We start from the raw sequence: 71,829 nt of genomic DNA, 5'->3' as shown, positions 1-71,829 counted from the left end.
AATAAGGACACAAAAAGTAACAGATCTTACAAACCTGTTACAAATAAGAGTTATTTTGCAAAAAGGGCAAACATAAGTACCGAGTGATGAGTTTGGGGCATGAAGATGTTATTCTTTTGAGTTTGAGGCATGCACCAACTTTGACTAACTTTATCATCCAAAAAGTAACAACGTCAAATAACAATTAACGTTGGTTAACTCTCCCGTTAGTAAAAAAAAATGAGGTGCCCCAAACAGTAGTTTATTTAACTTTTTATGCCCCAAAAATTAATTTTTCAAATTCAAGTGTCTTTACCACTACTATTGTAATTTTTTGAAGAAATATCCAAAATAAAAATCTAACTACATCTATAAAATATTATTTAAATAAACCTGCATACTCATCATTTCTCTCTGCTGATTGCCACCATTTTTTTTGTCTCCCCTAGCTCCCCCCTCTTTATAAATCTCTCATTCTCTTTTAGTCACTGTTTCAGCGAAGAGAAAATTTCTTTCGTCGAAATACTCCTTCTCAAACGAAGGGAAAGGGTCTCATGTGAAACCCTAAAACTCTTGATGTTAGTCCATAACTCTCTCAGTTTCTCTGTTCTAATTGTTGTGGTGGAGAAGAAGAGTTTCACTTGAAATCTTAAAAGTCTTCATGCAGGTTACCAATAAGGGTACCCTTCCTTTTTTTTGCCAGAACAATGGGAAGATAGAGAGAGACACACTAGTAGGGTACATCTAAGATTTTTCACTTAAAACTTGAATTGTCCTGACACAAAATGTTATTCTCTAATTCAAAGTCGTAAATTTAACATTCTTTTGTAACAACACTGAGCTGCTTAGAATATTGATAGAGATTATGTTTTATCATTAAGATACTTAAATATTTATGAACAAATGAATATTTATCGATGAATTAATTTTTACATTAATTTTTGTGTGTGAATGGATGAATGGATACAATTAAATTTTGTAATCACACTTTTGTGATATATAGGTTCGTACACGAGGGTTATGAATTTATGTGAGTGCGGAGGTTTATGTGAATTGGTCAGTGGATGTAAATAAGTTATTTGGTTTTTAAATTGAATATTTCTCAGAAAATACAAAACTTGTGTTAGGAGCATTTGAATTTAAAAAATTAGCTAGTGTTCACATTTTCAACCAATGCAAGAGTCAACTAACATTAAGGGTTACTAGACGTCATTAGGGGTGGGAAACAGTTCGGGAACCCGGGACACAACCCGATCCGCCCAGACCGTTTAGACCTGCAGACCGACTGCTACCCGAGCCGGGCATACCCGACCCGATGGCTCGGGCTTATAGGGGCGGGATTCAGATAGACCCTCAAATCCGAGTTCTGTCCCGATCTATCCATCCTCCTTTACCAGCCCCGCTACCCGTGTCCGATAGAGAGCCTGATACCCGATTAAACCATCCGCCCGGCTACCTTACTCGCTACCCTACTCAGGATCCGCGTGATTTAGTTTAGATCCAACGGCTGAGATAGGGCGCCTCTTCAAATTAGATCTCAGCCGTTGAATCTAAAAAAGTTGCCCCTTCATCTCCTATAAAACCTGATGAGACATGAAAATGTCCCATCTGAATCTCTTAACTCGGGTTAGTTAGTCCAGTTCGAGCGGTTACTCTGATGATTTGTTTGATTTTCTTTCTCATGTCTCATTTACGGAGTTCGATGCGAAATCATCGTGATAAAGACATACTTGAGGGGCATTTTGGTCATTTTAATGACAAGGGTATTCTGGTAAATATTAGTTCTCATATGAAAGTAGTGTCCAATACGAATCTATCGGCGAAAGCGGAAGTGGAATCGGAGTCCGGATCAGGGAGATAGTCCAAGTCAAAGTTGGAGTCAAAATCATTTGACCAAGTCAGCTAGTTGACACGTGGCGACCAACCATACGGCGAGGGATATGTTTTCGGTACACAGGTGGGTCTGAGTGGGACATTTTTGGGATCTTCTCTAAGCTTTAATCACGTGCACTTCATAGCACGTTACTACGATACATCCTCCGGAAGGTACGATATCTAACGGTTGGTTTTTCTGCGCGCACATGGCATGATATGTGAAGTGAGTCACACGAAATTAACCTGCTACCTACCACACCGTATCACTTCTAATCTGCCAGATTGCAACAGCCCGTTAGTCACTAGATTGTTGGGAATCCTTTTCCTTTTATCATCAACATTCCTTTTCAAAACAAAAGGTAAAACCTAATTTAATATACAGTAGAGTGAGATATATGGAAGGAGGTTTTTGGAGGGATATTCAACTCTTTTAAAAAGGAAAGAAGACAAACAAAGATGAAGGAGAGATAACTGGATATTTAAAGGAAAGAAGACAAACAAAGATGAAGGAGAGATAACTGGATATTTAATTTCAGAGATAGCTTAATTTCTTTTTGTTGTGATTCAATGTTTAAATTGCTTGTAGTTTGATAAATTGATTTTCTTTTCATTGTTTATACTTTTAAATTTGATATATCATGCTTAGGTTAGATTCTTTGATGATATATGCTTATTGATTGATAGACAATAGTTTAGATATTTATTTTTCAAAACAAGACAATTACAATTTTATGATCGAAGAACCGATTTTATCGAAAACATCTTCCGAAATTCGGATAGTTTATTATCTAGAATTTTGAGTTATATAAAAAAAAAGAATTAGTTAGTTAACTATTTGTGCTAAAGGTGATTTTATGTGTGGATTCTAAAATCCTAGGTTTCTCCCCCATTTGATTTAGTTTCTCGTTATTTGTTTTAGTATTTTATTAGTTAATCACCAAAACCAATTTCAAAACAAAAATCGTGTTACTTCTAAGTTTTAGAATAGGTTTGATTAGTCCCTGAGGATCGACCCGGTCTTACCGGATATTATCACTTGACGCCCGTATACTTGCGGGTAAAGACCTTTTAGGGTAACCTTTTAGGCCCATCAAAACCCTCCCCCAAAACAGAAACCCTAAAAGCTAACCCGCCCCTCTCTCTCTCTCTCTGCCTCTTTCTCTCTTCCCGCCTCTCTCTCTCTAACTCAAACATAAACCACAATGAACTAACCCTAAAACCTTAACCACTTAAACTAAACACTCATCTCATCATTTAATTTATTATCCTACAGTCTATTTTCTCATGTGGGTTACGAGTAAAGACGAATATGGTTGATAAATTTATTTCTCCGATCTGCTTCTATTGTTATACTTCTTCATGTGGGTTACGAGTAAAGACGATAAAAGATGACGTTGGGTACTTGGGTATATGTCGATGATCTAACGATGAAATGATGCGGTTAAGCCTTTCAACTCATCTTAGAAATTAGTTAAAAATATTTATATCATGTAGTGTTAATCTTTTACTTTACTGTAATCTTCTTTATTTTATTTTTATGATTTGTTATTATAAAGATTTAGGTCTAATAAATCAGATATGTAATAGGGTAGGTGATAGTCTAGGGTTTAATCTCTTTTTGAATGTATAAATTTGTTATTAGATTTGTTATTATGAAGATTTATGGTTTAATCTAGGGTTTAATAAATCAGATTTGTTAGTATGGAAATTAGGGTTTAATATCTTTTTGAATCTTTTGATAGTCTAGGTTTCCCTAAATTTGTAATTTAGGGTTTCATTTGGACCCTATGATAATCTAGGGTTTCATAAATAAGTTATTTAGTTATTTTTATTTTTCTTAAAATAAGCAAATTACCCGAGCCCATCCGGCCCGAGTCCGGTGGATCCCGCTCGGGCAGGCGGGCTCGGACGGGCTAGGGCTCTAATACGGTGACTTCTGCCCGGCCTGATCCTCCCGGCAACTAGACGCGGGCTGGGCATACTCGTGCCCGTCCGAACCCGCCTGATTCCCACCCCTAGACGTCGTTACTCTTTGGATGATAAAGTTTATCAAAGTTAGTTCTTGCCCCAAACTCAAAAAAGAACATATTCATGTCTCAAACTCATCACTTGATACTTATGGTTGCCCCTTTCACAAAATAGCTCTACAAATGAACCTAAGATTGACCACATATAGTAGATCAAATTAACTGAGATCTTCGACCTGGTTTAAAAATACCAGATTTCTTGTTATTCAATTAAATTTTTAAGAAACCCTAGATCTTGAGTTCATGATCCATTAATCTAGAAAAATCGCAAATTTCGTTCAGAGAACACTTAACAAGAACCTAACCATACAAATCCAATCATGAATCATCAACGATCCTTGATCTTAACCATATGAAACCGATCTTGTTAACAATCAACTCCATCAGATTCTATTCTCTGTAAAATCATTGATTGTTAGCGATCTCCACAACATTTTATCTTCTTAATGTACTGATCCCCGTATCTTCTGATCTTTGTTCTTGGAAGAAATGAAAACTGATCTGATTGTGAGTGAGTTTGAACGAGAGAAAAATGGTCATGATGAGTCTCTCTTCGAGAGAAAAAGATATAAAGAGAAGGAAAAGGAAATGCAATTTTCATTGAGCGACGAAGAGCTGAAAGGTTTTTTTAAAGGAAAATAAAAGAGATGAAAAATTGTTAGAGAGAGGCAGAAAAAGTTTCATATTTAGCTGACATTTGATTAAGAAGGGTACTTAGGGTATTAAACAAATAAGATACAATTTCCTTTGTGCTTTTCAGTTCTAGGTCCATCAGTTGCTTACCCAGTGGACCTGCAACTCATTTGCATTGTGTCCTGGATCTTATCCTCTTTAGGATTCTCCTTTTTGGACGCCAAACCAATTTTTGGTTAAATATGGGCCATGACATTTAGTCTAGAACTGTTTAAAGATGAAAAGAAAATCCAATGCCTTTGAGTTGTTTAGTCTATTAAGAATAAAATTACAAAACTTCCTTTCTTTTGTATTATTCTTGTTGTTTATTTTCACGAATCTATCTTAACATTTTTCACCGTTTTCTAACTGTTTTTCTTTTCAATATCCAATTTTTTTGCCTTTTTTTTTCCTGTGTTTCGTATAGTTTTTTTTTTCCGTTGTCCTTTTAAGATAATATTACCATACTATGTTTTTCAGAAAAATATTATGATGGCCAAATTATTTCTGGAACATTTTTCTCCTTCAGACAGATATACGAACTACAGTTTGTCGCTGACCTACCACTTATTCCTTAAGAGTCCTATTACAATACATAGACAAGAGAGGAGGAGGAACGAAATTCCATAGTCTATCCAAGGAATGAAATTTCGGTTTCGATGGAAATTTCGGTCGGTCCAAAAGTGGCAACGTTTCGGTCAGTTTGGAAATCTTACAAATCTATAAAAATGATAAAAATATAGTGAAATTATATATACAACTCTTTAATCATTATAAATGTAAAAAAGATGTTATAAATAGTTGATATAGAGAGCAAACATGAAAAAAATATAGCTGATTTGTTACAAAATCTGTTACTTTTGGGGGTATATACAATTACACAATTAGGTTAGGGGTAAATTTAGTAATTTGAACTTAAATTGTTACATCAGGGGGTAAATTACTAAGCTTACACATTATATATACTACAAAGTAGGACCCATGAAAGCTCTATAGGCGCCTCATATTACTGCTATAGGCTCCCTGCATAGCTGAAAGTTTGAAGGGGTTCATTTGTTTATGGGGCGCCTACTGCAATAAATTAGGGCGTCTTAAACACTTCCCAAAATAAACCCTAAATACATTAGGGTTTTTTTTCAGCCGCACGACATTCAGCTTCTTCCTTCTTCTTCGAGCCTACTCTCTTTCTCTCTAGGGTTCTTCCAAAAACCTTAATCTTCTCAAGTTAGAACGAAATTTCTTAGGGTTATATCTGTGAAGATGATAAATAAGCAAATGGAAAAGAAATCAAGAAGAAAAATTGAAGAAATCGACCAAAACAAGAAAAGTAATGATGAAGGTATGTTTATTTATCTAAGTAGATGGAGTTTGTTAGTGTACTATAGAATACTTCGAAACTTCAAGCGAAATTTCGCCAGATTTTGACCGAAAATCTGCACGAAATATATGTAAGTGCTTTTTGTTTCCTTAATCTGAAAAACCGACATATTTCGGCAATTTCGACCGAAATATGTCGATTTTTCATTCCTTGATTATGTCACTATTGTGAATACGTGCCCATTTTATCAATTTGTCTGTTTGAACATTGCCTTGACAATGTATGTGTGAGAATCGTGCTTATGACATCTTCATGATGTATGAATGTCTTATAACGACTAACGTAGATCGTAGTCGAATTCTCAAAAAACAAAAAGACAATGTATGTGCGAAAAGGTGATCCCTATAAATTTGAGAACAAGTCTTCTGATTTTCTTGACACGAGCTTTTGATTTCCATTGGATGGATGTCCTAGCGTTATGGAGGTGACACATAAGGACTTGATTGTCATTTTTTATATGGATAAACTTGTAGTTGTTTTCGAGTTCCCGATTGATACGGCTTAATATTGTCTTGATTTCACTTTATTCTAAAATTCTAGCTCTAAACGTGGCAGTTTTTGACTCGATAAAGTGCTTTTAGTTACTATGCAGTATGCAGAATACAATTGATATTTTTTAAGTCATCAATATTTTTAAACGATGCATCAACATTCAATTTTTAAACCATGTTAACATATGGATTCAGTCTGAGGAAAGTCATATCACTTGGGAGGTGCATACCGGGGAAAATATTAACATTTTGAAAGGCAATTGGATCCCTGGAGTTAACCAGCAAATTCAAAATACAAACAATTCAACCCTGACTAGTGTATCTCAACTCATTAGCAATAACCGGTGGGATGATAACGTTCTTAGACAAAACTTCAACGACACTATCAGTAACCTCATCAAAGCCATTCCTATTCAACCTGAAGGAACTGATAAAATGAAATGGAATCTAACTCAATCAGGAAGGCATTCAGTCCGATCCATGTATCAGCACCTTAGTTCGATTAACCAGTCTCTTCCTTTTGAGGAAGTGAACTGGAATTTTATTTGGTCCATTCCCACCATCCCTCGCATTCAGCTCTTCATATGGAAAATCTGCACTAAAGCACCACCTGTTCGTCAACGGATAGGTAAGTATATTGGTGACAATTTTATTTGTCCTAACTGTATGGAAATTGAATCTATTGAACACACACTATTGTACTGCCCCCTTGTGAAAAACATTTGGTTTCACTTTAATATTATCTCGACTAATATACCTTTTCTTTCTGAATGGATACTTTCGTGACAGAATCCTGGTCAACTTAGTTGGACCGAGGATAATATTCACTTTGTAACTATCTTATGGCATATATAAAATCAGGTGTGATCACTGCTTTCAGCAAACCCTTTACAATGTTAACACTATTTTAGATCTTATTAAAACGTTTCACAGGATTAGTCCTGCTCACTTGAAGACTCCCTCCGCATATGTAACCAGATGGCAACCTGCTTCCCGTCCCTTCATTAAATTAAATGTCGATGCATCTTTTGTAAATGTTGAACAACTTATAGGTACCAGCTTTATTGTACGTGATTCTCACTCCAAATTCATAACTGCTAACGTGAATACTGCTAGAGGCAGAAACAGTGAGGAAAGCGAGGCAATAGTCTTTCTCAACAGTCTTATTTGGGCAAAAAAATATAACCACATGCAGGTCATAATTGAAAGCGACAACACCAACTTGATCAAACACCTTAACAATCCAAGGCATGAAGGGCAATGGCAATCGTTGGTACATATTCGTAGTATAAGAAATATCAAGCGCGAGTTTCAGCAGGTCAAATTTAATTACATCAAGAGTAATGCTAATACTCAGACGGACAAACTCGTTAAATAGGCTAGAAGGAAGGAGAGATCTAAAGTGTAGAGTTGTATTCCCTATTTTCTTTTAAACATGTACTAGGGTATATCCCGTGCCCTAGGGCACGGACACTTATATCAATCATATGTTACAAAATTTATTTTATATTTTACTGAGAGAGAGATTTTTGTTAGTTATTATTTTTTTTGTATTATTTTTTTGTTTCTTTTCTCTTAAATTAGTTATTATTTTATTGAGAGAGAGAGATTTTAATTTCTTTCTTTAACCCTTGAAATTTATTTTGTTTCTTTTTTTTCTTAAATTAGTTATTTTATTTCTAAGAAGGAAAGGATTGTTGTTTTTTAAATAGGTAACTTTATTTCTACGAAGGACTATATTTTAAATTTTGAGAAGGGCTTCTAGACAATATGCATAATTAAATAAGGATGTTTTTCCCTTCTGTTTTATATAATAGATTGTAATGTCACTCTAAATGCTTAGTTCTTAATATATTTATCTTTAATAAAAAAAAAACTAACATACGGATTCTTTGGGAATTCCATTTGCTTATCTTTTTGGAAGTTTTGAGAAATAATTATAAAATTTTTTGAAGGACGATTAAGCTAGAATCTAATAGGAAAATTAACTGGTTGCTGAAAACAACCATCACATCTAACTTTCCCAATAACCTAGAGAACAATGGCAATAGTAATTAATGGTAGAAGAATGTTTATGCGTGGCATCCCCCAATTAAATATCAACTCAAGATAATACTTGCCCCGTAAAAGACGTTATTATGTTGCCGCCATTGTTACATGGCCTCTTCCATCCATCTCTCATCTCCTCCTCTACTCCTCTCGCCTCCCTTTTCTCCTCCACATCGGCGGCGACGGCGAGACTCCCACCACCACAATCCATACACTCCTCCTATTCGGCAAACATCTACCACCACCATTACTTCTCTTCTTTCTCTCACTAAACCCCCTTCTTCTACCGTTCAAATTCCTCTCAAACTAAAAATTCCAATCTCTACCCAACAACAATCACATCCCAATTCCCCTTCTGAACCTCTTCAGAATCTACTTTCTCCAACCGGAGAAAACTGTGAATCCCTCTCCTCTCACTTCAATCATCTTCTCCGTCTTGCTGTTCATCGCCATGACTTCAACCTCGCTAAAGCTATTCATGCTTCAATTCTCAAGCTTGAAGATGAAGAAGAAGAAGACGTTAACCTCCTCAACACTCTCATCTCTTCTTACATTAAGCTGGGTCAAATTGTTTATGCCCATAATTTATTTTCTACCTTATCATCTCCTGATGTGGTTTCTTATACCTCCATGATTTCTGCTTTGGCTAAGACTAACCGTTTACCCAAAGCCATGAAACTTTTCTTCTTGATGAGAAGTTCAGGTATAATCCCAAATTCATTTACTTTTGTTGCAATCTTAACTGTTTGTAATATATTGTTAAATTCAGATTTGGGTTCTCAAATTCATTCTCTGGCAATAAAGATGGGTTATTGTTCTTTCGTTTACGTTTCAAATGCACTCATGGGTTGGTACCTGAAATTGGGTGCCCTTAATCGCGCAATGCAGTTGTTTGAGGAAATGCCTCAACGAGATTTAACTTCATGGAATACTATTATATCAGCTCTAATAAAGGATTCACAATACTATAAAGCTTTTGCGCTATTTCGTGAGATGCAAAATATAGATAAGTTTAAAGTTGATTATTTTACGGTTTCGAGTCTTTTGACTGCCTCCAAGGAGTGTTTTAGAGTAAGGGTAGGCAGAGAAATTCATGCCCATGCTCTTAGAATTGGGCTCGAGTCAGATGTGAGTGTGAATAATGCACTGATTGGGTTCTACACAAATTGTGGTAAGGTACAAAATTTGATTGCTTTGTTTGAGAGAATGCCTGTAAAAGATGTTATAACTTTGACAGGAGTTGTTAGTGGATATATGGAATTTGGATTGGTAGAATCAGCAATTGAAGTTTTCTATAAGATGCCTGTACGGAATTGCATTTCGTATAATGCTCTTTTAGCAGGATTATGTAAGAATGGAGAAGGTTTACGGGCTTTGAAGGTGTTCGAAGGAATGTTGGAGGAAGGAATGGAGTTATCTGATTTCACTGTGAGTAGTATTATTAATGCTTGTGCTGTGACCTCAGAAGTGAAGATTAGCGAACAGGTTCATGGGTTTGTGATTAAATCTGGATGTGGGTCAAATAACTCTTGGATTGAAGCAGCATTGATCGATATGTGTACAAAATGTGGAAGAATGCATGATGCCGAGAAGTTATTTAGCAAGCAGTCTTTTAAACAGAACGACCCAATTTTGTGGACATCAATGATTTGTGGGTTTGCTCGGAATGGACAGCTTAATGAGGCAATGTCGCATTTCTGTTTGATGCAAGCTAACGAACATTTAGTTGTCGACGAGGTAGCATCTACTGCAGCTCTCAGTGTCTGTGGAAGTTTAGGTTTCCATGAAATGGGGAAACAGATTCACTGTTATACTCTAAAATCTGGTTTTGTATCTGATGTTCGTGTTGGGAATTCCATTTTGAGCATGTATTCAAAATGTGGAAATATGGAAGATGCACTTAAGTTTTTCTCTCTCATGCCCGAACATGATATTGTTTCATGGAATGGTTTGATCACTAGTCATCTTCTTCACAGACAAGGAGACAGAGCATTGGATGTTTGGTCGAAAATGAAGAAGCTTGGTGTAAAGCCAGATTCTATCACCTTAATGTTGACCATTTCAGCTTATAAATATACCGACTCAAACTCCTTGGATTCATGTCAAAGCTTGTTTCGATCCATGAAAGCTCTGTATGGCATTGAACCGACTTCGGAACACTATGCTTCCATGATTAGTGTTTTGGGTTACTGGGATTGCTTTCAGGAAGCAGAAGAAATGATCAATAACATGAGTTTCGAACCTGATGTTTTGATATGGCGTGCACTACTTGATAGTTGTAGATTGAGATCGAATACTAAACTTGGAAGATTAGCTGCAAAGAATCTTCTCTCTGTAGAGCCAAAAGACACAGCTTCATATATACTTGTTTCGAATTTGTATTCTGCTTCTGGGAGATGGCATTGCTCTGAAAAGACTAGGAATGAGATGAGACAGAAAGGGTTGAAGAAGAACCCAGCTCAAAGTTGGATCATTCATCAAAATAAGATCCATTCTTTTTTCGCGAGAGATAAATCTCATCCGAATACCAAAGATATCTATAGTGGTTTAGATATACTGATCTTGGAATGCATTAAAGTCGGTTATGTCCCCGATACAAGCTTTGTTCTTCATGAAGTAGAGGAGAATCAGAAGAAGGATTTCTTGTTTTATCACAGTGCAAAAATAGCAGTTACTCATGGAATTCTAATGACTAAACCTGGAAAGCCAGTAAGGGTTGTGAAGAACATTCATCTCTGTGGGGATTGTCATACATTTTTGAAGCATGTTTCAACTGTTACAGGAAGACAGATTTCTCTCAGAGATGCCTCTGGTTTTCATTGTTTTAGAAATGGTGAATGTTCGTGCAGAGATTACTGGTGATTGGAATTTAGACTTAAAAGTTAAGCTCTGGGGTTTTATACTTGAAACCCCATCATTTCAGTAGCTTAAATCTCACTCTCACCATCTTCAAAGTTTTGGGACTTTGTACTTTTCATGGTTGAGTATATATGTAGTTGTAACATAATCAATATCTAAAATGGCTTATTTAGTTATGCAAACTAATGGGTTTTGACTCTTTTGAGTAATTATGAATGGATGAAGCCATGATTCTTCTTTTTTGAATTGTCTGTCTTTTAACCATTTTGGGAAGAGTTACTATATAATGGTTTAAAGAAGGACATAATTGCTGCGTTTTTTTTTGTTGAAAGGAAATACATTAACATTAAGAGTCTATTACAATATCCCAAGTACAAAAACAAAATTACAATACATAAAGAAGTAAAACAAAATATCAGAGCTGAAGAAGTGCAGAAAAGAACTTCGCTTTGTATAGCAGTCTTCATTCAGTGAGTTGCGAGGTTGACATCTCTTCTTAAGCATGAAATAAACTTTGACCTTGAGAGTCCATCTAGTTGTATTAAAGATAAAACCCTTACCTAACTTCTTGTAACACTTAACATGGATTAAACATACACCCATAGTTTCAAAAAGAAACAAAGGTGTCTGCAAGATGGAACCATAGGATGATTCCGGGATATCCCGCCAGTATTTTCCATGTTCAGAGACCATATTTGATCGAATTTTACAAAGTACAAACAGGTCAGACACCTGAAAATTGGGATCCGTTATAGCCCAAGTATAAATATTCCGCTAATCCGACACCTAGAAATTGGTGGGTGGAAATGAAATGCGATTACTAAGAATTGCATTCTGAATATTGTTTGATAGGCGGGATGCCTAAAAGTTAAATAAAGTGTCCCTAAAAGTTAAATAACGTATCGTTAACCAATTGTATACAGATAAACTTTATCTTTGTCATTCTTATTTCAGGCTGAAATGGAAAGTTAAATAAGGTATTGCCATTACTAATAAAGCAATTGTTTTTTTTTATGAAAAGAGGCTTCAGCCTATTATTCATTAAGAATGAAAGAAGTAACGTGAAAACTATCAACCAAGATAGATTCACTGATGCATGTAGGTGGTACTTGGCCTAGCCAAGTGTTTACAACTCGGTTATCAAATGCATATTTAACGAGATAATGAGCCACAAAATTGGTTTCTCTTTGCGTAAATTTGAACCTGAATTCTTCGAAATTGTGTAGACGATAAAAAATTTCTGCGACGGTGCTTCTAATTCTCCACGGTGATTCTTCAATTGGTGAGGTGCAAGCTTTGATAACTAATAAAGCAAGTTAGAACTTTCACATAAAGGTTAAACTTTTCTCATGTTAGGTAGGGCAATGATAGAAACAAAGTTATGTAACTTAACAAGAACTTCATTTCGACTTAGTTTTTAATACACGGAAGCAGAAAATGTCATCAAGAGGGGAATCACAAACCCATAAGTAAGTGGGTTTGTTCTTTTTTTCCTCGAATCGTTAACCAAATAATTTATGGACAAATTTGATATATGTCCATCTTATTCTGACTAAAGGAAACAGTACAATACAGTTGCTGTTCTGGAAAAACAAAATTCCTAAATACAAAATTTTGAGGTTGAAAAAAAAGTTTGTGCCGCCAAACCCCCCACAACCGCTTCTTCACGTACGCATCAAGAGTTGTCGACAAACTGCCATTGCCGACGACTTTTAAAAGAAATTCATATTTTCTTTTTCCTCTTCTCATCCCATCACCACCATTATCTCTCTCCTAATCTCTCTCCATCCCCCATCTTCTCCCTCTCTCCCATTCCTTTCCTTGTCTCATTCTCCCTCTTTCTATTTTGTCAAAGGGTCTCCTTCATTGGAACTCTTGCTTGGTTAAGCCATAACGCAATCTAGTTTGAGGGAAATCCCTCAACCACACGCGCGCAGGTTTCGGCGAAGAGGACTTTCTCCTTCAATGTCTCCTTTGTCGGAACAGAGAGGAAAAGAGAAAGACAAAGAGAAAGAGATATTTTGTTTCTCCAAATGTCGTGGGTTTGGGCCTTCTACATATTCTCTGAGTCATTTAGACTTTGGTCAATTAGATTTAATTCAAGGGGAACCATGTTTTGAGCCCAAAAATCAATTTACTTGTTTCTTAGCCCCCTAATCTTCATCTCCCACTTCCGACCACCACCACCAAGGGCAGAACTATTAAGAGGATAATCGTGGAAAACCTTCATTGTTAATGCTTCAAATTTCAGGAACCAATCTTTGCTATTAAAATACAATTGAAGGTTTTTTTTTTGATGAAATATAACCTAGGTTTTACGTAACTAAATAATATTTTGAAAGGTTTTCATGGATTTTATTATATTTTTAGGGTTTGGACAAGTGCATATAATCTTGGGTTTCTGATTTCAAATTCAGAAAATTGGGGGTTTCAACTTCAAAATCAAATAGTAAAATATTATCACTTCATCCTATGTACTGTACTAGGTATAGCCCGTGCCTCCGGCATGGTGAAAGTCCAATTTCAATCTTTTACTGTGATTATCATAGCCTTCAAACAAACTTCCATCTTTTCGAACTTCACTGATTCACTCTGGTCCTCTACCAAAAAACTCGTTAAAAAGATAAAAGAAGATACGAATACCATATGATCTAAAGATGTATAATTATTGAGGATAGATGGAAAAACAACATCGAATTGTTGAAGGACAACAATATGAAAAAAAATGATTGGACATGTATTAAGATTTTTGGAACGAGTCAAATTAAATAATGGGGGAAATTAGTTGCAACTATGAACAGTAGGATTAAGTTTAAGTTTCTAAGTCTTTGAACTTGAATGCAAAGTGCAGAAACCTTTATGAGTTGATGAATAATGAGCATAGTCTCTCGCAACACAGATCCACCAAAGAGAAAACCCAACTATTCTTCCGAAGTTTATGATACCGAGTAAAACTTTACCTCTCTTATATGTGTACATGTCAACATCTAATCGGTTGTTATTGCATTTCTTTGTAGTGTTCAAGTATTAGAAGAACAGAGACTTTTTTTTTATTGTAATCAAAGAAAACTACAATAATTCAAATCCAACAATACCAATACTGAAGATGGATGATCCATAATCAAAGTTTTAACCTGTCATATTCAAATATTTGCATTCTAAAGTTCCATGAAATATATTAAATTTGTACAAGGTGTACTCATAAATAACAATCTGAAGTTCGATCAAATAAATTAGTAAAGAAAAAGTGTAGAATACCAAAGATAGGTCATCGATGTTTTAAATTACAAGAGAAATTAAGTAAGATTGCCTCCTGGTTATTTGGGCTTCAGTTTCTCCGTTACTCTGAATAGAGGCGTGATTTTCCAAGCATCATGTGAGCCACATTGTAAGTAAACATATTAGAGAACCCGATCAGATTATACATTATCTAAATGGTAATTGGTAGAAATTATAAATCCTATGCTCTATAAGACCTGTCCAAGCAACTTAACTAACCTGCAAAAACTTGGGTTATCTGTTTAATGAAGAGGGATTTAGACCATAGCGTGTTTCATTATGTAAAATTAATCTTCCACTTCTAAAATCAGTTACCAGTAATATGCTACAAAATAACTTTATCTAGAGGTCAATTCTCCAAGCTAATTTGGCCGAAACACTTTGTTGCCGTATGTAAAGTTTCATATATATAATGGACAGGAGTACATAAATTATTGGCCACCACGATCAATGAAAATAAACAAATCTACATGTTGAGGGACCGCTGCTAGAAATGGCTTTGATGAGACAGAAGCTATCTTCTTTTTTCAGTCTACTAAAGGGAGTTGAGCGTCCTTCTCACATTGAATGTCATACATAAACAACACTAATGCAAGATAAAACCTTTCAGCAAAATAAAATGCAAGATATAAACTATATCTAGTAGAGATACAACATTCGACACTTTGAAATGGATGTCCCAATCAAAATAGCATGTACTCAACGTATAAATGCCGCTAGTATGATCAACCAGCCAAGTAAATAGGAAGCAAAATAAGTTGCCATCCATATTGAAAGCTCTTGTACGAGTATGCATATATTCTAAATATGGAATGAAATATTAGCATCAAAATGTTGAATTACATAAAATATATGCCTCTGAGAGGACATAATACAATTTTGAAAGAGTATGGATGTCAAACTATTTATGCCTCAAGACCCCCGTAAAGAAACTTACATACCTGGAAGTCTGATTGAGTAATGGCTTAATGCAAGCTATGATAATAGAGTAAGGAATAAAAATGGATCAAAATGTGTTTGAGTAATGGCTTTATATAAATTTTATACGAAAGAAGAAACCGAAAATCTAAATGAAAAAAATCAATCAGGCAACTTACATACCCACACCTAGAAAAGACATTAACAAGATGTCGGAGTACAAAACAGTAACATAGTAATTCTCTTGTCAAAACAGATGCATGTGTATCTACCTTTGGAACGTGAGCACTCTAGTGGATAGATAACTTTGTGTTCTCTTGTCAAAAGAATACCTTGGAGTACCCTACCCAAATGACTTTGCAAGTCATCTTTAGTGTCTTCATAAAAAAAAAGAAGTCATCTTTAGTGTGATCGACCAACACCTCACGAGCCATGACTAAAGCGTTATGATAAGCTCTTGGAAGAAAAAATATAATGTAAGAGAAGATTTAATTCCTTTGACAACGAAATTATGAGCATGTAATATTTTAAATTCTTTAAAACAAAGTACAAAACACTTGCAAACTTGAACTAAGTTGGAGAAATACCTTGAAAGATGGTCTTCTGAGCAGCTTTTACATCGATCTGCAAGCAAAGTAAAACACAAAAAGAATAATAATAATGTTCAAGATGACCGAAGGACTATAAGATGGCATAAAATTAGTTAGGTTTATCCATACCTAACATCGCCAGTGAAATCTCATCCTTTCTTTACCCCCATGAAACTCGTGTGGAAGCGAATTTATACTGAGGAAATGAACACGCATGGAAGTCATCGCAGCCTCTAAAAAAAGCCGACGACCGCCCTGTTGCGTTTTATACAAATATTAGAGCATCCATAGTTACCTATAACAATTGCGGGAGAGTAAAAGCATTGTCAGTGTAGAAATAATCTTCTTCACCTCTTCACCATTTCCAATTCTGCAAACCACTATCATTCAAACAAGAAACGGAGCTAAAAATCATATGTTAATTGGAATTCCTATAAGCACTTGATATTTCAGTGAGGAAAGAGGCACAAAATCGATTAATATAATCTACTAACTCCAGGCACAAACCAGTAGAGGTAACCCTAAAAGATGAAATCAATAGGAATAGATGATCATAGATCCCAACTACACAATAGATTTAATGATCAGAATTAGTAAAATCTAAACAATTATAACAATGAGCATAAGAAACCTTTATTATAAAAAAGATTTGATTACAGACAATATTGCATTTCAGAACTAAGAATAACAAATAAAAATAGAAAAGTAAAAAAGCTGATTAGGCAACTCAAGTGAGATCATGTTGGAGCAAATTGCATAACCAAATGGTTGTAGGTGTTAAGATTTTGATGAAAATGCATTGAACGGGTTTTATGCGGAAGCAGGGTAAACGAAATGCCTCAATTGATTATGAACAATTAAGAGTGTTGTGTCAAGATTATGTGCATAAGGTTGAGGAAGTGGAGGAGCGTAACGGAAAAGAGGAAGAGAAATCAGGTTGGAGACGAAGGGTTTTGGCCTTGTGGGGAATAAGGGGTTGTTGATCTCATTTGACAGTCCAAATGAATTCCAGTAGATTAAAGTGAGAGAGGAAAAAGGAGGACATTTATTTTATCCTACTCAGCTTCATTTATTTTGTCTCAGTTACCACAAAACAAGTTCTGTTTTGTTACATAGACTAGGTATAACCTGTGCCTTCGGCACAGACACTTAAGTCAAACATACGTGCAAGTACATATACTCTGGTGATGAAACAGAAATAAATAAAAATTACAAAAACAATAAGCATGGAAATATGGCTTATTTGTTCAACACTTGATTACTAAATGATGGAAGAACTTGTTCGCTAGAAAAATCTTAGTAACCTCTACAAGTTTGTATTATGCTAGTTCACATATTCAGTCAATCCTGCTTTGGTGAAGAACGACTACAAATAATATATGCACAACCAATAGTTAAATCAATATAGATATTCTTCATATCTTCTTACTAAAGCTTTCGCAAGTGATTTTCCATCAATAATCAAGCAAATGAATCCAACCTCCCTCCGGACAAAATGACTAATGTCTTTGCCTCGATTACTTGATGGCTTAAATATTCCTTTAATGTCTACCCAAAACAGTTAGAGTCCAGTGAGAATGGAGCGACAATTCATTTAGCCTTGTTAGCTCATATACTGCAATGAGAAAAACTATTGAGAAAAAATTGACTTCTTATAGTACCCATTTTTTCCTTCTGTTGCTTTTGTTTCTGGAGCTCCAAGTTGAAATAATTTTTTTCATTTGTATTCTAAGCAAACTACATGAGAGCCTATACCAAATATTCGAATCAGCATAGTTGGCTAACTTGTACGTAACTTGTATATATAAATTTCACAACTGATCATACGTTGAATTTTGTTGTATACATATTGGTGGCAATTTCTTTTTTAATCCAGTCAAAACCTAATTCTTTACACCAGTTTGTGCAAGTTTGTTGATGTATTCAAGAACCTGAAACTCATTAAAAAAGAAATTAATTTTTTTTTAGATTCTTGCATCCTAAATGTGAGAGGAAGGTTTCCAAATTTCAAAAGAGGAGGCCGTTTCCAAATTCATGTAGGCGGTTTAGTTGGCTTCATGTAGGCGGTTTGAAATTGATGATGGCAGTTTGAAGGTTTCCAATTTGGTTCAATTTGGAGTCGGTTTAAAGCAATCCCACCGGCTTATATTATTATATAAATAGGGGTATTCAGAGCCTACAATAATCACAACAACAACATCAACACAACTACTCAACAACAACTCTTCTTTAGAGAGCTAGAGAGAGAGAGAGAGCAAGTGAGAGAGATTTTGTTCATATTTTTGAGCGGTGTTTAATTTCTCGGTCGTCGAAGATTTAGTATAGAAGGTTAATTTCTATACGGTACCATCTTGGGACGAACTTGCGGGTTGGGTGAGTCGTCTTCATCTATCCTTCAATAAAGATTTCTTGTTCGCCCGAGGACGTAGGCTTTAAAGCCGAACCTCGTTAAATTCTGTTCGCATATTTGATTTTGATTTAGCTTTTCGATTAATCTTCATAATCGGATCAATTTCTAGGATAGGTTCGATAGCTTCGATAGCTTCCGCGACTTTTAGTTCTAACACTTGGTACTAGAGCCTTGTTTGAGATTGAACGAAGAGAAGATGGGATCGAGAAGTGGTACGGTCAAAGCAGGAAAATATGAGATAGAGAAGTTCAATGGGAAAAACGATTTTTCTTATTGGCGGATGCAGATGAAGAATCTGTTAATCTCGCTGAAATTACACAAGACGTTGACGGGAAAGAAACCAGGAGATATGTCAGATGAGGATTGGGAAGAGTTAGATCTCGAAGCACGGGCTACCATTATGTTGTGTCTTGAGAGGGACGTGGCGTTCCTAGTAGACGAAGAAACAACGGCGGCGAGTGTGTGGTTAAAGCTAGAAAGCAACTTCATGACGAAAACTTTAACGAATCGGGTCTACTTAAAATCCAAATTATTCACATGTAGAATGGAAGAGGGTTCTTCTATTCAGGAATATGTGAATAGGTTTGACAGGATTATCTCAGATTTGAAGGATATTGATGTTAAGGTTGAGGATGAGGACCAAGCCCTCATATTGTTACTTTCATTGCCAAAATCCTATGAAAACCTTGTTCAAACTTTGATGCTTGTTGGTGATAGTCTAAGCATGGAAGAGACGAGAAATTCGCTATTAGCGGATGACCTTCGTAAGGTTGCTACTAGCAGTATGGCGTCGGGTGGAGTAGACAAGGATCAAGCACAAGGGTTGTTTGTAACGAGGGGGAGGAGTAATGAAAGGGGAAAGGGAAAGGGCGGGAAATCTAGATCCAAATCTAGAGGCTCTTTCAAGAAAACGTGTTTTAGTTGTGGTGAGCCTGGCCACTTTAAAGCGACTTGTCCAAAGAGAAAGTTGAAGTAAAAGAACGAAGACTACAAGGGGAAACAAGAGATGCAAGAAGCGGGATATGTGTCAGAATACCCTGACGAATGTTTCTCGGTAACAGAGGTGTCTGAGAAGATCTCCGATAAGTGGATGCTTGATTCAGGGGCGTCACACCATATGTGTCCAAATAGGGAGTGGTTTACTACCTATAGGAGTATAGATGGTGGTACAGTTATACTGGGTGATGATAGTATATGTAAAACTGTGGGACTCGGAACAATACGTATCAAGATGCACGATGGAGTGGTGAGAATATTGACGGACGTAAGACACATACCCGATTTGCGGAAAAATCTAATTTCCCTTGGTGTGTTGGAGCGGAGCGGCTGTAAGATAATTATAGAGAATGGCTCCATAAAAGTAGTTAAGGGTTCTTTGGTAGTAATGAGAGGTACTCTTTACGGTAATTTATACAAACTTTTGGGGACAACAATTACAGGAGATGTAGCAGTAGGAATCAATGGAAGGGATCCAACGGCTTGTACGAGGCTTTGGCATATGCGCCTTGGGCATATGTCAGAAAAGGGTCTATCTTTGATGTGCGGGAAAGGCTTGTTGAAGGACATGAAGAAGCCTTGCATGGAATTTTGTGAGCATTATGTGTTCGGGAAGGCACACAGGGTAACGTTCTCTTCAAGCAAGCACAGGAGCAAAGAGGTATTAGACTACGTACATACCGATGTATGGGGACCGGCGAAGTTACCTTCCAAGGGTGGTTTCAGGTATTTTGTCACATTCGTTGATGATCATTCGAGATTTGTCTGGCTTTATTTTTTGAAGCATAAGAATGAGGTATTCAACACATTCCTGGTGTGGAAAGCAATGGTTGAGAACAAAACTGGTGGAAAGCTGAAGACGTTAAGATCGGATAATGGGACCGAGTACACGGATGGGGCATTTAAGGAGCTTTGTAATCAGGAAGGCATTGTGAGGCACTGGACAGTAGTAAACACACCTCAACAGAATGGAGTCGCAGAGAGATTGAACCGTACACTACTTGAGAAGGCTAGATGTATGCACTCCAATTCGGGATTAGGCGTAAAATGGTGGGCAGAATCTGTTGCTACAGCTTGTTATATTGTGAACAGGTCTCCACATTCTTCTTTAGATGGCGGCATATATACCTTACGAGATGTGGTCAGGTGAACATGCAGGTTACGGGAGACTTAGGGTTTTCGGTTGTACGGCCTATTACCATGTTAAAGGTAACAAACTTGACAATAAAGCAAAGAAGGCAATTTTCTTAGGATATGCTACAGGAGTCAAGGGTTATCGGTTATGGTGTACGGAAGACAAGAAGTTTGTAATCAGCAGAGATGTGGTGTTTGATGAGTCATCTATTGTAGCTATGGCGAAAGCTACGGTGCCTAGTTGTGGTGATGTTGGGTCTACTAAAACTCAAGTAGTAGAAGTAGAAGCCGAAGACCAACGGGTTTCTAGGAATCATGATCAGGTGGAGCATCAGGATAATACTCAGGATGTGGAAATTGATGAACCCGATCATGAGGAGGTTCAAGGGGAAGGTACACAAGTTTTACAACAACAGCAGCAGGATGTTTCGGTACACACTAGGCCGAAACGGTTATATAAGCTGGTACAGAGGTTAGGGTCAGACGAACCTCTTAGGCATTACGGGCAGGCAAATGTGGTTGAATATGCATTCTCGGTGGAAGATGACGAGCCGGTCACCTTCAAACAAGCTATTACTGCGGAGGAAAGAGAGAGTTGGTTGGTTGCTATGCAAGAAGAGATGGAGTCTCTTCACAAGAACAAGACATGGGAAGTTGTCCCATTGCCCGAAGGAAAGTCTGTTATTGGTTGTAAATGGGTGTACAAGAAGAAAGAGGATTCTTCCGAGATCAAGGGTACAAGGTATAAGGCAAGACTAGTGGCCAAGGGTTATGCACAGAAAGAAGGGGTCGACTACAATGAGATTTTCTCCCCGGTCGTGAAACATACTTCTATTCGGGTGCTATTGAGTATTGTTGCTCACAGTGATCTTGAGCTGGAACAACTCGATGTTAAAACCGTTTTCTTGCACGGGGATTTGGATGAAGAAATTTATATGGCTCAACCTGAGGGATACAAGGTTGAGGGTAAAGAAAATCAAGTATGTCGTTTGAGGAAATCTCTTTACGGATTAAAACAATCCCCTCGCTAATGGTACAAACGATTTGATTTTTTCATGCTAAAGCATGGTTTTCGCAGAAGTGACTATGATTGTTGTGTATACATCAAGAAGCTTCGCGAAAGTGACTTTATTTATCTCCTTTTGTATGTGGATGACATGCTTATTGCTTCTCGAAGCATGGTGGAGATAGATAAGTTGAAATCTCAACTCAGTCAAGAGTTTGAGATGAAAGACATGGACGCTGCAAAGAAGATACTGGGAATGGAGATTAAGAGAGAGCGGTCAAGTAAGAAACTGTACTTGAATCAGAAAGGTTACATCGAACGAGTAGTTTCTCGATTCAGGATGCAGAGAGCGGTGTCAACACCATTGGCACCACACTTCAGGCTCTCGGGAAAACAATCTCCCACTACTACGGTGGAGAAGGATCATATGGATCGTGTACCGTATGCTAGTGCAGTTGGCAGTTTGATGTACGCTATGGTGTGTACTCGTCCGGATATTTCACAAGCGGTCAGTGTGGTTAGTAGGTTTATGGCAAACCCGGGGAAGACACATTAGGAAGCTGTGAAGTGGGTCTTGAGGTACTTGAAGGGTACCGTTGATACGGGTTTGTGCTTTGGTGGAGACACATGTCAGGTAAGCGGTTATGTTGACTTGGATTTTGCTGGCGATCTAGATAGAAGACGATCTACTACTGGTTATGTATTTAGGGTACATGGTGCTCCAGTTAGTTGGCGATCGATGTTACAATCTACAGTTGCGTTATCTACTACGGAGGCCGAGTATATGGCTATGGCCGAGGGTGTGAAGGAAGCATTGTGGTTGTGGGGTCTTCTGGATGATCTAGGGATTAAGCAGGAGTGCGTGGATGTATGGTGTGATAGTCAAAGTGCGATCCACTTGGCGAAGAATCAGGTCCATCATGCTCGTACTAAGCATATCGATGTCATCTATCACTTTGTACGAGATGTCATAGAGGAAGGTGATGTTTCTCTCATGAAGGTTCACACAGATGAAAATCCCGCGGACATGTTGACTAAAGTAGTGACGTGTAGCAAGTTTCAGCATTGCTTGGAATTGCTACAAATCGGCTCGTGTTAAGTTGCCCGAAAGGGCGTAATGGCGACAAGGTAAACTTTATGTGAAGGATTGGTAGAACTACGGTAGGCTTGATCCTATAAAAGGGTACGTAGGCAACCATGGTCAAATGGTGCAGTCGGATGAAGTTACAAGAAGCAGATATATCTTACAAGGAGTATCCTGGTGTTCGTCCAAAATTTGAAGAGTATCAAATTGTGTACGAGGTGGAGAATTGTGAGAGGAAGGTTTCCAAATTTCAAAAGAGGAGGCAGTTTCCAAATTCATGTAGGCGGTTTAGTTGGCTTCATGTAGGCGGTTTGAAATTGATGATGGCAGTTTGAAGGTTTCCAATTTGGTTCAATTTGGAGTCGGTTTAAAGCAATCCCACCGGCTTATATTATTATATAAATAGGGGTATTGAGAGCCTACAATAATCACAACAACAACATCAACACAACTACTCAACAACAACTCTTCTTTAGAGAGCTAGAGAGAGAGCAAGTGAGAGAGATTTTGTTCATATTTTTGAGCGGTGTTTAATTTCTCGGTCGTCGAAGATTTAGTATAGAAGGTTAATTTCTATACGGTACCATCTTGGGACGAACTTGCGGGTTGTGTGAGTCGTCTTCATCTATCCTTCAATAAAGATTTCTTGTTCGCCCGAGGACGTAGGCTTTAAAGCCGAACCTCATTAAATTCTGTTCGCATATTTGATTTTGATTTAGCTTTTCGATTAATCTTCATAATCGGATCAATTTCTAGGATAGGTTCGATAGCTTCCGCGACTTTTAGTTCTAACACTAAAGAACAAAAACTCAACGAATTAGAAACACTTCTGAAAGAAATTTGCTTGTATTTATCGTTCACTTTCCTGGTCTCAATTGGGCCCATCAGGTTCACACTACTGGTAGTAATTAATATTCAAATATTTTTTTGTTAAAAGTAGTAATGTTCGACTTGAACACCAATGATGTCAATGTACTTTTGAATTTTATTAACCCTAATCATGTTATGGTATGAAGAATTTTTTTTTTTGAATTGTCAGCGAGCCTCGAATCCTTGTCCTCTAAAGTGGAAGACTAAACCTTCTTACCACTTCAACCAAAGGTTGTTCGCAAAATGTATGAAGAACTTCTTATTGCTTAAAAAAACAACATTTTAGTACAAAGAGCATTTTCCATACAATCCAAGCAAAAGTGCATTCACTTTTTTTTTTTTTTAAATCCGTAAGAACTGAAATAGTTTGATGTTAACAATGGCTTTAACCATGGAGCAACCAAATGATCATTTTTCTTTATTGAGAAAATAGGACGAACTTGCAATCAAACAATCCTACACCAGAAAATGCACAAAAATCATCGTTAGAAAAAATTTAATTTAAAAACAAAAACAAAATTAAGCAAACTAGACTCATTAATGGCCGTTTTGATTCATAATTTTTCTTCTCGTCGTGACTTTTATGTGTTGTTGGTTGTCAAAACCCATGATTTAAATTAAGGAGAAGAAGAACAATAAGAAATTCACCTTGCCAACATAGATAGGTGACCCAAGAGTCTTTGTGTACTTTAAATACATTACTAAGAAGGAACTGCTAAGATGAAAATTTGCGTTGAAAGATCGTGAAGCTTTAGAAGGCAATAAAAGCAGGACATAGGTACATCTTTCTTTTCCCATATCCGACCTCTTTGCAACATTTGAGTCCCGACCAAACCAAGCGTGCCATTCACAAACTCCATATGTTTTATTCTTTCTAAGAATATGAATGAATATATTGAAAGAACGAAAAAGATATATGATCACTCGAGACAAGAAATCCATTTCCACCAATATATTTGTTAAGAATTCAACAATATATTTTAGTAACAGGTCAGATAATAAAAAATAGTCAAAAAAAAATACTAATGAGATGGACTTTTTTTCATCTGCAAAAGCAACTTTCATGGAGTAAGTGAAAAGATATTACACTCTGATTTGAAGTTTCAACGTTGTCTTTGAGATAACTATCTGTTCAAGTCACGTTGTTCCTTTTGAGTTTCCTCACCTAACCTGAAAATACAATGAGTTTAAACTAAAAGTAAATCAAATTCCAAAATGGAGATGAATTGAAGAACTTGATATAAGAACTATGTCCGTTGAATAGAGAAATTCGTACAAGAAAACTAATCAGATAAGTGAGAAGAAACTTTCGTAAACCTAAGAAGATCTTCTTCAATAATCAGAAGTTTTCAAATAAAAAATAAAAAGTTTTTTATTGCTCTCTATTTTCTTATTCTCCTACACATAAAAGTTCCTTCCTACAATTCCCAGCAACCCTAATCAAGAAAATAAAATTATTTAGCCATTATATCCGATGAAGAAGATAATAACCTAGATATCCAAACTAACCGAATTATTTCATCATTTCCCCAATATGATTACAGATTAGCACCAAATGATTTCATCTCTCTATTACAACAATCTAGATATAAACAAAGAGAATTCAATACCAAAGAGAGAGAAACAAAAAGCAATTTTAGAACCAATCGATTTTATTGACTGTTGCTCTTACATATATGAGAGAGAAGAGAGATAAAACAAAGGAAGATGAAACATTGAAGGGAGAGGAGAGGCGTGACTATTTTGAACAATAATGGTCTCTATTGAATGGAGACTGAAGATGAGGAGACGACCGTTTAAGAAAGCTAATAAAGTCAAGAATTTTGTCAACTTTTGTCTTTGAGTGAAAATGAGTCATTAAGTCAAGAATTTTGTCAAGGACTTCGTACATGTAGCACTCCCGGTAAGTAAGAGTAACGGTCAATAAAAGGCCTAATAAAGGAGTATGGTTGAGTGTGTTGCTTTTGGTCGTTAGATTAATCCTGGTCACATCAAATTTAAGGGCTTATTGATGGTCATCAGAACACAAAGGTTGAGATTTAAAAGTTGGAGAGATATAAAGGTTGGGATATAAAGATGGAGAAATGGACAACCAAATTTATCTCTGGGTTTGTCCCAGAATTTGTCTTTGAGCTTGTCCCAGTCAGCAGTCTTCATTCTGTTTTATATAATAGTTTTTTTTAAGTTGATTTATTTGTGTTGTTTGCTGATTTTATTTTCAAATTTGAAGACTTATTAGGGATTTCAAATTCAAAATCAACTTACTTACTAAGCTGACAAGCAGTTACTTTTTTTTTTTGTTGAGATGACACGTTGTTACTAATTGTATATAAATTTGAATGTTGTTTATGATTTATACTTTTTGTGTACAAAATTGACTTTAGGTATTCAAATTCATATAGTAATTTGGTCAATTTACTTCTGTGCATGAATTGTTTGATAATATGTCCAATAGACATCTACCAAGCATAGCTAATTTTGTTCATTTTATTGTTTATAGTTTTGATTGTTTTGTAATATCTAGATTTCATTAATTGCTTTTGATATGTCATATGTTGATATGTAAGTGGATATGTTTATATACACTTGTTTATTTAATAGTTTGATCCAATTTAATTGTAATTTTTTATTTTTTAGCCTTCTAATAAAATGTCGGAAATTCCTCAAGTAACTAAGCGGAGGAAGGCGATAAATTCATATTTCAAACTTCGAGAACATAACAAGACAAATTCATAATAACTTTTGTATGCAAAAAATCTAATAACTTCAACTCAGAGGTCAGTCCACCTGGAATTAAAATCCTGGTTCCGCCCTTGACCACCACCACCATCTCCCTCTCCTTCTATTATCATTTTCTCCCCTTTATCTTTCCTTTTCCTTTCTCTTTTGTCTCTCTATTCCAAAGATGGGGTTCCCTTTGCTGGAACACCCAATCTAGTTTGGGACCCTAAACCATACCGGTTGTCCGCTGGGAGGAGGGACACACAAATAGACAAAAGAAAGAAAAGAGAGACAAACATAGGAGAAAGCGAGAAAGAGAGAGGGAAATAGTGGTGTGGTGTTGGTGGTCGGTGGTAATGTTGAAAATAAGACTAGGGTATAAAAAGCAAACAAGTCGATTTTTAGAGTAAAAATAACGTCACTCTTTAAGTCAAATCTTAATAACCAGATCTTTATGTCCTAAAGAATATTTTGGATGCCCAAAGCCACTTTCTCGAAAAAAGAAAATTAATTTTTGGTCCCAAAATCACCTAAGAAAAAAGATCCACTTCAAAAAAAAAGAAGAAAATCAGTCTAAAATGTCAAGTTTAGAGTTGAAATGTCGAATTCAGGTTAGTTTGAATGCGATAATGTCACATCTCGAAGAGTAAAAAGTGTAAACTACATGTTTTGTAAGTAAATTTTTGTCGGTCAGGTGCACGTGAGGTATGTCAGATGCACATGATTATATTAGGAAAAAAATATTAGATTATGTACAAGACATTTCAAAATGTATTATGCACGAATTTATGCACTGTGCGAAATACTAGATAAATGGACAGTGCAAATGTATTGTACGCGAATTTATGTCCAGTGCAAATTACCAAATAAAGGGAGGGACATCTGGGAATGTACTTCGTCGAAGAAATATGACGTTTTTACACTGCAAATTATGTGATGTAATAGGGAAAAAGTGTTATTCCACAACTTTTTATGTACCGCAGCAGGCAAGTTTTTCTAGCCCAAAACTTCGCTGACATCACATTTTATTGCGACCCAACTTTTGGGACTTTCCGCTATTTTTGTTTTTTCCTCTCTCTTCTCTCTCCCCCCTCTCATTGTTCTTTTTTGAGTTATTTTGCGAAAGGAGCAGACATATGTACCGAGTGATGAGTTTGGGGGCATGAAGATTTCTGTTTTTGAGTTTGGGACGTGGACTAATTTTGACTAACTTTATCATCCAAAAAAAGTAACGGTGTCAAATAACAATTAATGTTAGTTAACTCTCCTGTTAGTCAAAAGAAATGAGATGGCCCAAACACTAGTTTTATCTAACTTATGATGTCACATACACTAATTTTTCAAATCAAGTGTCACTAACACTAATGTTGCAATTTTTTTTAAAAAAATATTAAAATTAAAATCCTATTTATATCTATTAACCATATTCACATAAACCTCCCCACTCATATATATTCATAAATCTCGTGTACAAATCTGCGTATCACAGGAAGTGTTAAAAATTAATCTCTATCAATATTCAAGTAACTTAGTGTTGTCAAAAAAATTAAATTTACGACGATGAATTGGAGAATAATATTTTGTATCAGGATAATTCAAGTTTTGGGTGGGAAAATCTTAGATGAACCCTACCACTGTCTCTCTTTATTTTCCCATTGTCCCGCCAAAATAAGGAAGAGTTTCCTTCTAGGTAACCCGCATGGAGAGTTTTAAGATGTCAAGTACAACACTTCTGCTCTGCCGCAACAATTATAAGAGAGAAAGTGAGAGAGTTATAAGGTAACCTGACACCTTTTAAGTTTCACATGAGACCCTTCCGAGGACGAAGAAGGGTTCCGACGAAAGAAATCCTCTCTTTGGTGAAACAGTGAAAGAGAAGGAGAGTGCAGAGGAGGGAGGAGAGAAAAAATGGTGGTGATCAGCGAAGACAAATGTTGAATACGCAAGTTTATGTAAATATATTTTATAGATATGATTACATTTTTATTTTTATTTTGAATATTCTCAAAAAATTGCAATAATAGTGTTAGGGTAGGGACACTTGAATTTGAAAAATTAGCATTTGAGACATCAAAAGTTAAATAAAACCAGTATTTGGTAGGGGTGAACATCGGTTGGATAACCAACTTTTTGGGCCAATCCAAAGTCCAAACTGAAGGGTTCGGTTTTTTCAAATCTAAATCCGAACCAATCCGTTCATGGTTTGGTTTGGTTACCGATTCGTTGGATAATCGAACCACCTGTGACATTTTACCATAACCAAAATTTCGCATTTTCGACTTAAAAATATGGAACTTACTCAACTATTGAATTAAGCTACAGTTATCCACGCCATTTACTTTATGTTACACATGCATTAGGCTACAATATCAACAAACGTGAAACAAACTTAACTATTAAATCACTAGCAACTATTGAAAGATATTTTCCGTTCCAACAACGGGACCGACTCCAACACCGGAACTGACTCCGACATTGGCGAGTCTTCTAGGATTTAATTTATCGTTTTTTCCAATTGATTTGGGACTTAATCTACCAATTTCAAATTATGAATCTAATTATAGAGATAAAATTCGTAGCCACTATATACAAGGTCCATTTCAACTAAAGGAGTTTTTATTGAAACAAAAGTTTTTGGTAAAATATGAACTCTCGCAAAGGTCAATCGCGTTTGTAATTGTTGGTGTATTAATATAATTAATGAATATAAATATTTTATTAATTACAATGTTTGTAAAAAATAATATTTTAACTATCCAACTACACAACTCAATCCTCTGCCTCTCTCTATATATATATCTCATTTTTCCATCTCAAATCACACCAAAATCACTTATCCTCTATTACTACTACTACTACTACTTCATCTATTTAAGTATTCAAGCTCAACTAGCAGCTATTGATATTCTGCTCCAACACCGAAACCGACTCCAACACCGGAACTAACTCCGACATTGGTGAGTCCTCTCGGATTTAATTTATCGTCTTTCCCAATTGATCCGGGATTTAGGTGCTGTTTGTTTTTTCAAAAATTTCAGATCTGAAATCTGAATTGGAGCCAATTCAGATTTCAGATGTTTGTTTTTTTTTATTTTACAAAATCTGAAATTTGGGCTGAATGATTACATGTCTGAATGGGGCTGAATAAGGAACCAATTATTTCAGACTTCAAAACAAATCTGAAATGGATTCCTACCATCTGAAAATATCTGAATTACTTATATACCCCCACAAATTTTAGGAAAATGCTTCTCTGTCCACATGTTCATCTCTGCTACTGCCACCACCACCACCATCAACATCAACGACCACCACCAACGCCACTTTCTTCAACTCGAAAATTTCACAGTGTAGTTCACAAAGAGGGGAAAACAAATATGATCTTTCTCAAAATAAAAGAATAATCACATCAAAGTTTCAAGATTAAGATCAGATCGAGAAGGTTGGGATGGTGACTTTCGAAGCATTTTCCTCCATCTCGGTTCTTCACTATCTCTGTTTCGGCAACTTGTATTCTGATGAAGAGGCGGCTGCGAGTTCGAGATCTCCTTCTAGGGTTTTGAGAACGAAAGTTAGGGTTTGAGAGTGTGCAGTTGGTGCTTGTGCTCTTCTATTAGGGTTTGAGAAAGAAATGATGGTTGTTAGGATTTGAGAGAAGATGATATGACTTTTAGGGTTTTGAGTTTGGTAGGAGATAGGCTGCTAGGGTTTTGAGTTTGGGAGAGAAAGGCTGCTAGGGTTTGAGTTTGAGAGGTTAAATAAGTTTTAATATTAGGGGTAAGGGTAGAAACGTCACTTGCTATTTCCAGACCTATGATTTCAGATGGAAAAACAAACACTTTAATTCGCACCCCCTAGATAAAAATTCGGAATCCCCTGTTGCTAATAATGCATTTTGGAAAGATCAATAGGCGCAGACCGTGAGTGTTTAAATAATCAATGTTTAAATAATATATTTAAATAATCAATGTTTAAATAATCAATAATAATGTTTAAATAATCAATAATAATGTTTAAATAATCAATAATAATGTTTAAATAATCAATAATCAATGTTTAAATAATCTATCTTTAAAATAATAAGTGTTTAACTAAATAGAATATGGTGGAAGAGATATCTCAAATCACCAAGAAGTATCTTTAGATCTTTAATAGTTTGATTGTCTCCTGCAAGACCACCGTCCTTGCTTGTTTAATATCTCTGTTGTATTTATCCGGCTTTTCACTTCCCAAGTGTTCTAACTGTTTGACAAGAACCTGAACACTTCCCAAGTGTTTAATTGTCATATAACTCCCCCTTGCATTATTGTTATGATAGTCTTTTTGCTCAATTGTTCTCCTATCTCTACAAATAAGAAATAATACAAACTGTGAGAACCAATAATCAATGTTTAAATAATCAAATAGAAAATTGTAAGATTTAGGTTAAATTGTTTAAATAATCAATATTTAAATAATATATTTGAATAATCAATGTTTAAATAATCAGTGTTTAAATAATATATTTAAATAATCAATGTTTAAATAATCAATAATTAATGTTTAAATAATCAATGTTTAAATAATTAATGTTTAAATAATTAATGTTTAAATAATCAATGTTTAAATAATATATTTAAATATTATATATAATGTGTATATATTATTTATCATATGTGCATCCATATGAAAAAAGTGAAGTTAAAAAAAAGAGTTAATTCCTATTTGGCCCCCCTACTTTGTGACCAACTTCTTTTATGACTTTATATTTTTTGTAAATTCAAATATGATCCCCTTTTTTTATGTAAATGTCTTAACTACCCTTCCTATAAATATTTTTTCAAAATAAAATAAAAAAGAAAACATAAATTCCACCTCACTTCTCTCTCTACCACACATCTCTCCATGTCACTTCTCTCTCTCTCCGTCTCACCTTTCTCTCCAACTCACCTCTCTCTTCTCCGACGAAGGTCGCCGATCGGAAATTTTCTGGCCGGCGACCTTTAAAAAAAAATTCTCTCATCTCTGTCTAAGTCACCTATCTCTTCTCTGACGAAGGTCACTGGCTGGAAAATTTTCCGACCGGCGACCTTCAAACATTAGAAAAAAAAAAATCTCTCATCTCTCTCTCTAAACTTAACAAGACTCTCTTCTACATATATACACATCCATACAAGAAATCTCTCTCTCTCTCTCTAATTCATCATATAACTTAAACTTTTCTGGCCACCACATTCCCACCTAGTTCAACAAAAAAAAAAAAAAACATTCCCACCTTCCAATTATATCACTTCTTTTGGACAAACACTGTACATAAGTAATAATTTTGAGAGATCGCATGGTAAGCTAGTTTAGTTATTGCATTGAGATTCACTAGAATCATGACTTGTCAGACTGTGTAACTCGGTTAAATACTGTAATAGGGAATATTTCATAAATATGTTAGGGAGATTTTAAAAGGCCTCCCCGTTTTTGTTAAAAGGCCTCCCCATGCATGGTTTCGTTGACTTAGTAAAACACGTTTGACTTAGCTTGGTTAAAGGGCCCCCCCTCTTTGAATGGGTGAAAAAAACCCCCTTTAAGGGTGTATTTCACCCACATTAACATTTTAGTTGTTAATTATTAAACTTCCCAAAACCCAAATCCCTAGAAACCCAAATCCCAAGAAATTCCTCTCTTATATTCTTCTTCCCTCTTCTTCCACCGGAATTGTCAACATCACCGGCGACCATCATCAACGGGGAAAGTTCATCGGAGTTGTGCAACAATCACACATTGTTGTTGCACTCCTAAACCACTTCTCTATCCCTTTCTAAACTCTTAAACCACCATGGATGAAGCAAGTTTCAAAAGTTTTGGAGAAACATCAAAGGATCCTAAATCATCAATTTCTGGACAAGATTCAATCTCCCAAGAGGTAGATGAACATATCCTAACACTTTTTTCCAAGTTGTATGATATATTCGTTGGTTGTATGAAAATTTTTTGGTTGTTGAACACGGAGGGTATTTTCGGTCTGGTACAACCGAATTTATGCCATTTTACGGCTCGAGTCCGCCGAAAATATGCACAGTAGCTACTGTGCAAAAATTCGGTGGGGTCGAACCGAAAAATGTCAATAAATTCGGTTCGTGCCCACCGAATTTATGCACAGTAGCTATTGTGCATATTTTCGGCGGACTCGAGTCGTAAAGTAATACATAAAACGGTGGTCTCGGGCCGTTTTGACTAAAATTCTCTTTTTTCCTTATAGGGCTTTGCTGCTGTGGCTTCTTCTCAACTTCCATCTCAAATTACTACAGACACTTGGGATTTTGGAGGTTCTAATACACAAGAAAGGTGGCATGATGCAGTCGAAGAAAACGAAGCATCATCGGAATTTGGATGTCTTAAAATTGTAAATCGTGAATGTGGAGAAGAAGAACCCAACCTTGAAGTTCCAGATAAGAAAGAAGAAAATCAAGAAGAAAACAGACCATATGAAGGTTTTGTCAGCATTGATGTTAGTGAGTATTTTCGAACTGAACAAGTGTTTGAAACGAGAGATGAGTTAGTTAAATGGGCAAAAGAAATTGGTATAAAAAACAAGATGGTTGTTATGATTGGTAAGTCTGCTGCGCGGAAAGGTGGTAAAACACCGAAGATGGATTTACGATGTGAAAGAAGTGGAGAGTATCATTCTCATCTTAAGGCAGAAATAATTCCTAAAACAAAAGAACCGTCCACCAAAAAGAGAAAAACGAGTACTAAGAAATGCAATTGCCCCTTCAAGTTAAAAGGAATACCGATAGACGGAGACAAGTGGAAGGTGGAAGTTGTGTGTGGGATCCATAATCATGAACTTGCAGTGACCTTAATTGGGCATGCATATGCCAATAGATTGAATAATGAAGAAAAGGCTTTTGTTGAAGAACTATATCAATGTGGTACAAAACCACGACAAATTCTTTCTCAAATAAAGAAAAAATTCAACGATAATACCTCGACAATGCGTACCATATACAACGAAAGGATACGAATCCGGCATAGTCAACAAGAAGGTAGAACTCCTATGCAACAATTGATGAAATTTTTAGTTCAACACAATTATGTTTATTGGCATTCAATGAAGAAGGAAACAGGGGAGATTACTAACTTATTTTGGGCACACCCGGAATCTATCCAATTGCTGAAGTGCTTCCACACGGTGTTAATGCTTGATTGTACATACAAAACAAACCGATACGGGAAACCATTGCTTGAGATTGTTGGGATGACTTCGACTATGAAATCATTCACCGCGGCTATGGTTTTTATGGATGGAGAGGCAGAACATCTATACACTTGGGCTTTGAATCGTTTGAGGACATTATTTCCTCCTAACTCTATGCCGAAGGTATTTTTGACTGATCGGGAACAAGCATTAATCAATGCAATAGGTGAAGTCTTCCCACATGCAGATCGTTTATTATGTACTTTCCATATAGATAAGTGTGTGGTTGGAAAGGTTAAACCACACTTGAAAAACAAACCATTCCGAAAGTTCATGTCAATGTTTCGACTAATCATGTTTCCGGAAACCGAGGCGGATTATAATCGCGCTGTTGAAGATTTCGTCACAACGTGGTCGAAGAGTAACGCCATTGATGTTATTTATGTTCAGAAGACTTGGTTGCCACTTAGGGAACATTTTGTAACGGCATGGACCGATAATGTGATGCATTTGGGTAATACTACAACGAATAGGGTTGAAGGTGCACATGCGAAGCTGAAAAGAAACTTGGATACATCCGAGGGTAACTTCGTCACATGTTGGGAATCTATACATTCAATGACTGAGACAGAGATTGTTGCGATTAAAGCTACATTCGAGAAAAGTCGTACATCAGTGAAGATGTCTCATCAAATCAACGCCTTTAGGGAACTCAGGGGTTATGTCTCACACAATGCACTTGACCTGTTGGCAGATGAGGTGGAGCGGGCAAAAACTATAGGAATTGATTCAAATTTGTGTGGATGTGTGTATAGGTCTGTGTATGGTCTCCCTTGTGCTCACGAGATGGAAATCATTATGAGACGCGGTGAGGTGATATCTTTGTCACTCATTGACCCACAATAGACTAAACTCTCAATTATTCCTACTCCTGAGGTATATAACGAACTTCAGAGTTCTTACGAATTAGGATTGTTGTACTCCATGTGGGATATGTCGACCGGTCCTGAGAGAAAAGCCATATTAGAAAGGTTGAGGAGTATTGTTTGTCCTCCTTCCTCTTTCTCGCACTTACAGTTTGTGCGACACGTTCAGACATGACTAAAGGTAAAATAGGATATATAAATAAAGTCAAACAACTTGGAAAAAATGGCATTAGAAAGCATAAATAAAGACAACAAAATTTGACCTACTGTGCATATTTTCGGTGGGCTCGAACCGAAAATATGCACAAAATTCGGCTCGAGCCCACCGTAAAAATGCACAGTAGCTACTGTGCATTTTTACGGTGGGCTCGAACCGAAAATATGCACAAAATACGGCTCGAGCCCACCGTAAAAATGCACAGTAGCTACTGTGCATTTTTACGGTGGGCTCGAGCCGAATTTTGTGCATAAAAACGGTCTGGTTCGACCGAAAATATGCTTGGTGAAGAAAAAATTGGGGGTTTTCTATCTCTACGGTCTGGTACGACCGTATTATGATTTTTAAGCATTAAAATTCTAACTTAAACTAAATTAAACCAAAATCATGAACATCATAACAATTGGGTATGTAAAAATCATGAAAATTCACACATTCAATCCAATCAAAACCCTATTATTAATATAAACTAACTATACTATTGGGTATGTAAAAATCAAACTTTCCCTAAATAAACATCAGAAATAACAAAACCCTATGTGTTATGAAACTATCCCTCCTTCAACAAACCAAAAACCCCTTTGAATAAAAACCCTAAATTCGAACTCAAATCTAGAGCAAGACATATATATATAGAGAGAGAGAAAGATATAAGGAGAGAGAGAGATATACTAACTGTTCCTTGGTACAATGGTGAAGAATGAGAGAGAGGGCGACAGAGATCCAAAGCACGAGAGAGAGAGAGAAGGCGGGAGAGAGAGAGAAGGCGGGAGATAGAAAGAGAGAAGGGATTTTGGAGAAACTGGTTGGGAAGGAGATGGTCAAGGGTTTTAGGGTCAATTTTGGTCTTGGGTTAAGTTTGACCTAACGGCGTTAACTTTGCCATTAGGTCAAATATAGAAGAGGGAGGTGCTCCTTTGCAGAGGGGGCCCTATAACCAAATGGGTTATAATGAGGGGCGCTTTTAGCGGGGAGGCCTTTTAACAAAAACGGGGGGGCCTTTTAAAATTTCCCAATATGTTATACCAAGAAAAATACATTGTTATATTATTATTATTATTAGAAGTTTCAAAAAAAATTAAATTAAATCTTATTAAGTACTTGATTGTACGGCAATGAATTTTAGTACACTAATGACCAGGTTCTTAACGAGAGGCTAATCCCTCAAATGTTGTGCTGGTTAGATCAGTTCTGACTCGCAGTGATCTTGGTGGTGCAAGTGTGCAACCACTGAAGGTGCTGATTTCAGTGATGCTGTCTTGGACCTTTCCCAAAAGCAGGTATTATTTTGTTTCTCATGATTTTATTGTTTCTAACTGTCAATATTCTGCTTGCTACTGTTTATCTGCTACCTCATATTTTCGTAATCTATTAATATTTTGTTAAAAGAAAATAACTATTGATGTTATTTGTGATAGTATCTTTGTAATCATATATAATTCATTGTGGAAGCCCAGAATTCTCTTTAGCCAAGGAACTCTTTAGTGATAATACTAAATAAAATGAATTCAAAGGTCATAATAAAGGATAATGATATCAATTCATAACATTCTAACTCGATTCAATATCAATAGTTGTCTTCTGAATATTTTATATACTAATTTCATTACCAATAGCATCAGATATGGTGACTCGTCAGTAGTGGTTGGTTGAAATTATTTTATATTTTTCTTTTTACACTTTTGGATCATCTGAACATTGTGTAAAAATGAACCTAATGAATAATTGTATTTTATGATCGTAACCAAGGTATTAAATTTCAATTCATGTCTATATTTGGTCGACTTAGAAGTGACGATATTTAGGTCAGTGTGGAAAGAACTAAAATAGTAGAAATGACAGAAACATTGTGCAAATGGTGGAAATATGATTCAATTCTTTGTAACAAGATTATCAAACAATAAAAAGAGAACAAAAAAAATATGCAACCAAACTCTAGGTTGCGGAAATAGTCAGCGTAGTGCATACGGTACTCCATCTTCCCCGCTGTTAAGTGCTCCAACGCAAAAGCTGCTTGACCGAGATGGGTTCTGTGATCCAGCCACCGGTCTCTGCGATGCCAAGTAAATACAAATACCGAGAGGACCCAACATCATCCCATGGGGCTGTTAGTACGAACTATTATTCTATACAAAGACATCTGAAATAACAAGCTTGATCGATCTGCTTTATAGTTTATATATTGCTCGTCAAATTTGTGTATCCGTAAAAACATCATGTCATGTAAAATCGTCATATTTTTCTTTCTGTAAGAAAATCCTAGATGAGTTTGTTGATTAACAGCTCCCTGAAGTATAAATGGTGAGAGCAAGAAGATGGTAGTCTGGTCAGGAACAAATGTATTATATAATGAACGACCAACACCATGATATGTCCAATTAAATAAAAATGTTAAGATAGCCCCAAAAAGTGGGACAAATGTAGGTCGAAATGGGATCATGGATGTACTGGATTCAAACCACTTTTATCTTTTTAAAATGTTTCCATTTTTATCTTTCTAAAATAGTGGGTTCACTCCCGGCCTTTCAAGTCAGATTCAGAAGGGGGTTGAATCCAGACCGTGCACCTACATTTGTGATTTGTCTTTATGATTCTTTGCCTTTTCTCTGTTCTGCCGTACCCATCATTTTTGTTTTTGGTAACCAATAAATTTTCCTTTTTTTTGCTCCGTCTTTGTTGATTACTTTTTGAGAAGCACTATTAGGATGATCGTCTTTTTTCTCGGTCAACTTATATAATACAGTTAGTCATTTAGTGAGGAGAGACTCGAGATCAAGAGTATATTATACCCATCAAATGAGGACTTGAGTTTATGCGCATATGAAAATCTATCCTATTATAAAGATCAAAAGATCACCGATTTCAGTTTCATATAGGCATCTCTAAACACTTATACATGTTGCCTATGTACATAGAATACAAGTATTTCCCAGCACATCAGTTTTCATTTTAGACTTAGTACGTATGCATCTGTAGTTTTCTGCTCAAAATGAATTTGAAATATGTTGTAACTCAATATCATATCTACCACTCGAATCTTTTTCGTGAAAAATAATTTATTTTTCTGAATTTTGATTACTGTCTTGTAAGAGGCGGTTTCATCAATGAGGCGGTTTCATCAAATTGGTAGGCGGTTTGGTGAAGGTCGGTGGAATTGGCATCCCATTCCACCGACTCCAATTTTGAGTCCAAATTGGACTCAAAATTTGGAAACCCTTGCATATATATATATATGGGGTATTGAGAGCCTATCATCAACAACAAACACAACTCTTCTTTAGAGAGAGCTAGAGAGAGAGCAAGTAAGAGAGATTTTTTGTTCATAGTTTTGAGCGGTGTTAAATTTCTCGGTCGTCGAAGATTTAGTATAGAAGGTTAATTTCTATACGGTACCATCTTGGGACGAACTTGCGGGTTGTGTGAGTCGTCTTCATCTATCCTTCAATAAAGATTTCTTGTTCGCCCGAGGACGTAGGCTTTAAAGCCGAACCTCGTTAAATTCTGTTCGCATATTTGACTTTGACTTAGCTTTTCGATTCATCTTCATAATCGGATCAATTTCTAGGATAGGTTCGATAGCTTCCGCGACTTTTAGTTATAACAATTGGTATCAGAGCCTTGTTGAGATTGAACGAAGAGAAGATGGGATCGAGAAGTGGTACGGTCAAATCAGGGAAATATGAGATAGAGAAGTTCGATGGGAAAAACGATTTTTCTTATTGGCGGATGCAGATGAAGAATCTGTTAATCTCGCAGAAATTACACAAGACGTTGATGGGAAAGAAACCAGGAGATATGTCAGATGAGGATTGGGAAGAGTTAGACCTCGAAGCACGGGCTACCATTATGTTGTGTCTTGAGAGGGACGTGGCGTTCCTAGTAGACGAAGAAACAACGGCGGCGGGTGTTTGGTTAAAGCTAGAAAGCAGTTTCATGACGAAAACTTTAACGAATCGGGTCTACTTAAAATCCAAATTATTCACATGTAGAATGGAAGAGGGTTTTTCTATTCAGGAATATGTGAATAGGTTTGACAGGATTATCTCAGATTTGAAGGATATTGATGTTAAGGTTGAGGATGAGGACCAAGCCCTTATATTGTTACTTTCATTGCCTAAATCCTATGAGAACCTTGTTCAAACTTTGATGCTTGTTGGTGATGTAGGGTTTTGTGTATCCTATACACTATCTAGTGTTCTAAGCGGAATCTCAAACATCATATGTTAACACTAGATTTCCCAGGATCATATGCATAAACTAATCAATGAACTAGAAGAGGGATAAATACCTTAACGCGTTTTTCCCTCGAACCATTCCAATCGCATGTAAAGATCGAGAGCTCCAATTGTAGCTCCTCTACTTGAGACACCGAGTGAATAGACTTGATCTCCCTTCCTTTCAGACTGCTAGGACTTATTAGAAGGTTGAGAAGAACTCTTCTTCTTGACTAGATTGATAGAACGGGAGCTTTTTCTCTATATTCCTCTCTCTCCAATAGCTGTATATTCAGAGAGAGAGAGAGAGCTGTATATTTTTCCTTAGAGAAAAATCCACACCTTTTCTGTTCTCAACTGACCCAATATATAGACAAACCCTAATTAGAATCCCATCAAGATTAGGTCTTTCTATTTTCGGGTCATAGAAAAGATAATTACCAAAATACCCTTTTGGGGTATTTTGACAAGTCCCTTTAGTGTGGCCGGCCAGAACAACCCACCATGGGCTTTCTATGGCCGGCCCACTTGCTCTGGTCGGCCATCACATGGCCGGCCTTATGAGCCTTCCCCGGGGCACCCCTTTTAAGGCCCGGTTCTTTCTATCTTGATCCGAATCTCCATTCGAACCCTTTCGGCCTTTCTAGTTGGATCCCATCCATCTTTAGCCTGTTCCCGTCTAGTCAAGTCTCTCCGATCAAGCTACCACTCTTATGTGTAACCCGTTGTAGGATCCGGTCTATGTTAGTCGCGAATCAACTCCTTGATCCGACGATCGTAGTTGGCTTCTAGCAAAGCATTACGACCCCTAATTGGACCGGACTGGATGATCTTTACGTGTGGTCATCGTTATCCTAACTGACAAATTGATCGCATTGCCACCTTGGTCGAAGGACACTCCTTCGGAAGGACATCTCCTTCAGACCGAACGGATATATCCTTCAGGTGATAGTCTAAGCATGGAAGAGACGAGAAATTCGTTATTAGCGGATGACCTTCGTAAGGTTGCTACTAACAGTATGGCGTCGGGTGGAGTAGACAAGGATCAAGCACAAGGGTTGTTTGTAACGAGGGGGAGGAGTAATGAAAGGGGAAAGGGAAAGAGGGCGGGAAATCTAGATCCAAATCTAGAGGCTCTTTCAACAAAACATGCTTTAGTTGTGGTGAGCTTGGCCACTTTAAAGCGGCTTGTCCAAAAAGAAAGTTGAAGCAAAAGAACGAAGGCTACAAGGAGAAACAAGAGATGCAAGAGGCGGGATATGTGTCAGAAGACCCTGACGAATGTTTCTCGATAACAGAGGTGTCTGAGAAGATCTCCGATAAGTGGATGCTTGATTCAGGGGCGTCACACCATATGTGTCCAAATAGGGAGTGGTTTACTACCTATAGGAGTATAGACGGTGGTACAGTTATACTGGGTGATGATAGTATATGTAAAACTATGGGACTCGGAACAATACGGATCAAGATGCACGATGGAGTGGTGAGAACATTGACGGACGTGAGACACATACCCGATTTGCGGAAAAATCTAATTTCCCTTGGTGTGTTGGAGCGGAACGGCTGTAAGATAATTATAGAGAATGGCTCCATAAAAGTCGTTAAGGGTTCTTTGGTGGTAATGAGAGGTACTCGTTATGGTAATTTATACAAACTTTTGGGAACAACAATTACGGGAGATGTAGCAGTAGGAATCAGTGGAAGGGATCCAACGGCTAGTACGAGGCTTTGGCATATGCGCCTTGGGCATATGTCAGAAAAGGGTCTATCTTTGATGTGCGGGAAAGGCTTGTTGAAGGACATGAAGAAGCCTTGCATGGAGTTTTGTGAGCATTGTGTGTTCGGGAAGGCACAGAGGGTGACGTTCTCTACAAGCAAGCACAGGAGCAAAGAGGTGTTAGACTACGTACACACCGATGTCTGGGGACCGGCAAAGTTACCTTCCAAGGGTGGTTCCAGGTATTTTGTTACATTCGTTGATGATCATTCGAGATTTGTCTGGCTTTATTTTCTGAAGCATAAGAATGAGGTATTCAACACGTTCCTGGTGTGGAAAGCAATGGTTGAGAACAAAACTGGTCGAAAGCTGAAGACGTTAAGGTCGGATAATGGGACCGAGTACACGGATGGGGCATTCAAGGAGTTTTGTAATCAGGAAGGCATTGTGAGGCACTGGACAGTAGTAAACACACCTCAGCAGAATGGAGTCGCAGAGAGATTGAACCGTACACTACTTGAGAAGGCTAGATGTATGCGCTCCAATTCGGGATTAGGCGTAGAATGGTGGGCAGAATCTGTTGCTACAGCTTGTTATATTGTGAACAGGTCTCCACATTCTTCTTTAGATGGCGGCATAGAAAGTCAAACAACTTGGAAAAAATGGCATTAGAAAGCATAAATAAAGACAACAAAATTTGACCTACTGTGCATATTTTCGGTGGGCTCGAACCGAAAATATGCAAAAAATTCGGCTCGAGCCCACCGTAAAAATGCACAGTAGCTACTGTGCATTTTTACGGTGGGCTCGAACCGAAAATATGCACAAAATACGGCTCGAGCCCACCGTAAAAATGCACAGTAGCTACTGTGCATTTTTACGGTGGGCTCGAGCCGAATTTTGTGCATAAAAACGGTCTGGTTCGACCGAAAATATGCTTGGTGAAGAAAAAATTGGGGGTTTTCTATCTCTACGGTCTGGTACGACCGTATTATGATTTTTAAGCATTAAAATTCTAACTTAAACTAAATTAAACCAAAATCATGAACATCATAACAATTGGGTATGTAAAAATCATGAAAATTCACACATTCAATCCAATCAAAACCCTATTATTAATATAAACTAACTATACTATTGGGTATGTAAAAATCAAACTTTCCCTAAATAAACATCAGAAATAACAAAACCCTATGTGTTATGAAACTATCCCTCCTTCAACAAACCAAAAACCCCTTTGTATAAAAACCCTAAATTCGAACTCAAATCTAGAGCAAGACATATATATATATAGAGAGAGAAAGATATAAGGAGAGAGAGAGATATACTAACTGTTCCTTGGTACAATGGTGAAGAATGAGAGAGAGGGCGACAGAGATCCAAAGCACGAGAGAGAGAGAGAAGGCGGGAGAGAGAGAGAAGGCGGGAGAGAGAGAGAAGGCGGGAGATAGAAAGAGAGAAGGGATTTTGGAGAAACTGGTTGGGAAGGAGATGGTCAAGGGTTTTAGGGTCAATTTTGGTCTTGGGTTAAGTTTGACCTAACGGCGTTAACTTTGCCATTAGGTCAAATATAGAAGAGGGAGGTGCTCCTTTGCAGAGGGGGCCCTATAACCAAATGGGTTATAATGAGGGGCGCTTTTAGCGGGGAGGCCTTTTAACAAAAACGGGGGGCCTTTTAAAATTTCCCAATATGTTATACCAAGAAAAATACATTGTTATATTATTATTATTATTAGAAGTTTCAAAAAAAATTAAATTAAATCTTATTAAGTACTTGATTGTACGGCAATGAATTTTAGTACACTAATGACCAGGTTCTTAACGAGAGGCTAATCCCTCAAATGTTGTGCTGGTTAGATCAGTTCTGACTCGCAGTGATCTTGGTGGTGCAAGTGTGCAACCACTGAAGGTGCTGATTTCAGTGATGCTGTCTTGGACCTTTCCCAAAAGCAGGTATTATTTTGTTTCTCATGATTTTATTGTTTCTAACTGTCAATATTCTGCTTGCTACTGTTTATCTGCTACCTCATATTTTCGTAATCTATTAATATTTTGTTAAAAGAAAATAACTATTGATGTTATTTGTGATAGTATCTTTGTAATCATATATAATTCATTGTGGAAGCCCAGAATTCTCTTTAGCCAAGGAACTCTTTAGTGATAATACTAAATAAAATGAATTCAAAGGTCATAATAAAGGATAATGATATCAATTCATAACATTTTAACTCGATTCAATATCTGTAGTTGTCTTCTGAATATTTTATATACTAATTTCATTACCAATAGCATCAGATATGGTGACTCGTCAGTAGTGGTTGGTTGAAATTATTTTCTATTTTTCTTTTTACACTTTTGGATCATCTGGACATTGTGTAAAAATGAACCTAATGTAGAATTGTATTTTATGATCGTAACCAAGGTATTAAATTTCGATTCATGTCTATATTTGGTCGACTTAGAAGTGACGATATTTAGGTCAGTGTGGAAAAAATTAAAATTAGTAGAAATGACAGAAACATTGTGCAAATGGTGGAAATATGATTCAATTCTTTGTAACAAGATTATCGAACAATAAAAAAAGAACAAAAAAACATGCAACCAAACTCTAGGTTGCGGAAATAGTCAGCGTAGTGCATACGGTACTCCATCTTCCCCGCTGTTAAGTGCTCCAACGCAAAAGCTGCTTGACCGAGATGGGTTCTGTGATCCAGCCACCGGTCTCTGCGATGCCAAGTAAATACAAATACCGAGAGGACCCAACATCATCCCATGGGGCTGTTAGTACGAACTATTATTCTATACAAAGACATCTGAAATAACAAGCTTGATCGATCTGCTTTATAGTTTATATATTGCTCGTCAAATTTGTGTATCCGTAAAAACATCATGTCATGTAAAATCGTCATATTTTTCTTTCTGTAAGAAAATCCTAGATGAGTTTGTTGATTAACAGCTCCGTGAAGTATAAATGGTGAGAGCAAGAAGATGGTAGTCTGGTCAGGAACAAATGTATTATATAATGAACGACCAACACCATGATATGTCCAATTAAATAAAAATGTTAAGATAGCCCCAAAAAGTGGGACAAATGTAGGTCGAAATGGGATCATGGATGTACTGGATTCAAACCACTTTTATCTTTTTAAAATGTTTCCATTTTTATCTTTCTAAAATAGTGGGTTCACTCCCGGCCTTTCAAGTCAGATTCAGAAGGGGGTTGAATCCAGACCGTGCACCTACATTTGTGATTTGTCTTTATGATTCTTTGCCTTTTCTCTGTTCTGCCGTACCCATCATTTTTGTTTTTGGTAACCAATAAATTTTCCTTTTTTTTGCTCCGTCTTTGTTGATTACTTTTTGAGAAGCACTATTAGGATGATCGTCTTTTTTCTCGGTCAACTTATATAATACAGTTAGTCATTTAGTGAGGAGAGACTCGAGATCAAGAGTATATTATACCCATCAAATGAGGACTTGAGTTTATGCGCATATGAAAATCTATCCTATCATAAAGATCAAAAGATCACCGATTTCAGTTTCATATAGGCATCTCTAAACACTTATACATGTTGCCTATGTACATAGAATACAAGTATTTCCTAGCACATAAGTTTTCATTTTAGACTTAGTACGTATGCATCTGTAGTTTTCTGCTCAAAATGAATTTGAAATATGTTGTAACTCAATATCATATCTATCACTCGAATCCTTTTCGTGAAAAATAATTTATTTTTCTGAATTTTGATTACTGTCTATTTTGTTCACGGAATTTCATCAATCGATCTAAGACCATCAAACGATAAATGAGAAAAACGAATTAGTTTTGATGATGTGAGATTCAACACTTCATGAACCGCTTCTCTACAGTTAGCTGGGGTTAGACTCCAACTGGAAGCAGTATGACCCGCAGGGTTGGGGCCAACTTCATGAGCCACGACAAACAATCGTTGTTTGTGTAATGTACATGATAAGCATATGATTTCATTTGTTAATTCTTACTGAAAGTTTTATGTATGTTTTCTATGGTGTGATGCCCTTTAAAGTTGTAAAGCTAATGTTGACGAGATTTGATGTAACTAAATAAGCTTATTGATACTAATTGTTATAACTTTTACGAATCTCTAAAGAGCAAAATTTTAAATTTCAAGGAATCTATACACCGCTGTTTGTTCCCATTTGAAGCCACTTTTTTTTTTTTTTTTTTGAAAGGAAATGAAAAGAAACCAACTAAGAACCAAGATCCGAAGTCAGAGCTTGTAGCGAGTTCCAGGCCTGTCATTTCTGATTTCTCCTGGCCCATTTCGCTAACATATCAGCTTCTTTGTTGTTGCTTCTCGAAATGTGAATGAATAAAATATTGTCTAACTCGCTTTTGATATTCCTTATCGCTTCCAGGTGTTTCTCTGACTGCCAATGGATCGTCGAGACTTTGCTATTGAGGTTGTTGATCAAATTCAGATTATCACTTTCGATGGCTAATTGCAATACTTGGAGATCTTTTGCCCATTGGAGCGCATTGAGGATGGCTAGGCATTCGCATTCTTCTGAATTTTGGCCACGAATAGTGTCTGCTATCGCCATTATGAATTTTGACTGAGCATTTATCAAGATGCATCTGTAACCTGCTGGCTCTTGGATATTAATAAAAGACGCATCCACCTTAATTTTATAGAAGTCGCTTTTGATGTCAGATCCCTGTTGCTCTTTGTTATTGAGTTTCCCTGTCTTTTTGTTGGGAATGTTAGTTACCATATTCTTTATAGATGAGATCGCTTGCATGAGTGTTAAACAGAGGAAAAGAAAATATGTGATATTTTACGCTTTACCAGATACTGCCGCTTCTATTGTAGTTGCAAGTTGTTACTTAAAATTAGTAAATGGTCATTTTTTTATTCATTGGCCTAATGATGAGTAAGTAGCACCCTGACCTAATTATGTTTTTTAGATTGCTATGTGTTTTCTTATTTTTGGCTCTTTTATTTCATTAGGACTCTTTCAACCTTCTGATTATTAACTATTTTCTTTCATCTACAGTCAGTGAGTTCTATATCTATCTAAAATGTGTTCTTTTATATGCTGCATCGCTGACGTTCATTCATTTTTTTAGTGGTCTAATACATAACCGTAACTTGTGGCTTAACAATCTGGTTGTTTCTTTTGGAAGTAGAAATGGAGAAAGAAAAAGGTAATCAGGTTGCGGATGCACAGTCGATACCTCTTTGTTACTAACTTAAGGATTGTGAAGATTGTAAATGATCTCCTGGGTCTAACTGATAAGGAGAATGTTTTAAGCACTCCAAAGAAGACAATGTCAGAAATATGTCGACACATAACGGTACAAACTTAAAGACCAAAAACGGAGAGACTTTATTGGTATAGGAGGTATACTCTTTCATCCGGTTTCACAATATATAATATATGAGTTGAATCTTATGTTTATCTTTGACAGGGAAGAAAGTCTGTAAAAGTCCAAAATTTCGGATATTGGTTGTTGTATTGGTTGTAGAAAAAAACAAGAAATGAAGAGAAGGAGAAGGTGATCATGAAGTCTGAACCAACATAACAGCAAAAGTTTTTTTTTTTCTTCCATGTTGAAGCAAAGAAGAGATCTAGACTCTCAGTTGCATCCAAGCCATTTATTTTGCAACTGAGATGCTTACGCTTCAAGTTAAAAAAGTTGTTACTGCCCCGTTGAATTGGATTGGTGTGTCATATGTTTTTTTTTTTTGTTAAAATGTGTCATATGTTTTTAGGTCTACACAATAATTCATTTGGTCCCACCCTTAAATTGACAGTTGTATGGTCCTAATATTGTGCAATATATTCATGAATTAGACAAAATAAAGGTTTAGGATTTGTTAGATGTCTTATTTTCCATTCTGCAATCTTTTGGGGACCCTTTATTTCTTTGTTGATTATTGTTAACATTATGATTATAACCTTACAAAAAGTCAGTAGGTACATTAGTTCACGTTGTCCTTTTTCTGTGTTGGGTCTGAACTAAGAGGTCTTCAACATTAGTTCGGTACATCGGAGACGTATTTTTCTCATAATGAGTAGTACTATTGATCACACGGTCTAACTACTCTACTACTACTCCTTTTTTTTTCTGTGTTGGGTCTAAACTAAGAGGTCTTTTACATTATTACTCTATTAATACTATTACTACCACTACTACTACTCTTCATTTAATCTTATTTGAGTATTTGGGTCTATAACCTGATTTTTAGTTCAATGCACTACATATGAGTTGCTTTCTACCATTAAACGAATTACAGATATCTCAATATTTAGTAAAATACAAAGTAGTATGATTGCAGTTCACATTTCTAAATTGATAACAACTCACACCCGAAAGAAGGAAAATCTGAAACTGATTCATTTAACACTTTTTAAGCATGATGAAACCATTTCAGTTTTCCACTGCCATTTAATCAAACACTTTCTGAGCAAGAGAAAACCAGGAAACAACATTTTTAAGTAGCGATTAAAGTTCTTAAACAATCTAACAATGAAATTGGAGAAAAACTTTGTTAGTAATCAGAAATTAAAAAAAATAACTTCCTTGATAATCTATACACAAGAAATAATAAAAACAAATACAATAAAAATACTATGAAGAACATATTCTTAGATAGAATCCAAATCACCTCTAAAGTAACAAATACAATAAAAATACTGTGAAGAAAATATTCTTAGATAAAATCCAAATCACCTCTGAAGTAAGAAATCCATAAATCTCTAAACTTCAAACTGTTTTGATCCTTGTACTATGAAGAACATATTCTTAAATAGAATCTAAATCACATCTGAAGTAAGAAATCCATAAATCAAAATAGTGCCAAAAACTCTAAAAATAAAAGAACGAAAGTTTAAGTAAAATAATCACCTGATGAGAATTAATTATTAGTCTAGAGTTCGATCGTAGCGATGGATTACACCTGATGAGAGGATGAGAGCTAGAACGGTTGTCATTGATGGAGAAGTTGAAGAAATGTAACAGTCGATAGAGAGTTGGAACGTTTCGAAATAATAAGAGATTAGTGGTGGTCGGTGCTCTTGAGAAGATGTGTCCACCCCCATTGCTGAACTACAAACTAATAGAATTTGTGATCTTCTACATGCTTATGTGAAAGAATTTACACATTTACTAACTAACAGACAACATGAATCAAGATTTCAAGTTCCTGAATTGTCATTTGGCAGTATAAGAGTTCTATAATCTTCACAAATGTAAACACTAGAGAAGTTGAAAGAAAACCTTTATGAATTTCAGTCTTCATAAATGTAAATCATGAATCCGATTACTATGATTTCAGTCTCAGTTTGTTGATGATTGTGAATCGGATTCAAAATCAATTGTTCTTGTTAGATTACCAATCGCCTATTGCTACAAAATCAATGGTTTTTTAGGTTGGTTCTTCGTCAAATTAGACCATCCTGTCAGCCTATGAAATGATGCCCTAATATTTTGTTAATGAGAAGTAACACTGATTTAAAAGTAAAAAAACACACATCATCTGAATCCTTGGCACAAAACGACTTACCCACTCAGAGAAGAAGACATCAATTTAGGGACTGACAAAGTACCCATTCAATAACTACAATACCACATGTTCTAACATCTATCTTCGATGAATTGACATAACAAAGTTTTATATCTTCTAGTGTTACTCAATAACTAAATAGTTGACTCGGATATTACCAGAATTTCTTTTTTACCAAAAGTTTTGGTTTTATAGATTATGTACAACTATACAGAAGCATCATAAGCAAGAAGGAAACTACAAAGACTCCCTCCCATTGTCGAACTACTAAGTAATAGAATTTACGCAGTATAAGAGTTCTAAAGGAATTGCAAGGTAATCTACGACTCTGATCAAACTTGTAAAAGATGCTAATCAAATGTAAATCATGTTACCACTAACTTCAAACTGTAATGGAAACCACAAAATACAATCCATAATCCCAAAAAATTCACATAGACATTTCACCAAACATGTAGTGTGCACAGAATTCACATAGACATTTCACCATACAATCGATCACTATGATTTCAGTCTCAGTTTGTTGATGAAGAGAACAAAAAAACTAACCTTTCCTGCGCCGACTGAATCCCCCACACGAAGAAGCACAAACAGATTCGGAGAAGAGATCGACTGAATCCCCAAACAAAGAATCATAAAAATCAGAAAACCGAAAATCAAATTGAAAGAACATAACAATCAGGAAACCGAAAATCAAATTGATACAAAAACTGACCTTGCCTGCTGTCTAATATCAAATTTTTGGGAGAAATTCTGAAGCATAGGATTTTTATGAAGAGAAATGAGAAGAGGCGCGACGGAGAGGTGTGTCTGTCCGTCATGAATTGAGATGCCGAAAGATGCATTGCTACGGGTTGGGATGAGTCACTCAATCCAGTGGTGGATGAGAGTCCTGACGTGGATGGGACGACTGGATTTATCCAAGTGTTTGTCTCGGTCAGCACCCACCCACCTATTTTATTATATAGATATATAAAAAATTACAATAAATGGTTTGGTTCGGTTTGTTCGGCTATTCGTCAACCAAATCCATAAACCGATCCAAACCACTCGGTTTTGTCATTTTAACATCCGAATCAATCCGGCTCTCTATTGGTTCGGTCCCCAAACCGTCCAAATCCGTTTGGATCGGTCGGTTCGGATAATAAATGAACACCATCATCTCACGGACCGAAATTAGTGGCCTCAACTAGCAGCTCAGGTGGCCCGGACCAGCAGCAACTTAACACCAAAGAGCAGCCCGAACAGCCCACATTGGAGTGCCCCAAACAGCAGCTATACGTTGGGTCGGACAGCAGCTTGGGAGCACAAGGCAGCAGCCCAGAAGCAGCTATAAATGATGGGACAGAACATATGAGAGTTGGGCTGCCTTGTGCACAGGTGGGAGCTTCATCCTTGGCCCAGCCCAAGAGACTTCTCTAGAGAATGGAGGAGATATTTTGGTGGGAAGCTTCTAGAGTTGCTTCGAGCCCAAGTTTTCTAGAGAAGCTTCCTAGCCATTAGATGCTTACCAAGTGGCTTAATCTTAGCCCTCCATTGTATAGCCAAACTAGTATAAATAGGGGTGATCCCCTCATTTGTAAAACAACAAGTTGAGGAACAAGTTGAGAGCCACCAAGTTGGTATCCAAGAGAGTGAGTGACTTGGGAAGTGTGCCCACTTGTAAAGAGTTTTTCATAAGCAATAAAGCTTGGAGTTTTCTCTTAGAGTGTTCTTGTGCATACTTAGAAGCTTTCTTTGTTCAAGCATACTAGTTTGGAGCAGCCTATTAGTCTTAGTTACATAGGCATCCAAGTTATAAAGGCTTAGACTTGTGCAGGAAAAGAAGCTACACAAGTGCCGCACGGAGTGAACAGCATAGCCGAGATTTTACTCCGTGACAAGTGGTATCAGAGCTACGTAGGAACCATGTTGAGCGAGATCGAGAATGTGCCACAAGATGCTGTCAGGAAGGAGGGACGACCCAAGACAAAGGGAGGAAAGGCTGCACGAGAGAAGTTGGCAGACCGGGAGGCTTCTTCCATGGAGGCAAGATTTGTAGCTATCGAGGAGAGGTTGGACATGATGGCGTTACGTATCGAGAAGTCGGAAGAGTTCTGTGGGGACGTGACAAACATCCTAGATCGTCAAGAAGATGCTATCGATGGGATCGAGAAGTCAGTGGAGACGGTGGTGGATGTCTTGAAGCGGGACATGGACAGTATGCGCCAATCCACGGAGAGGATGCGTGCTGAGTTCGAAGACTTCAAATCGAGATACCTAGTGATGGAATAGGTGGTAGCCAACATGGAGAGCAGGCCAAGCCTAGCAGCACCTAAGGTAAGGATACCTGACCCTAAGTGCTTTAATGGTGCCAGGGATGCCAAAGAAGTGGAGAATTTCCTATGGCACATGGAGAGATACTTCAAAGCTATGGGGCTTGAAGTAGAGGAGGACATGGTGGAGACGGCAGCAATGTACTTGGCCGAGGACGCCTTGCTATGGTGGCGAAGGAAGACGGACGAGATGGCCAAGGGACGTTGCAGGATCGACACTTGGGAGGAGTTCCAAAGAGAATTCAAGGCGCAATTCTTTCCCGAGAATATCGAGTTTCGAGCACGAGACAAGTTGATGGTGCTCAAGCATACGGGAACAATCACAACATATATCAAGGAGTTCAACACCCTTATGCTTGACATCCCAAACATGTCGGACACAAATCGGTTGTACTTCTTCCTACATGGGTTGCAGAATTGGGCAAGGACAGAGCTAATACGCAGAGATGTGGAGGACCTGTCCGCTGCCCTGGTCATGGCGGAGAAACTTGAAGATTTCAGGGTGGACTATGCAAAGAAGCCCAAAGAAGGTGGCTAGGAACATGGTGGGGGAGATGGGGATCGAGACAGGAATGCACGAGAAGCTCGGAACCACGACAGGGACCCGAGGAGATGGGAGACACCTAAGGACCAAAAGTCCAAGGAGCATGCCAACCCACCTAGGAAGTGCTGGAAATGTGGAGGCGAACATAGATCGTGGGAATGCTCGAAGAAGAGTACACTCAATGCCTTGCAAGCCAAAGAAGATAAAGGCAAAGATAGGGACAGAGGCAAGAACAAGGCTGAAGAGGAAGAGGAGGAATGCCCACAGGTTGGGGCCATTCACCTAAGTGCTCTTAAGGTAGAAGGTCGGGACACCATGCCAAAGAAGATGGTAAGGAAGGCTCTCATGTATGTGGACCTGAGCTTGAATGGACAGTCGACCCGTGCAATGGTCGATTGTGGAGCCAATCATAACTTCATCACGCCAAAGGAAGCCGCAAGGTTGGGGATGAAGGTCGAGGGAGATCATAACTCAACGATAAAAGCGGTGAACTCAGAGGCAAAGGCCGTGCATGGAGTGGCAAGGCATGTTCCACTCAAGATAGGAGCTTGGAGCGGAAGGGTAGACTTCTACGTCGGGGACATTGATGATCACAAAGTTATCTTGGGGCTGGACTTTCTCGAGGTAGCCAAGGCATCTGTGATACCACACTTGAATGTTTTGCAGGTGTTAGATGAGAAGTCCCCATGTGTGGTGCCAGTGGAGCGCACCAAAGAGAGCAAGGTTGGGACGGTATCCGCACTCCAACTAGGTGATGGGCAAAGGAGGCAACCAAAGCCAACTTCAGGTACCACCAAGGATGGAAGGAACCAACCAAGCACTAGTGCAGCAGATGGCACTAGTAAGGAGCCGGCACGGGACGAGAAGGAGCCAAAGTGTCGGGAAGCTCGAGAGGCGGGACCTGTGCATAGCAAAAGTGTACGGAGGCGCCAAAGGCAAAGGCAAAGGAGAGCCTTGAAGGAGCACCAGAATATCTTGGAGCAGGCCAAAGGACGAGTTACATGTTGTTGTGAAGGATGCGGCCGAGTACGCGACGAGGACGTCTGCGGCTTAGGTGGGGGAGAATGTCACGGACCGAAATTAGTGGCCCAAACTAGCAGCCCAGATGGCCCAGACCAGCAGCAACTTAACACCAAAGAGCAGCCCGAACAGCCCACATTGGAGTGCCCCAAACAGCAGCTATACGTTGGGTCGGACAACAGCTTGGGAGCACAAGGCAGCAGCCCAGAAGCAGTTATAAATGATGGGACAGAACACATGAGAGCTGGGCTGCCTTGTGCACAGGTGGGAGCTTCATCCTTGGCCCAGCCCAAGAGACTTCTCTAGAGAATGGAGGAGATATTTTGGTGGTAAGCTTCTAGAGTTGCTTAGAGCCCAAGTTTTTTTAGAGAAGCAACCTAGCCATTAGATGCTTACCAAGTGGCTTAATCTTAGCCCTCCATTGTATAGCCAAACTAGTAAAAATAGGGGTGATCCCCTCATTTGTAAAACAACAAGTTGAGGAACACTCTCATCAAAAAAAAAAACAAGTTGAGGAACAAGTTGAAAGCCACCAAGTTGGTATCTAAGAGAGTGAGTGACTTGGGAAGTGTGCCCACTTGTAAAGAGTTTTCATAAGCAATAAAGCTTGGAGCTTTCTCTCACAGTGTTCTTGTATCAAGGTGGCGAAATAATTCCTTTTTTTTTTTTTTTTGCTAGAACTATCTTTGTCGCAGGCAAAAAGGTTTAGGGGAGGACTTCACACCCTCATTTGTGCTACTCTGAGAGAGAGAGAGAGGATGGATTACAGTTTGGCGGCGTTGAAAGTAACGTGCGAGCAGCTGAAGCACGCTCGGCAGGATTCTTCCTCATCCGCCATGACTCTCGGCGGGGTTCTCTTTCAACGAGCATGGCTTCAGGTTTTTGTCTCTTTTTCAATTTCATTTCCCTCCTAATGTGAATATACTCAAGTTTAATTCTTCATGAACTAATAATAATAACCTAATTCTCAGGGCATATTAATATCAGAACCGGCGGAAGGACATTTTCTTCTCGACGATGGTACTGGCATCATCCAACTCTACCTCTCCAACGAATTCCGCCTCCTTGACTGGAAAATAGGTTCCCCTTCCTTCCTCTCTCTCTCTATCTCTCTAAACGGCTGGCGGATCTTTATACATTTCCCTCTCCTTTTGTATATTATGCACAGGTATGTATGTAATGGCTATTGGAGCCTACGTAATTCGTACGGCGGACTCGCCCATGATTAAGGTAAAATAATTCATCTAACTCTGAAACAAGGGCAAGCAAGCAATCAAATTATGTTCGCTAACTGTTTGTAATTTTGTCTATCAAACATTTTTCTTCTATTATGAGAGAAAAGTTATGCTTCTTCTTCTTCTTGTTTTGGAGTGAAAAAGAAGCTGGTTTTATAACTTCAATTGATTGCAAAATTTCATTTTGAAAATAAGGAAATAGGATGCCATAGCTGCCATTAATCCTTGGTTGGAGTTGTCACGAACTTGGTTTCAGCCCTCTAGGTCTCGTGGTCTAGGCTTTACGGGTTTCATACTCCCTTAAAAGTATGTTAACCAATAAAAAAGGAAAACGGAATGTGATAAAATGAACTTTAAAACACAAAAATAAGTGATTTTGAGTACATTCTGAATCTGAAAGTGATTTATGCCTTAGGTAGTGTTTGTTTTTTCTAAGTCTGACTCGAGGTCCGAATTGTTTTTGAAGTAGATTTCGGAACGTTTGTTTTTGTCTGACTTGTGATGTCCAACTCTGTCTAAACGGTTGAATTTGGGTCCATTTGAGTCATACAAGTTAGACTTCAAATCGTGGAAAAAAGGAACACCACAATTGTGGATGACAAAACCTAGATTCACGATTAACCTTAATAAACAGAAAATTAGCTTTTGGTTCAAAAAGTTACCCTGTAGAAAAAAATCAATCCAAAATGTCAGGTTTGGAGTTGATCAGTTGAAATGTCAAGCGCGGATTGGGTTCGGATGTGATAATGTCACATCTCGCAGGGTAAAAACTTAAAATGCATGTACTATACATAAACTTGTGTCGCGTTCACGTGGGTTGTGTCAAGTGCACATGGCTATATTAGATTACTACGCACGAATTTATGCACTGTGCAAAATACTAGATAAAGGGGCGACCATTTGCAAAATACTAGATAAAAGAGTCTGTAAATCTTTATATTCTCATGACTAATCAAAGATATGGATTTCATTTTCTCTTTATACCCATTAGAACTGAACAAATTTGATTTGTATTGCAGGTTCACAAGATGGTTGATTTATCCGGATTTCCTGATCGAGAAGCTATGTGGCATTTAGAGATCATTGAGGCTTACAAGTTATTTTACCAGTTCTCATTTGAAGAATAAACAATCTATGCATGAAATCCATACTTGGTAATTTTTCTGTAACCATTGAAGAATGAACAAGCTCTATATTGTTCTGCATTTTCGGCAGACACCCAAATTTTAGGACAGGATAATCAGTCATAAAAAGTACTGATTAATGGAAAAATCTGTCTTGATGTTCATTCTTTAGTGTAGAAGTAGGAAGGAAATTGCATATATACATACAAAGAGGAGGTTGCAGCTTGAAGATTCAAAATTTTTTTTAAGTTCTTTTGTGACTGCAGTTAATGAACATTTGCTAGTCTATCAAAATGTTGGGATTTGAATGTACTTGACATTTGAAAATCAATGAATCTCATTTCCCATTGCTTAAAGAAATAACATTTGTGTTACTCTCTAGATTTGTTTCATGGCAAGGGTGATTGTGGTGTTATAGAGGCTAGTCAAGTAAAGACAAACAGATAGATAGATTGAATTAAAGAATTTGCATGGGGAAGTAAAACAGGAGTTCAATTGCTATTCTAAAAGGAGACACATGGCTAGGAAATTCTGAGAGCTTTTAATTGCCAAAAGACAGATGTTTTCCCTTCAGATTTATCAATTACTCTTCCTAACAACAACAAGAATCACTTCAACAGAGAAGAGAGAGAGAGAGAGAGAGAGATAGTAACCAACATGAGGTGTTCAAACTGTTCTTCTTCAGTTTCATTTGGACCTTGTTCATCATGTTCATCACATATACTACTGTTGGTGGTGGTAGTTCCACTGATTTTGATATCTGGGTTTCTTTGTCTGATAGGTTCAAATACCTCCTCTTCTTTATCATCTACTTGGGTTTCTCTCTCTAACTATTCTACATGGGTACCAACAACTACTCATCCTGGAATCTCATCAGCACCTCCTCCTTCCTCTGCTTCTTTTTCTGTACCAACAATTACTAAAGAAAGGGATAATCAGAATCAAATTGATTTCAGTACAGAGGTACAGAAAGAAGCTCATCAATTACATATAGCAGAAGAATCTCCTCCATCAGAAGCTTTTGTCTTCAACAACATTTCTCCTTCACCACAGAAAACCATTGAATTCCACCAACCAGTGTGTAACTAAACACCCCTTCTTTTATTTTCTTCTTTAGCTCTCTGTGTATATATTTGATTGTTAAATTTTGATAATGAACCCACACTTGATGAGATACAGGATCAAATAATAAAGCAAGAAGAAGGATTAAAAACTAGTTCCATGAATATATCTGATTTTGATCCTGATAGAGCAAGAAGGGTAATAAAACAAACTACCAAATTACAAAAACTTGAATCAAGACTTGCAAAAGCTAGAGCTGCAATAAGGGAAGCTGCTAAGAATGGAAATAATCAAATCCCAGACCCTGATTATGTTCCAGCAGGTCCCATGTACTGGAACTCTCATGCATTCCATAGGTACCCACATTCATGTCCATTAATCTCCACCCTGATTTTCATCATCCATTAAATGTCTATTTGAATCAAGATTTAGTTCTTCCTTTTTCATTTAACAGGAGTTATTTGGAAATGGAAAAGCAATTTAAGATCTTCATCTATGATGAAGGAGAACCACCACTTTTTCATAGTGGTCCATGCAAGAGTATTTACTCAATAGAGGGTAACTTCATTCATCAAATGGAAATGGAGCATCGATTTCGAACCAGAGATCCAAATAAGGCTCATGTTTATTTTCTACCATTCAGTGTAGTGATGATGGTTCGATTTGTTTATGTTCCAAATTCTCATGATCATCGTCCCATCTCAAAAACTGTAATTGATTATGTCAATGTCATTAGAACAAAATACCCGTTTTGGAATAGAAGCCTTGGAGCTGATCATTTCATGCTTTCTTGCCATGATTGGGTAATAATTCTTCACCAACTTATAGGATTAGCTTCCCACTTCTTTAATTTGGAACCAATGTCTAGTTCAATACGGGTTTTGCAGGTGCGACTAGTCCGACTTACAGAGGAGATTTTGCCGGATTTGTGTCTCGCCTTGAGTCCACAGGGACATATTCACAATGGAGATTCTGTCGGATTTGAGTCTCGTCTGTAAGTCGCCAGGATTCGGTTGGAGCCTCCTCTGTTACTCTCCAAAGCCTCCGGGGAGACTCTGCAGGATTTGAATCTCATCTTTGAGATGTCGGGGCGTGTCTGTGTCACACTTTTGAGGCACGGGTGTCCCAGGCTTCCTGAACTTATGTTGCTTTGTTTTCTTACAGGGTCCAGGAACATCTAAATCAGTACCTTACCTGTACAAGAACTCGATCCGAGCTCTCTGCAATGCTAATACTTCAGAAGGTTTCATACCTTCTAAAGATCTCTCAATTCCAGAAATCGATCTAAAAACAGGAGACATCAAAGGTTGGGTTGGTGGACCATCTCCATCTCACAGACCAATACTTGCATTCTTCGCCGGAGGACTACACGGGCCAATCCGGCCCATTCTTTTCCTACATTGGATGAACAAAGACGAAGATATTAAGGTTTATCAGTATCTTCCTAAACATATATCGTACCAAGACATGATGAAGAAGAGCAAATACTGCATTTGCCCAAGTGGGTATGAAGTAGCAAGCCCAAGAATTGTCGAAGCATTTTATGCAGGCTGTGTCCCGGTTCTGATATCAGATCATTATGTACCTCCATTTAGCGATGTTTTGAACTGGAAATCTTTTTCTGTCGAAGTTCCTGTAAGTGAGGTGCCAAACTTGAAGAAAATATTGATGGGTATCTCACAAAGACAATACATAAAGATGCAGAGAAGAGGACTTAAAGTTTTGAAGCATTTTGAAGTGAATTCTCCACCGAAAAGGTTCGACGTTTTTCACATGATCCTTCATTCTATTTGGCTTAGAAGATTGAATGTTCAAATTCATGGTGATAAATAGTTCGGCAGGATGAAGTAATTCATTAGCACTCAAAGCAGAATAGAAGTCAAACTGTAGAACTAAAAAGTAATGAAGCTTTTAGTGATACAAGTTGTGTATAACGAAGGATGACTATTTGAATAAAACTAATGTTTGTAAAGAGGATTTATTGTATTATCCAATGAGAGAATGTGTTAATCGTTTACTCAACTCATCACATTGTTCGATATATGTTATGGAAGAATGAGTTCTGTGGTTTCATGTTGCTATAACAGCTTAAGATCCTATCTGAGTCAGATTTCATCTTCTCTTCTCGGTAAAACCAAATTTATTATGCTTGTTTTTAGAGAGAAAGAAGTCTAAATTCGAAAATTTCTGTTCTTCTCCTCCCCTTTTTTGATTTTTTTTTTCGTTTTTAATATTTCATGTGAATGTTGTTCTTGCCTCCTCGTCCTCCTATGTGGTTTTGATAAGATATTTGCTTTCCTCTACATATAAATTCTCATATTAGACTTGCACGCCTAGATGATATGGATTCGGATATCAAATGTTACATCTCTTTTGTTATTTTCACGGTAGAAGTAGTATCTTGGTGTGTACTTTGCTCAGCGCGAGAATTAGATATATTAGCAATTTTGTAACACAGTTATTTGGGACAAGAAGTAATTCTAGGCTTGGAGAAAAACTAGAAAGGCTTAACATGCGCTCACCTATCTTGTCGAGGGATGAGGCTTATGGATGTCTGAACTCGAGGATGAGTAACACTCAGCATTGTGAATGTTTGAACTCGATGACGAGTAATACTTGCATTGTGGATGGCTGTACTTGATGACGAGTAATACTCGCATTGTGGATGGTTGTACCTGATGACGTTTGAACTCCAGAATGAGTAATACTCGCATTTTGATAGTTGAACTCGATGATGAGTAATACTCGCTTTGTAGATGGTCGATGATGGGTAGTACTTGTGTACTTGCATGACTCTAGGTTTTAGTAGGTGGTTCGGTCATTAGAGAGTACCTAGTGGCTAATGATATCAGCGGTGTGTGCTCGTGCCGGCCCGATTCCCTCCCCTTTTGCCCTGTTGGGAAGACATAAAATCATTTCACGCACCATAAGGAAGTTTTTGGTGGGAATTGAGGAAGTATAAAACTGAACTTTTTCAAGACCCTAGAATTCGTTTCTCAAAACAAAAATGGCGCTTTCTGAATTGGCGATTGGAGTAATCGAAGACGAAGAAGAGGTGAAAGATGAAGATGGAAAAGAAATAGAAGAAGAAATGTCGGAATTGGCATCTCACCACCCTTCCTCCGAGGTATTGCGACCAAACCCTAAACCCTTAAGAATTTATCTCAAGCTTGTTCACTTTTTATTTGAACAATTTCACCTAGGTTTTTATTTGGAGATTTCGTTTAACCTTGGAGAAAATGACCAAGGTGAAGAAGATGAAGTAGTAATGGGGGTAGTTAAAGTAGGGTTTGAATCGAGAGGAAGAAGACGAAGTAGTGAGGGACGTAGCAAAAGTAAATTAGGGTTTTGGGTTTTCTCTTGATGGAGAACAGCAAAGAGGCCCATCTGTGATTATCATTTTGTGTTTGTGCTCCAAAGAAATATCACATCTGTAGAAATCCCTTTTTCCATTTCAAAGAAAAACAAATCTTTTTTTCCTGATATTAGGACATTTTTTAATTTATATGGACATAATAAGCAAAGATTATAGACAAAATTATATATGCATCTAATTTCATTTATCTGGCTTACATATCCTTGTTTACCTCAGTTATTCGACGTTTCAACCACAATTGATCCGAGCTATATTATCTCTCTGATACGTAAACTTATACCTCATGATCCTAAGAGTAAACAACATAATGGTGAAGGTAACAATCAAAATAATTCCATCGAAGGTGGAGAATTTGTTAAGGCTGAAGAAAATACGGCTGTTACCTCCAGTTTTTGTGTTCCAACTCTTCCTAACAATAAACTTGAGGGTATGGACATTCCTGATGAGCATAATGAAGGAGGACAGAGAAACTTAGATGTTTCGGAAGATTGTGAAATTTCAGCAGCGAACGAAGCTTGGGAAGAGTATGGCTGCATTTTGTGGGATCTTGCAGCAAACAAAAATCATGCAGAGTTTATGGTATTTGATCCTTTTCTTTTGTTCCTGAGATATGCTTATACTCGCTTTTGTGGTATTTGATCCTTTGGTTCTTAATAACCCTAAATCTTGAGCAGGTGGAAAACCTTTTGCTGGATGTGCTTTTGACAAGTCTTTCTGTTTCACAGTCTGTTCGGGTTACAGTAAGTAAGATTTGCATTTAATCTCTCCTTGGCTATTGTAGTCTTTGACATTCTTTTACATGCTTTTGCATATATTCTTATGAGATATTATGCTGGCATTAACATTTACGGATATTTTATTTTTCTTGTTAAAAGAAAACATATTCATACCAGTGTATTCCTTTTATTATAGGAGATTGGCCTGGGAATTCTCGCAAACCTTGCCTGCCATGAAATTCCTGGAAAACGTATAGTCTCGACGAAGGGATTGATTGAGATAGTTGTGGATCAATTGTTCTTAGATGACTCCACATGCCTGTGTGAAGCTTGCAGGTAATACTAACTGTTTTCGTATATTAATTGCACCCGTTCTCCTGATACTCTATAGTTGCCTGGTATTTCTTGGCTTCTTGCTCAAGAAAAATGTAATCAGGGTCCCAACAAAGAATACCAATATACACAGGGTTTTGTCTATTGAAGAATCGATATTGTAGTAAACTGAAAGTGCTTGATTTTGAGAAACAGTACATGCTTCAACATGTAAGTATGATACATATCTAAAAAAACAAATTTTTAGTAGCTATGTGTTTTAGAATCCAATTTCTTATTTATGACGCTGGTAGAGGTCACCAAACCACAAAAGGACTCATTTAGTAAAGATAACATACCGTCATTTTTGCATGCAATATATCATACTATTATTTCATTGATAATAAACACTTAATGTTATGTTTTTTTCGCAGTAAATCACTTTTCACAGTGAGTATTTTGAAACAGGTTATTTACTTCGGGTCTACGAGGTAGTGGATCCGTCACTTGGGCAGAAGTATTGCAACGAGAACACATTGTAGGCCGTACTCTATGGATTGCAGAGAACACACTCAACCATCAGTTGTTAGAAAAGGTATTAATAATTGTGCAGCAATCTTATTTCACATTTCTATGTACATTTTAAGTAGAAATACGATTAGCAGTGAATTTGCTGATTGTACTTGATTGGGTCTTTAGAGATCTCCTGCTAGCTGGTCACTGGTTTTCATAATAATTATATATAATTTCTTTTTTCTTCTTCAATTCCATTTTCCCATTTCCGTCCAACATCAGATCTATTTCATCGGAAAGCATTGAAGTTCTTATTGCAACTCATTCACCATAATTTTGCCACCAAAATCGCATTTTGCTATGTTTGTCTTCAGCCTATAGGTAAGTTATGTTTGTTTTAACCACTTTTCATCTATCTGTATAAGTTAAATTCATCTCTCCTTTTAGTTTTGGCCAAGTAGAAGGGAATGAGGAGTTGCATAAAGTATATATATGGATTTGGCAGCCAGGAACTAATGAATCTAGCATCAATTGTTCAGTTTTACATCATTGGGTGCTATTTCTCCCCCGTCTTGACAATTTTATACAAGGATATTATATTACAAGGCTAATTTCAGAAAAAAAAAAATATACTATGTTACAGGGCCAATCATTCACTTATCTAATTCTAATCTGTTTACTGGTACAGATAATTGGTTTATTTTTAGCCATGGTGGACAATCAACATGAAGTAACAAAACTCGTTCTCCCACCTCTGATGAAGTTGGGTTTGCCAAGTATATTAATTAATCTGTTGGCGTGCGAGGTGAAAACATTATATGGTGACACAATACCTGATAGGTAGTAGAACGAATCTTGTCTTTTGTTTTCCAATCTTGAACTAAACAGCTTTATATCTATTTGTGAACTAGATTACTAGACCACATAAATCTTCATCTAATTCCGATCTTCCTCTTTGATATACATGTATAGTATTTCACTTCTTTTTGCTTCAGGTACTCTGTCCTTGATGTGCTTCTTGAGGTCATTGAAGCTCTTTCTGTTGTTGATAGTTATTCAAAAGTGATTTCTGCAAATAACGAACTCTTCAAGCTAGTTCTTGATGTGGTGAAGCTTCCTGACAAAGTTGAGGTATACCCATTTCACCTTTTAACCTTGCGCTGATAATTCAAATATACAATTCTCATGTCTGATATTCTAATAAGTTTTTCCGCTTTTACACTTTTGATAGATATCCAGTTCTTGTGTTACTGCTATGGTCTTGTTTGCAAATATTCTATCTGATGCTCCTGATCTTGTTTCCCAAGTTTCAGAAGGTGAAATTGGTTCTGAAATTCTCATATACTTCCATCAAATTTCTTCCTGACTGAAAATAACATTGTGGGTATATCCATATAGATGTGTCTTTCTTTCAGGGTCTATTAGAAATCCTCGCCTATGTTTCAGATGATTCAGAAGCACGAAACGCGCTCTGGAGCATCTTGGAGAAGTTACTTATTCGAGTTCAAGAAGATAAGATAACTCCATTACAACTAAACCAGTATGTATCTGTTCTAGTTGATAAATCAGAAGTTATTGAGGAAGACTTGATTGATCACAAAGAACAAGACCTAGATGAAAAGCATAACAACTCAATCTCATCAGACATTCACCGGAAAGCCAGAATCACATCTGTATCCTATTCTGGCAAAATGTCAATATGCCATTATCACAAAGTATTAAATTTACTTCACGATTCATCATCGGTACATAGTTTCTCTTAACCATTGTTACAGCTAAACAGGATAAACATGATTTTGCAATACTGGGTGGATATAAAAGACAATCTTTCAGAGATGGATGTGCTGAAAGGCAATCAAGCAGATGATGAAAAACTCAAAAGATTGATCAAATGTTGTTCTATCAATGCCATGTAAGTTGTAATTCAGATAAAATTACAAATCATAGGTTGATGATTGTTCCAGCAAATATCGATCGAAGTGGGTTGGCTTGCGTCCGGATCAAGAAGAAAATGTATTACCGAACATAGTTAACAGAATTTTTATTCAATTTTCTAAAAATATGTTGTGAGTTCGTTGCGCGTATTTATGATTTTCTGTGGTGTTTGTTCCTTTTTATCTTTATCTGACTGGTCTGACTCGATTGAATCAAATAGATATAAACACTTAGGCATCACGAGTTAGACAAAAAACAAACAATTTTTGATATCTGATTTGGGTTTAACTCAGTCTCAGACCTTCAGTAGGAGAGGAGATAGTTAAGATCCGGGAGGTTTATGTTTACTAAGAGAAGCTTTAAATTAGATAACGGGAGGTCTACCTATTGTAACTGCAGATAAATGAACCCTAAGGTCATCAAAGAAATGCATGTAACCCTAACAACCTACTTCCAAAATGACAAAATAATTGCTGACTAAGCTGTCGTCACCCAAGTAGGAGGACAGATGTCAACCAATGACATCACTCCTACTACTACGTGTCCTTCTACAACCACGTGGCAATTGCCAATACACGTGTCAGCAATTCTTTTCTCCTTCTCTTCATATAAACCCATATGCGTTTGTATTCTAATTCATACATATTTCCAAATACTGTAGTTTGAAAAAAGAAATCCTGTGAGAAAAATATTCAGTTCTGATCATAAGAAAAAAAGAAATGGCATCAAGACAATCTAAAGAAGAGAGAGCAGAATACCTAGCTAGTGAGGCAGCTGCTGAACTGAAAGATGCAAATAGAGATAGAATGCATGAATCCACATATGAAAGCATTCATCAAGATCAACAACAACAAAAACCAGGTATAATTGGTTCCATGTTTAAAGCTGTTCAAGGAACAGTAGGTCATGCAAAAGAAGCTGTCATGGGCAAACCCCATGATTCTTATTCCACTACTGATCAAACAGCTTTAGATTCTGCTGCTGATAAAACAAAGCAAACTAAAGATTATACTACTGAGAAGGCTAAAGAGTATGGAGATAGTGCTGCACAAAAGGCGAAGGAGACGAAAGATTATACTAGTGAGAAGGCTAAAGAGTATGGAGATAGTGCTGCACAAAAGGCGAAGCAGACGACGGAGAAGATGGGAGAATATAAGGATTATGCAGCTGATAAAGCTAAGGAAGGGAAGGATGTAACAATGAAGAAAGCTGAAGAGGGGAAGGATTATACTGCTGAGAAAGCTCGTGAAGGGAAAGATTCAGCTGTTGGTAAAGTTACTCAGTTGAAAGATTCAGCAGCTGATGCTGCTCATAGAGCTATGGATTATATTACTGGGAAGAAGGAAGAAGTTAAAGAAAAGACTGCTGAAACTGGTCAAGCAACCAAGGTATATATATATATATGTGAATATATCAGTTTGTATGTGATTTGTGCTCCCATGAATCTAATGATTTGAATTCTAAATTTGTTATACAGGAGAAGATGACAGAGGCAGAGGAAGCGACGAGGCGAAAGATGGAGGAAATGAAGGTGAAGGGGAGTGAGTATAGGGAAGAAGCTGGAAGGAAAACAGAACCAGGGGAAGTTGCATCTGTTTTGAAGCAATCTGATCAAATGTCTGGTCAGACATTTAATGATGTTGGTGAGATAGGTGATGAGAGTGTTGAAGTTCGGACTCGCCGTACTATAATCCCCTGAGTCAGTCCTGATCAGTTAGTTGTTGATGGATAAAAATGGTGGAATTTAGGGTGTTCTTTTTTGGGAGCATGGATGGCAATAAGTAGTAGTAGTAGATGTTGTCTATGTAGGGGGGGTCTTGTGATCTTGTTTCGTAAGTGGTACACCAGATCCAGATGTGGGAAGGAGCTACTAGTAGTGGGTGTTGGTTTTTGTATGGAGATGGGTTTTGAGTTGTGTTTTTAATGTAATGTTAATAAAATATGTTATTAATGTATACCATATTGGAAGCCTTTTTTGTTGTTGTTGTTGTTGTTGGAACTGGAAGATGCATACCATATTGGAGAAGTAAGAATGGGGAATCACTTTCAATCCATTCTGCGCCAATGATAGAATTATGAATTCTTCCCAATCTCCTAATATGGTGTTTTAGTAAGAACGGAATTGGACCTTCAATTTTTAATTGTTCAGTTTGAGAGATGCAATTGGAATAGCCAAACGACTCTGAGACGCCTATCTGACAGGATTCTACCAAAATTGTCACTTCATATTAATAATAAAATTGAAACATTCTTAGTTGTCTTAACGTAGGTCAAGCGGTTGAAGCGGATTATCAGTAATTTTTATTTCGAATTAATCGAGTTACACAATATTATGGATTATCAATAATTTTTATTTTGAATTAATCGAGATACACAATATTAATAGAACGAGGCGAGAATAAATTCTTTTTCCTTAAGACATCTTACATGTCCCATAATAGTACTAGCGATTAGGGTGCACGCCTTCGGGATACAACAACTATCCTTTCAGAATTTAAGATGGTGCTTTTATATTCTGAAAGCGGACGAACCCTCGTAAATAATATGAGCTCTTGGACTGATGGGAATAGATTTCTACACATGAATATTATAATTTCACTCAGATACTTCTCTCTTCGGAATTCCAGATATACCAGAATATTTCTAAAAACATAATTATATTCCAAAACACCAGAATACTGATTTCAGAAGAGAAGAGAAGAAGAGAATAGACGGAATTCACTCGAAGACTTCTTACTTCATTCTAGATATACTAGAATATTTTTAAAATCAGAATTATATTCTAGACACAACAGAATACCGATTTTTAGAAGAGAATAACAGAATACATCATTTTCGTCCAACCAATAAGACTCCAGATTCGTCCAACCAATAAGACTCCTTCCTTGCACCAAAAGCATTTTAAATATCTTCATTTGAGCCCTCTCAACTTATCTTTTAAAACCCTAACCATCAACTCATATAAATACATCATTTTCTTCTCATCCTTGAGTATAATCCCTCTCAATCCCTCTTACCTATGTCCCCTCTGTCTCTCTCTCTCTCTACTCTCCTCTTCTAGTTCTAACAACAAAAACTCAAGCCTCCATCCTTCTCTTCTACTACTCCTTCTACCCTAAGTTCTTCTCAATTTCTTTCTAATTTATCTATCTTTGTAATTCTTTTCTTCTCTTCTCATAATTTATTCCTTTCTACATTTTCTCTCCTAAATCTCTCTTCTTTAACCTATTCTCAAGCAATAAAAGATGTTATTATTTAGATTTGGAGCATAATGTGGATCATATTTGGAGCAAGGATTTGGGTGACTTCTTTTCTTTGTCTCATTTATTTCTATGTATTTTGTTTTATCAATAGAATGTGGCTTTAAATTCAATGAGTAGCTAATTTCATATTTAGGGTTGTAGAGGAAACCTATTTTGGATCTTTTTTAAATATGTATTTGACTGATTAAATCCTTTAATTGAGCTTAAATGTCTATTAATTGTCATTCCATATAGATCTTATATCATTTCCATTGTTCATGCTTCATAATTAGATATCTCAAGCTTTCGTTAAGTTGTTAAATGGAATATGCTTGTTAGATGATGAATGATAGTTAAAAGAGTATAGTCTTTATATGATAGTCAATTCGAAATACATGATTATGAAATGTGTTAATCAAGAAAATCTTCCGAAATCTAAATAGTCCATTATGTTAGGATTTCGAGTTATAATGAAAAAGGATTAGTTAATTAATTGCATGTTTTAGGGAGTGGATTTATGTGGTGGAATCGAAAATCCTAGATCATTTCTCATATTACCTTCATTCTTCTTTAGTCTATTATTGTTTTCTTAATAAAATAATTTTCAAAAAAAAACCAAATTTAAGAATGGGGTGTTAATTTGAGATTTAAGCCGAATTTACTTATCCTTGAGGATCGATTCCGGACTTCCGGATTTACTATAACTTGATCCCGTATACTTGCGGGAATAGACCCATTTTAGGCCTATCAGGGACCTATTTACAAAGATTTATGGATTTAATTATAATATCCATTAATCCCGAGATCTTCCAGCAAAGGTCCTTTCTTTTAACATATCTGAGGATCCTTTTATAATTCTTAGACAGATCTATGGACCTTCCTGCAAATTATACTAATTTATCGTCTAAATATGTTATGCAAAATAACTTATTTTCTCGAAGACAAGATTCATTTCAGAATTTTGCATTCTCCGTCAACTTTGTATTCGAGACCGTTTTACATAATTTTCATTATCTTAGACCGATGAATTATTTCAAACAGTTCATCATTTGGTAACTTTGTATGACGAGAACATTTTGTTGTCGGCCTTGTCTAACTTTTTAGGTTTCGACATTTGGCTTGACACACTTCTCCTCTCACTTATGTGGTTGTCTTCTTCGATTCGTCATCGAATTGAATCTTTAGGATCAATTAGTATTCAAGACTACTTTTATCAATGTCATTGATGTCTCTCCATATTCGCGATAGCCGTTTTTGCACCCATTATTTCTGTCTATACTTGGTGTTCAGGGTGTCGCTTAGCTCTTCGGTGTCTTTGTAATCGAGAAGGTATTTAAGAGTCATCAGCAAAATCAACATTTATGGTGACTATGTGATGAGCCTTATTCTTGCCCACGGCTAGGGAAGGTTAGCCTTTAGTGAAATACTTCACAAGATCCAGCGAGATTAGATTGATCATCGTTCTCAATCACCACTAATTGAAGTCTAACCCTTTTAACGGACCTGACTTTTCTCTGTGAATGGAGGATATTAGAACTATACGATCTATTTATTTCGTACTTCCTATTTCTGCTTCACATGGAACATGGAGGACTCAACAATATACGTAGAATTATTAATTTCATTAAAAATAGGTGCCTTCGGCATTACAGAGGTAACATTTAGTTTAAATATCCCCACACATAAATAGCCCTTCCGAATATAAATCTCATTCTTAAATAGGATAAAGGTATCTGACAAAAAGATTAGTTTGAACCCGTTCTCACTTAAAAGGGAACCCGAAACCAAGTTCTTTCGACGTCTAGAGCATGGAGTACATCGTTCAAAGTCACTTATATATCTAAAGTGAATTTCGACACGATCTTCCCCCTTTCTTTGACTCGGGTGATCGAGTCATTTTCCTTGAACACTGTCTCTCCTTCGGCTACCTCCTTATAGGAAGAGAATAGGCTTTTATCACTACAAATGTGACGACTTGCTCCGGTGTCGACCCACCATTATCTCTGGTTGTTAACCAAGTTAACTTCATATGCAACTGCACAGAGGTCCATCTTCTAAAGTTTTTTAGACACTTTTTTGGTTTCAGTGGTCATAAGACAAAGATTTTGATTTTCGATGTCTTTACTAACGAAGATTGGTTCTTCACCTTTTCCTATCGATTGCCATATGTGGAGCGACAATCTTTGGCTAGGTGGCCCCGCTTGCCACAGTTGTAGCATTCGTTGTCGAAATTCTTCTTTTTCTTCGGTTTGCCTCTATTTTTTAGACGCTACTTACGCTTTGGATTCTTACTTGACCCAGACTCTATGCCGAACTTTTTAACACCCACTTTTTCTGTTTTGTATTTATTGATCAGGGTGTCCCATAGTTCTTTGGACATCTCTATTACAGAATAGAGATTATAGAGTCCAGCATTCAGATTTTGAAGGAGGTAGTTCTTGTAGAGGAAATCTCCTTGTTTCCATGCATTTAATGCAGCAGTACGTTGTGCTTCATCCTCAATTTCTGCATGTGTGGGTCCCTCTTCAGTTAAGTATTTAACTAGACCCAATGTCGTCAGGTAGAACATCATCTTCAACTTCCATCGGTTGAAGTCATGCCCCTTAAACTTCTTTGGTTTTTCCCTGTATGTGGTGTTAGGTGGAAAAACCCGTAAAGTTGTTTTGGTTCTTGCCATTTCTTCTGAAATACACAAACAATAAACCAAATAAATATCTTATAACCAGAGAAATAATCGTTATATAAAATGTCTTAAGATTGTTGTTCCTCTGGTTATGGGTCGAGTAAACTTTATCCCTGTCTTGTCTGAGCAAGACAGAGTCTGGGTTGAAGTAGGAAACTTCTTTTCTCTAAGTTATAGGCAGATAGACAATAAACGGATCATCAGTAATCATTCTTTCGGTTTAACCGAGATAGACAAAATTAATGGAGTCGAGGTGAGAATAAATTTTCTTTCCTTAAGAAATTTTACACCCCCGTAATAGTACAAACGGTTAGGGCGTATGCCTTCGGGATACAACGACTATCCTTTCAGAATTTCAGATGGTACTTCTATATTCTGAAAGCGGACGAACCTTCATAAATAATATGAGTTCTTGGACTGATGCGGATAGATCTTCTAGACACTTGAATATTATAACTTCACTCGGATACTTCTCTCTTCGGAATTCTAGACACACCAGAATATTTCTAAAATCAGAATTATATTCTTGACACACCAGAATACTGATTTCAGGAGAGAAGAGAAGAAGAGAATAGACTGAATTCACTCGGAGACTTTGTACGTCAGAATTCTAGATATACTAGAATATTTCTAAAATCAGAATTATATTCCAGACACACCAGAATACTGATTTGGGAAGAAAATGAATTGGATGAAAAGTGTAATGATTTTGGGTTGTTTATATAGGAATCAAGTAGACACTTAATTTGGGATACGCCTCTTGGTATTGTGGGACAAAACCATTGGATTTTTGAACTCTTGAAAAGAGTTGGTTATATAACTGTGAATTTCGGCTAAAATTTGGACCGTCAGATCAAGCTAAAGCTCGCGGAGCAAATGCTGATCATTAGATGATCTTGGATACATACCAAAAGCTACCCAACGAGTGAGACAGATGACCTTTATATTAAGATCTACCGAAATCTTGAAGCTAGCCCGACACGGAGATGACGCGGGTATTTGGATCTTGCGGATCCAACGCTTCTAGTTTGTGCAGTAAACTAGTCCGAGGACCCTAATCGCGCGACCGTCGGATTTGATTCAAATCGCGCGGAGTGAATGCAAGTCATCCCGATCTGGACGTGTTCGCTTTTCTCAGATGGCCCTCAATCTAATTTTGTCCATTTTGACGTTTTAGTCCCTAACTTAACAAATCTTCGTCCAAACTTTAAACTTGAATTTCTCATTCATCCGGAATCAGATTTGAGTGATTCTTGGCTCTAAATTCAAGAGCTAGACGAGACGAACACAATGACATATTTCGTTTCTGAGTTTGACGAGTCGGCTTGAACCAAAATTGGCTCCGATTCCAACATAAGCTAGACAAAAATTCTTCGTTGTCTTACAATAGATGAAGCAGGGGAAAGACAGAACAATTGTGATATGATTGATGAAAAGTGTCACCGAAGACACCAATGAAGATGAATATATCGCTGAAGTAGGAGAAGTAGATAAAAAGGTAAAAGTGAGACTCAAATCAAATAATCTTATTTAAACTAAAACCAATTTTTTTTATGGTATCTGAGTTTAGAAAACTCTAACGAGTATAGTTCGATCTTATTTTGCTTCCGTTTAATTCCTTTACTATCAGTATCAGTTTTTTTTCTCTTAGTATTCTCATCATATTTCGATCACCAAAATCATAGTTTGATCATCATCTTCATCAATTGATTTTAGTATTCTCAAAAGCATCTTCATAGTACCCAGTTCATCACCATTTCTATCAATTTCTAGTCGGCAAAACAAGATATTTTGAGATATTTAAGTGTTGTCTGGATAACTTCAATTTTGTGCAAATCAAGCGCGATAGAATCAGAAGGGACAATTTTATCATAATTCTTCCCCATTGCAGGTGTATCTGGCGTCGATATCACCTTAAGCTCGACGTCGATCTGTGTCAAAGAGCCTTTAAACCTTAAGTTGTTCTCTTTCTATTGTCATGAACCTCTGAAACCGTCATGATTATTTTTAATAAGTGCAATCTTGCTGCCATGGGCCTCTGGACCAGAGTGGTTATGCTCATTAAGTGCATTTTTTTTAAATGACTTTGAATCCGTTGATATTATGTCACGTTTGCTCGTTACAATTACATGGTTATTTCGTTATCTACACCAAATACAAGCTTGTTCATCAACCAACTCCATGATTGTCTTAATGAAGAATGTCAAAGAATCGTCTCATCAAGTAACTTCTCAAACTGAACTTTTGGTTTGATCCTCCGTTCAATTTGCGGGAGGGTAATACGGGTAAAATTGGGAGTACGATTGGGAGTAAAATTGGGACTCAAATCTAATATTCCTATTCAAGATACAAATCAAAAGAATTATTTTCGCATATATCTCCAAGATACAAATATACTAGGATTATGATTGTTTCTATTAACGTTATTTGTTTCCATCCATTTTAATATTCTTTTAGTATAAGGTTTTTCTCAACCAAAACCTAAATCCTTTAGTTGAAGTAGGAGTTTAAATCTCCATGGATGCATTAAATGCATTAAATGGGTCGCCAACACACAAACTATAAAAGTTTTAGGGGAAAATGAGAAAGGTTTAGGTAACCATCCTTTTTTATTCTGGAAGAGACTCTGAAACTAGCCAAAATTAGCTACATGCAAGAGGCTTTGATGTCATTGTTGGCTTATGGAGTCTTCACGTATTCTAAGAGGTATTTCATACGTCTAATACTAGTTTCAGCATCTCATGAATAAACTAATAATGAACTAGTTAAGGATGGAGATTTACATGAATTGCTTTCACTTAGACTAAACTGACTACTTTTGTTCCGAAGATCAAGAACTTCAACTGCATCTCCTTTACTTGAGACACCCGAGCAATCGACTTGATATTTCGCCTTTAAAGTTAGCTAAAACCTTATTCAGCAGTTAAATGAAGAACTATCTTTTTCTCTCTCTGCTTAATGTGGCAGAGATGTAAATCCTCTTGACAGAAAATTCATACCTTTTCTGTTTTATTAAGGTCTTTATATAAAAACCCTAAAGTCAAAATCTCAGTCTAAATAGGATTCAGTAAGGACCACAGAAAAAGTAAGACTTAGAACATTCTAAGTGGAATTTCCAGATGGAGTTTTATCCCATCTAGGATTCCTTTTCCCAAAATAGTGGTCGGCCAAGGCTAGGGGTGGGATTTTGGCCCGAAACCCGTCCGAGTCTGAAGGGTCTGTGACTGTCCGATGCCTGAATCGGTCTGTACCCGTCCGACCCAAATAGCTTAAGCGGACGGTTGCGGGCATAGGTTTTTACCCGGTGATCCGACCGAGTCCGCCCGCTTTAATAGTCCGCCCGACCTAACCCATCCATACCTGTCCGTTTATCCTATCCGTTATACCTGCCCCCCCCCCCCCCCATATGATTGATTTTAAGCCTTTAGATCTGTAGGATTAACTACAACAGTTAGATTTCAAGAGTAAAAATATATAAGTATATGACCTTAAAAATCACTTTTCTTAATCTTGTCTTCGCCTGTCTACCTCTCTAGTCTCTCTCTCCTCCAAAATCTCAATTTCTCATCAGTAACCTTAGAATTCACAATACACGGATCGTAATCCATGAGAAGAAGAA

The 71,829-nt window shown here is 37.0% G+C and overlaps 5 protein-coding genes and 2 long non-coding RNA genes across 10 annotated transcripts; 5 read left to right on the top strand and 2 right to left on the bottom strand.

Moving 5' to 3' along the window:
• The first annotated feature begins 8,363 nt into the window (after window positions 1-8,363).
• EMB175 (Pentatricopeptide repeat (PPR) superfamily protein) lies at window positions 8,364-11,576 on the top strand. Its single transcript, XM_086659678.1, has one exon. It carries the CDS (start codon window positions 8,580-8,582, stop codon window positions 11,331-11,333), a length of 2,754 nt encoding a protein of 917 aa, XP_086515804.1. The 5' UTR covers window positions 8,364-8,579; the 3' UTR covers window positions 11,334-11,576.
• A 2,874-nt stretch (window positions 11,577-14,450) lies between these two features.
• Window positions 14,451-17,206, bottom strand: LOC147558135 (uncharacterized). The gene is made up of 2 exons (XR_015234272.1): window positions 16,247-17,206; window positions 14,451-16,151 (listed from the first exon to the last, which is right to left on the bottom strand). It is a non-coding gene; the product is annotated as an uncharacterized LOC147558135 (long non-coding RNA).
• Window positions 17,207-32,429: 15,223 nt separating this feature from the next.
• On the top strand, window positions 32,430-34,415 carry LOC147558134 (PKS-NRPS hybrid synthetase cheA-like). Its single transcript, XM_086658988.1, has 2 exons — window positions 32,430-32,444; window positions 32,571-34,415. Exons 1-2 carry the CDS (start codon window positions 32,430-32,432, stop codon window positions 34,413-34,415), a joined length of 1,860 nt encoding a protein of 619 aa, XP_086515114.1.
• An 18,136-nt stretch (window positions 34,416-52,551) lies between these two features.
• On the top strand, window positions 52,552-54,395 carry LOC147558133 (recQ-mediated instability-like protein). The gene is made up of 4 exons (XM_086659677.1): window positions 52,552-52,890; window positions 52,984-53,092; window positions 53,181-53,242; window positions 54,267-54,395. The coding sequence occupies exons 1-4, from the start codon at window positions 52,771-52,773 to the stop codon at window positions 54,372-54,374; spliced, it is 399 nt and encodes a 132-aa protein (XP_086515803.1). The 5' UTR covers window positions 52,552-52,770; the 3' UTR covers window positions 54,375-54,395.
• LOC147558132 (putative glycosyltransferase At5g03795) lies at window positions 54,289-57,504 on the top strand. Of its 2 annotated transcripts, XM_086659673.1 has the most exons (5): window positions 54,289-54,401; window positions 55,153-55,448; window positions 55,551-55,789; window positions 55,888-56,236; window positions 56,598-57,504. In XM_086659673.1, the coding sequence occupies exons 1-5, from the start codon at window positions 54,386-54,388 to the stop codon at window positions 57,264-57,266; spliced, it is 1,569 nt and encodes a 522-aa protein (XP_086515799.1). In that variant the 5' UTR covers window positions 54,289-54,385; the 3' UTR covers window positions 57,267-57,504. The 2 variants fall into 2 exon arrangements, with proteins under 2 accessions (XP_086515799.1, XP_086515798.1); XM_086659672.1 differs by lacking the exon at window positions 54,289-54,401 and having other exon boundaries at window positions 54,928-55,448.
• LOC147558131 (uncharacterized) lies at window positions 54,822-58,908 on the bottom strand. Its single transcript, XR_015234271.1, has 2 exons — window positions 57,956-58,908; window positions 54,822-57,066 (listed from the first exon to the last, which is right to left on the bottom strand). It is a non-coding gene; the product is annotated as an uncharacterized LOC147558131 (long non-coding RNA).
• On the top strand, window positions 58,264-64,256 carry LOC147558130 (ARM repeat superfamily protein). Of its 3 annotated transcripts, none has more exons than XM_086659674.1 (12): window positions 58,264-58,560; window positions 59,026-59,388; window positions 59,484-59,549; window positions 59,722-59,861; window positions 60,306-60,432; window positions 61,039-61,190; window positions 61,346-61,481; window positions 61,582-61,666; window positions 61,749-62,023; window positions 62,126-62,262; window positions 62,982-63,673; window positions 63,763-64,256. In XM_086659674.1, the coding sequence occupies exons 1-11, from the start codon at window positions 58,441-58,443 to the stop codon at window positions 63,022-63,024; spliced, it is 1,644 nt and encodes a 547-aa protein (XP_086515800.1). In that variant the 5' UTR covers window positions 58,264-58,440; the 3' UTR covers window positions 63,025-63,673; window positions 63,763-64,256. The 3 variants fall into 3 exon arrangements, with proteins under 3 accessions (XP_086515800.1, XP_086515801.1, XP_086515802.1); XM_086659675.1 differs by having other exon boundaries at window positions 62,947-63,673; XM_086659676.1 differs by having other exon boundaries at window positions 62,685-63,673.
• Window positions 64,257-71,829: the final 7,573 nt, after the last annotated feature.

The sequence above is a fragment of the Eschscholzia californica genome, unplaced genomic scaffold (genome assembly GCF_041429995.1).
Source record: "Eschscholzia californica isolate CP2 unplaced genomic scaffold, dmEscCali1.0.p SCAF_2, whole genome shotgun sequence".
Lineage (NCBI taxonomy): Eukaryota > Viridiplantae > Streptophyta > Magnoliopsida > Ranunculales > Papaveraceae > Eschscholzia > Eschscholzia californica.
Note: the sequence above shows the minus strand (reverse complement) of the source record. Positions and strands in the feature narration are given on the sequence as shown.

Coding starts and splice junctions, on each gene's coding strand:
- EMB175 (XM_086659678.1), top strand. CDS start 8,580: ATGGCCTCTTCCATCCATCTCTCATCTCCTCCTCTACTCCTCTCGCCT.
- LOC147558133 (XM_086659677.1), top strand. CDS start 52,771: ATGGATTACAGTTTGGCGGCGTTGAAAGTAACGTGCGAGCAGCTGAAG. Junction 52,891..52,983: donor TTCAACGAGCATGGCTTCAG/GTTTTTGTCTCT, acceptor CCTAATTCTCAG/GGCATATTAATATCAGAACC. Junction 53,243..54,266: donor CGGACTCGCCCATGATTAAG/GTAAAATAATTC, acceptor TTTGTATTGCAG/GTTCACAAGATGGTTGATTT.
- LOC147558132 (XM_086659672.1), top strand. CDS start 55,029: ATGAGGTGTTCAAACTGTTCTTCTTCAGTTTCATTTGGACCTTGTTCA. Junction 55,449..55,550: donor CCATTGAATTCCACCAACCA/GTGTGTAACTAA, acceptor GATGAGATACAG/GATCAAATAATAAAGCAAGA. Junction 56,237..56,597: donor TGCTTTCTTGCCATGATTGG/GTAATAATTCTT, acceptor GTTTTCTTACAG/GGTCCAGGAACATCTAAATC.
- LOC147558130 (XM_086659674.1), top strand. CDS start 58,441: ATGGCGCTTTCTGAATTGGCGATTGGAGTAATCGAAGACGAAGAAGAG. Junction 58,561..59,025: donor CTCACCACCCTTCCTCCGAG/GTATTGCGACCA, acceptor TGTTTACCTCAG/TTATTCGACGTTTCAACCAC. Junction 61,191..61,345: donor GGTGACACAATACCTGATAG/GTAGTAGAACGA, acceptor TTTTTGCTTCAG/GTACTCTGTCCTTGATGTGC.